Raw genomic sequence first — 64,303 nt, 5'->3', positions numbered from 1 at the left:
ATAAAAAATAAAGTACCAAGCAACAAAGAAAAGATTTGATCTAGTTGTTTTGATTTTGTTAACTTTCTTTTATTGATCATCAACTTGCTCCAAACTGATCTCAGTGAAGCTGTTTGTTGTTGGTCTAGCTGCACAACGGTGAATCTTCCTTCTATCGGACTCAATCTGAGCAGCAATCACACAGCTCAGAGGGTCTGTCATGTAAACGATGAGGTGCAGCACAGATTCTGCTCTGATAAAGATGCAGTTTCATAAAAATTTTATGAGTCGCTTGAAGCTTAGCTTCATTACACAGCAGAGCTTCCCCTGTATTGATTTCACGGATATCATCTTTCTCAGTTTCATATGAGATACAGATGTTGCTCCAGTTTCCCACATTTGTGATGCAATGCATTGGAGCGGGGAATTATTTGTTTGCTTGGCCTCTGCTCTTCCTGTGGACCGGCAGAAGGCAGTCTGGGCGGACAGTGGCACCGTGTCTCAAGTCTCATGGGTCAGAGCAGCGTAGGAATGAGGGACAGAATCTGTTTGGACATCAGCAAACCCGACATTCCTGACATTATTAAAGGTTACACACAGAAAGAAAGCTGTATGTAAGAACAGCTCTTGACTTAGGATTTTCTAATGATTTTTGTTTTTGTCTGTGAGAAACAAAACCAAAAAGACAACATTTGAATAAAAAACGTGTTTGTTGTGAAGGATGTTTGAATTTTTTGATTTGTATCTTCTAAATGTGGCTCCAGGAGAAATGAGCATCAAAGGCTCGTATAATAAAACTGAAGTGGATTTTGGTGTTTGCACAACCTCTGAAAACATCAATGCTAATCTCCATATGAAAGTGTCAGAACAAACAAGTAGGGTCAATCTGCTGCAGCGGCTGCAGTGAATTTAACCAAAGCAGACACCCAGTCTTTCTGATGAGTAATAGTTTCTTTTACGATGTGCCAAAAATTTAAATTTCACAGAGAAAAGCTGCAAAAGAAGACTGGCAAAGGCAGCACAAGTCTCCGGGTGATGTCCTGTTTTAACATATTTATGATCCTGGTGTCTGTTTAGATGCTATTTTCACAAAAATAATACATATCTAAAGGAATTGTTACAAAAACTTAAGTATTCTGTACAAACAAATCCTGAGTTTATACCACATCTGCCAACATGGAACAAGAAAACACATTTTTTATGTAAGTTTTTATGCCAATAGTATTTATTTACATGTGGATTTGGATACACAAGGATTTTATTTCCCTGTCTTGGAAAAACTTTACAATCCCAAAGATTTTAGAGGAATTCCCAATCTGTTTAGATAACCAAGAGGAGGATCAGATTAATTATTACGGTGTTTTTAGTTCCAAAATTCTTAAAGTAGCATTAAGATTGGAGTTGTCCTTGGATGATTTGAAAAAGTTAAGAAACTGTTTAGATTTCATTTTCTTAAAGCCTTGGTGGTCATGAACTCAGATCGGGTTGGACGTCTTTCAGCTGGTCAACACGAAACATCGAGCACCCGTTCAGGTCACCAACATACAGAAATATTGAAGATCTGAAGCACCAAAGCTGAGTAACCACGCAGTGGTAATCCTCACAAACATGACCAACCCAGTGTAAATATTTAGACTCTGTTACTGGGGATTACATCCTTGTTCCTCTTCTCCTTCACACAGATCCAGCCATGTAAACTATGCAAAGGACGCAGTTACAAACAGTAGAGCTGTTCCAGAAGGGTCCGGAAGACCACTTCAGACTAGCCTTTAGTCTTATTGGACACTGTGCAGAGCACAACAACATTTTTCTTAATTTCCTTTGGTTATTATTCATCCATCCATTTATATTCTGTCCTGTTGTTTTTAGGGGGCTCAAACTTAATAATACAGATAAACAGAATTAATTTACACCCTTAAAAGGTGCAATAAGCAAGAATTTTTACGGCACAATAATCCAAAAGGTTTAATGTCTCAATCTTGATGAATGGAAGGTTACATTGAAGCAGATTCCCTTCTCAGCTGGCTGGGCGGTTGCCAGGTTTTCTGGTTTTGAAGATGCACAGAGTAACTTTGTCAAAATGTTAAAACGTTTTCTTGAGCTAGGAGTTAAAACGACCCGTTAAAATGTGAATGAATAGTCTCTCAACCCCCTCTGCTCCTTGAGGGCGGAATAATGCATTTACAGCTTGAGTCTCTCCATGTCAGGCTCCTCACCTTGGCTCAATGTAGTGAGCAGTGAGTAGAGCTGTGTTGTGTGACAATACCAAAATGCAGAAGTACTAGCGTTGGGAGACGTCTAACACGCAGTTAATCTAGGAATGCCGGCACAAGCCTTGAAAGGAAACAAGGACGTGGCGGCATTGCAGAAAGTATAAGAACGGGCTTACTGTTGAGGTGCAGCTGGGTGAGGTGAGAGTGGAGGCCCTGAGTCATCCGGCGTGGGAGCAGCAATGACAGGGACGGTTGAAAGCTACAACCGTCCAGTGGGAATCAAGAGCCACAAAGGATAGAGAGCTAAAGAGTGAGGTGAGCACGGAAGCTGAGGGGCGCTCAGCATGACCTATTGAGCCGATGTGCTGGAAAAGTAAGAGGCTGGATAAAAGCTAGTAATGATACCGAGCAAGGCGCCATTCAATCCAACATGAGACGAGAACGCCAAGGGTGCTGACAGAAATCAATTAATAGTTGTGGCGGACTTCCTGATGTAGGGTGAGTGTGATGATGTGGAGATGCAAATTTCAGTGCAGGGAAAGCTGGGAAGTGGAGTCTTACGTATGGTTTGGTGTAAAATGGATGTCTGGGAAGCTGGAATCGTGTCAAATGACTGAACCTTTAGTCGTGCTTTTCAAACGTGGGGTGTTACTTCTCGACTCTGATCCTTTTTAAATTATTCTTTGAAGAATATCTTTATTTCATTGCAGTGTGGTTCGGATTAGCTGAAGAATTGAGAAAGCTCTCTTTCAGGGTCCATATTTGTTCGCGCAAATCTACACGAACAGGGCCGGAAAAAGTGATCACATTTGTTTAGTTTTGTAAATGGCCCCTGCTGTGTGAGTTAGAGAATCAATGTGCAGAACAGCAGAAACTAAAAATACCTCACGAATCTGTTTATGTTTAAAGGAGTGCATGCTAATTGAAGAAGATTGCATAAATCAAAGAGGGGTTAGTTTGCTTTGATCTGACTAACAATGTTAGTGCTGGCAGGACCAGACATCTGAACAGTTTGTGGATGAAACAAGCGAGAAAACATCATGATGCATTTATCTTACTTTTTCACGCACAAGAAACATTTAATGACATGTTTCACAAATGCTATGGTTCAAATATGCAACAGACCAGAGTGAATTTATATGAAGAATCCCCAAATCCCCTATTGACAACATGACCACGTCTCTTCGGAACAGGAGTGCTGCACTTATTTCTTTAAAGAAGTTCTGATTGTCTTAGAAGGCAACTGCTTTAGTAGTGCTCCTCTACTTCATGTTAAACAATCACCAGGGATTTTCTGTTGATGACAAGCAAGCAACATATTTGAAAAGCCATAAAAAAAAAACTTTGATTCGAGCTTTGTGATTTATGATGCTATCTTGCATCAGTGTCCTTGCTCTGTTTGGCTTCTGCAGACTGAGAGTCACCTTATCAGTCAACGTTTTGCCTAAACCACAGGAATTCAGGTTGCTCTGTGTAAATGTCATCTATGCAGAGCTGCACGAGTGCCGCTATGGATCATCACTCTGCCGTTTTCATGTTTGCTATGAGAAAAATGCATTGAGTGTATTGCTCCCGGCTAGGTCCAAACCAAAACATGCTACAGCCTGTCTAAAACAAATTAATTAGCAAGCTTCGTTTGTAAGTTCAACAGAAAAATTACTGAATAATATTGTCTAAAACAAGCAGGATATTTATATTCAACTTTTGGTGGTAAATGGCCTGTATTTGATACAAAACTTTCTAGGAAAATACAACCCCCAAGGCACTTCACAACACAATCACCCATGCACACACACATTCACACACTGATTGTGATGAGCTACAATGTAGCCACAGCTGCCTTGGAGCACACCGACAGAAGTGAGGCTGCTGATTACAGGCACCAACGGTCCCTCTGACCACCACCAGCAGGCAAGGTAGGTTGAGTGTCTTGCCCAAGGACACAACAACTGCAACAGACTGAGCAGGACTCACTCCCACAACCCTCCAGTTATGAGAGGGGCACTTAACTCCTGCCACCGCCGTCCCACCTGTGGGGGATAACTTTCAGAAACTCTCTAAAAATCTTCTTTGGATGTAGATTTATAACCGCATAACGATTGGCAATACCAAGAATGTATGTAACTCTTTTTGCAGTTATTATATATATTAAGTTAAATTGTATTGTTGTTTCTGGGTAATTACATAGTTATTACCATGTAATTCAGGTTCAATTCTAGTTTTTAATAAATAATTATTCTCAGTAAATATTGCTTTACACAATAAATACACTTTTATTACAATTATACACTTTAATTACACAACAATACACTTATGTAGTTACCATGTAAGTACTTAGTAATTAGAGTACTGCAAAAGGAAGCATTACCCAAAGCTATTTTTCCAGAGCTGAAATAAAATTTGTGATTGAGCAGTGTATTTGCTGAACAGGACAATTTCAGCAATTTCAACAATTTCATCATTTCAAAAACATTTCACTATATATATATATATATATATATATATATATATATATATATATATATATATATATATATATATATAATACAAACAACTTATCTGGTTGGGGGGGGGGGGGGTTAAAGCTGGACAAAGAAAGACCCTTAGAATGTCTCTCTTGAGATGTGCTGTTGAAATCACATGGGTTTCTGTGGTACAACATGCGTGAGAAACTACTTTGGTGGACGTTTCCAGGTCCACACTTTTTGAATTTATGTTCCTGAAAGCCTGTGGTGGGAAAGTCTACTTCTGACATGTGTTCTATCTGCTACATGATATCAAAGAAAAACATTCTACTTTGATGTGCCTTGGCTGAAATGAAATGAAAAATAAAATACAATTTGAACCATAAATCAGCCATGAACCAGTTTCCATCAAATCTAAGCTGATAAACAGATGTTGTTTATTTTAGGCTATGGGCTGACATGAAATCTGGGCTTATTAACAGCTGATGTAATAAATTAGTCCTGCTGCATGGGAAAAATACATACTAAGTATTTGTCCTAAAAGTTCCAGCATCTTAGAGTCCCTTTTCTGTATATATATATATATTTTTAAAAAAACATAATTTGAAAGCTTAATAATAAGAAAAATCTTTTTAGTCGGAACAGGACAAAACTGAAAAACTCAGATGGCTGGTATTAAAAGCCTTGCAGGTAATGGCACAAAAACAAGTTCAACTGGTATAAACTGGGTTGCATTTTTTCTAATCTGCAAGTATTCTATAAATTATCCCAACCCTGTGTTCTTCCATAGCCCATATGGGGCAGTAACTGCACCATTTGAGGCCTACAGAAATGGTTTGTATTGGCAATTTCTAGGATTAAATGATGCAATAAATAATTCAAACATTACTGTGTGACTTGGTTTGATTCTGAAGGAAAGATGGTGATAATATAAAACAGCTTCAGCATGTAAAGTGTGCACATGATAATGTGTTTTCATATATATATATATATATATATATATATATATATATATATATATATATATATATATATATATATATATATATATATATACATACATACATACATATATATATATATATATATACATTATATATATATATACATCAAATTGAATTATAATTGAATTCTTTATTGTCATTATGCATACACATAACAAAATTTGGTTGGTAGCTCTCAGCTTAAAGGGCACTAAGACCACAAATAGAATGATAAAAACATGAAGAGTAAAACAAAAAAAGAACAATACATAACCTTCCCTTTAGGGAGCCATACACACACCAGTAAAGTGAGTAAAAAACTGAATAATTTAAAAGATATAAAAGATAAATGTTGCACTGACTGACATTCTGATCGTACTGATCAACATGTTGACTGATATTATTGCACTACTTGTTATTGCACATTGTAGATTCAAGTGTGAACAGGACAATGGCAGCATGAAAATACAGGATCATTGTAAATTACAACCAACCCATCACCATTGGGAGTGTAGGTATCTGCAGGGTCACAGAGGGGGGGGGGGGGGGGGGGGGGGGGGTATCGCAGGAGGGATGGGGGGGGGGTGGCTTTAACAGCTCTAGGGAAGAAGCTGTTCCTCAGCCTGGTGGTTGTGGCCTTGATATTCCTGTAACATTTCCTGGATGGTAGCGGCAAAAACAGTTTGTGACCTGGATGGAAGGAATCAGCAGCGATACGGTTAGCCTTCCTTTGTAGTAGGATGGTATATACTGAGTCCAGATCTGGTAGTCCACTGAGCAGTTTTCACCACCCTGGCCAGTTTTTGTTCTGGACGGTACAGCTCCCATACCACACTGTCATACTGAATGATAGGATGCTCTCAGTCATGGCTCTGTAGAAGTTCTTTAGCAGTTGGGGGGAGAGAGCAGCTCCCTTCAGTTTCCTAAAGCCGGGCGTACACTGCGCAACTTTTTCACTTTTTTGAGACGATTTTTCAACTTGTGCGAGAATCCACGAGATCGGGGCGAGTTTTGCGCCGAGCGTCGTGTAGTGTACAGGGGGTTACGAGAGGCGATTAACACCACGTGACCAGCTACCGATCAGCAATTGTGAGCTCGCACAAACTTCTAGCGTGTTTGAAATTTTGCTCGTCCCTCATGAGGGTATCGCACTGTTGAAGCAGCGCTGCGAGCAGCTGCGACCCAAAAAGTATCAGAACCGCCCAAGACGCATGCGCAATCCTGCATCAACACCGCTCGCCCGCTATTCCCCTAATAACACACGTTGTTCGTTTTTGTTTCTACATGTTTTTTACTCACAAAGATTGTCAAGAAAGCGTGTTTGTCATGTTCGTGTCAAATTTAACTGATCACAAAACACAGTTTTACTTTCTTTATTTCGTTTTCTTCATCCAACCCCCATAAATCCCTGTGTGTCCTCCTGCAGCACTCCCGAAGGACAACAGGCAAAACAAGACAAAAAAGTCTGACGTGTTGAGTAAAAACTGCTGTTTTTAGCATATTTTTAAGGGCAGACGTGTTGCTACCAGACGTACAGTGTGAGCGGTCAGATCGCATCCGAGAACTGGGTCGTGCAGTGTGAGCGCATGACTCGTGAGATCTGCCCTGCGAGGAAGTCATACAGTTTGAGCTGAAGCTGAGTGCTACGAGTGAAAAAGTCGCACAGTGTCCGCCCAGCTTAAAGAAGAAGAGTCTTTGTTGGGCCTTCTTTACCAGAAAGGAAGTGTTCAGTGACCAGGTTAGATATGAGGTGATGCGGATGCCCAGGAATTTGATGTTGTCTACACGCTTTACCCCCAAATTCCACTACCTCCGCTCCGCTCCGCTCCGACACGAATGCCGGAGCAAAATCGGTCCCGTTGTAGTCAATCAGTGCAATTCCACTACTGCGGCCGTGCTCCGGCAATGCGGCGCCGTGCGCCGCCCTCTGTTCCGGCGTCCGGCAAAAATAGAATCGATCCTATTTTCGCCGAACGCCGGAGCACCTCTGCAGTAAATGGACAGAAATCATAACCGCCCAACAGGAAAAGGAGCAAGCACAACTTCCGTTTTTCACAATAAATTGATAAACAAAAGGCGTTTTTTTTTTGTTTCATATGCACAGGTTTAACAACTTTCAACAACTATCAATGGCGGCTGAATTTTAAATGCACAAAAGTAAGCCATAAATACAGTTTCTACTATCAAAGTAGTCACACTTTGTTGATCTAAGCACTGCTGATCTCTCAACACAAATGATGGGCAGATTAAACAGTTCATGTCGATGCTTCTCCCACACAACGGGTGTTTGGATCTAACTTCCGCGTTTATTGCTCGGACTGTATCGCAAGATCTCGAAAATCCCGCGCATGCTTGTTTGCCCACCTCAGGTCTCCACACCGGAGCCGAGCCGTTGTAGAGCGGGTACCAAGAAAAATTGAGTTCAGAAGCGAGCGTCTGCGGAAGACGGGGGCGGGCCAGAGCGGAGGTAATGGAATTTGGGGGTTACTAGCTCCCCCCAAATGAGTATAGGTGGGTGCTCTGTCCTGTTGGACCTCCTGAAGTCCTCTATGACCTCCTTGGTCTCACTGGTGTTGAGCACCAGGTTGTTCAAAGAACACCACTGAGTGAGGTGCTGTATCTCCTCTTTGTAGAGGGTCTCATCGTTGTTTGTTATGAGACCCACTATGGTGGTGTCATCGGCAAACTTCAAAACCATGTTTGAGGGGTGGAGGGCTGTGCAGTCGTGGGTAAATAATGTGAAGAGAGCTGGACTGAGCACACAGCCCTGTGGTGTCCCTGTGTTTAGAATCATGGTGGATGATGTTTGGTCTCCTATTCTCACCACCTGAGGCCGATTAGTGAGAAAGTCCCTGTTCCAGAGGCACATTGAAGCAGAGAGTCCCAGGTTATAGAGTTTCACTATCAGCTTGTCTGGGATGATGGTGTTAAAAGCCGAGCTGAAGTCAATGAATAGCATCCTAACATAAGTGTTAGGATGTTGCAGATGTGTCAGAGTAGTGTGTAGTGCAATAGAGACAGCGTCCTCGGTTAACCGGTTCCCCTTGTAGGCAAACTGGTATCCGTCCATACCAGTAGGAAGGTTGTCCTGGATGTATTTAAGGAGGATCCTTTCAAAGCACTTCATGATGATAGGGGTCAGTGCGACTGGGTGGTAATCATTCAGGCTGGTTACAGCTGATTTTTTTTTTTGGCACAGGCACAATGATGGAGGACTTAAGGCAGACAGGAACAGTAGAGAGCTGCAGGGATAGAGTTAAAATGTCCGTGAAGACCCCTGCCAGCTGGTCAGCACATGACCTCAGAGTTCTCCCTGACACCATGTCTGGTCCTGTGGCTTTGTTGATTTTAATCCTCGTCAGGGAAGAAGTGACCTGATTGAGCTGCAGGATCAGGGGCTGCTGCTGCTCCTCCAGTTTAATGGGAGCAGCAGCAACTCTGTCACTAATGGTGTCAAATGTAGAGAAGAAGCTGTTCAGGGTGTCAGGAAAAGAAGAATCCTCTCTTATCTGCTGGCTGGCACTCCTGTAGTCTGCCATGGTTTTCAGTCCCCTCCACATGTTCTGCAGATGGTTGTTCTTAAAGTACTCCTCAATGCGTTGCCTGTATTTGGATTTAGCCAGCCGTATTCCCTTTTTCAAGTCTCTCCAGGCATCGCTGTATGCCAGCCTGTCACCAGCCCTGTATCCAGCATCTCGGGCTTTGAGTAGGGAGCGCACTGGACCGTCCATCCATGGCTTCTGATTAGAAAAAACTTTAATACATTTTGTGGGTAGAACGGCTTCAGTGCAAAATTTCACATAAGATAGAACAGCTGATGTGTAATCCTCAAGATCTGAGCCCTCTTTAAAGACGTCCCAGTGAGTGGACTCAAAACAGTTCTGAAGTGCTGAGGAGGCCTCCTCAGTCCAGGCCTGAACAGAACTGATTGTAGGCTTTTATCTGCAGATCGGTGGTCTGTATACTGGGATTAGATCAACAGTAATGTGGTCAGACAGACCTAAATGTGGAGCTGCAACAGCCTTGTATGCCCCTTTAACATTGCAGTAGACCTGATCCAGGATATTGTTTCCTCTTGTTGGAAAGCTTATGAATTTGTGGAGTTTAGCTAACACACTCTTAAGCAATGCATGGTTAAAATCTCCAGCAACAATCACAACCGTCTCTGGGTCAGCATTCTTCTGTCTGCTTATCAGGGAGTGCAGCTCCTCCAGGGCTAGCTTAGCATTAGCTTTTGGTGGAATGTAAACAGCTACAATCAGAACGGAGCAGAACTCTCTCACCAGCTTGAATGGTCCACACTTTACCGACAGGTATTCCAAGTCAGGGGAGCAGAAAGTTCTGATGGGTTTAGCGGCCATGCACCAGGAGTTGTGTACATACAGAGCCAGGCCTCCGCCTTTTAGCCGAGGCAGCCGTCCTGTCTGCCCGGAACAAGGAGCGCTCCTGGAGCTCCACTGCAGCATCGGGGATGTTGTTATCCAGCCATGTCTCAGTGACAATCGTGACACAGCTGTTCAACCGTCGGGAGGCGATACGTAGCCAGATCCCATCTAGCTTGTTGGTGAGGGACCTGGCGTTGGGAGAGAAAAAGGCTGGGGGGGGGGGGGGGGGGGTCTGTATGGATTAGCCTGTAGCCTAACACGTAGGCCACTCTACTTCCCCCGCTTCTGCTTGCGGTGTCTCCTCCATCTCCTGGGCCACACAGGGGGGATGGTGAGAGCCTCCTCCGTCCGCTGTAGCTCCGATGGGACAAACTCCTGTTTTGAGTAGGTTCATTTTATGACCTGGTCTTCGATTTCCAGTAGTTCTGCCTTGTATACTGCTTCAATGCCTCGGTTGGCAGGACGGTCAAGAAACTAACTAAAAACATAAATAGACAAATAAACAGCTGAGAGCCCCCGAGCCGCTGCGTGTTACGCGCCGCCATCTTCTGGGCTTCCAGATTTATATATATATATATATATATCCTGTAAATGTAATCTTCCTGTTAAATTTTAATAAGCACTGAATGTTTGAAGATGTCATTCATCACTGTAGATTTTATTCTTACCTCATGTTCCGGTGAGAAAAATGAACATGTGGTAAAGCAAAACTAATTCACTGCTGTCTACAGTGTGCCTTAGATGGACTTCTGACGTGTGACTGTGACGTGATTTTTAACTCCAAATCCTGCTGTCTCCTCCTGCAGCTGACTCCAACGTCCTCATACAGGAGCATCTGAGATTTTTTTTTTTACCAAGAGTACGTCTTACAAGGTATTAATTTCTACTAGAGATCACTGCAAATGCATTAAAAATATAATTTAATTTGACATCGAGAGGAACCAGTTGAGGTGGCTCGAGCATCTGGTCAGGATGCCACCTAGACACCTCCCTGATGAGGTTTTCTAGGCACATCCAACCGGGAGGAGGACTAAAGGTAGATCTAGGGCACTTTGGAGGGACTATATCTCTCACCTGGCCAGGGAACACCTTGGGATTTCCCCGGAGGAGCTGGCCCAAGTGGCTGGGGAGAGGGAAGTCTGGGCCTCTCTTAGGCAACTGCCCCCTCGACCCAACTCCGGACAAGCGGTTGAAAATGGATGGATGGATGGAATAAATTTGAATTAATATTTATTTGAAGCGGAGTGTGGTACTCTGCAAAAATGCATCTTTATCCACACTGTCATGAATATTTTTACATACATGACAGTACTTCCAAACTGGGCTTACCAGATAATCTAATTGCCTTATTGGATAACAGTACCTTTTCTTACCGATGTTTTCACATAGATGTATTTTCATATGGAAGAGTTTGCCTATATAACGACTTGAACACTAGATTGTCTCTTATTAGATGTGACTTTTTGATTATTTGATCACCATTTGATCAACCAGCTCCAGCTTGTATAGTTAATGTTGTAGGACAGTGACCGTGTAGCATCCAGTTTGGACAACAAAAAAGACAAATGAAGAGACAAGAGGCTAAACAAATACATCGACAGTAAATCTTTTAGTTTATTGCAGTGTTTGAAGTAGGAAAAAACATGAAAAAATACATGAAGTCAGCAGAGACAGCGCACGCCAAATGGCTTTAGTTTACGTGAAGACGAACAGAATTTTTGGGTAAATGGCTGGAATATTACCAGTTTACACACAATTTATGACAATATTCTTCCTTCAATAATTTTAGAAATCCCTAAAGGCAGACTCAATTAATTTGTAGCAGCTTCAAATAAAGCACAACAATCTCTGTGTAACTCATTTTACTGTACTGCACATCAGTAAGTTTTCTTTCCAGCACAGCATCTCTACGGGTATGTGTTGTGCAAGATACAAACCAGCCATAAAAACAGGTCAACATTACTTATGTCATTTAAAAATAGAACCCTCACACGTTTCTAAACAAACCACGTTGATATGAAAATTACAGAACTGGTTAGCAGTGATATTAAACAAGCTTAGAAAATACATAAAACCGAAGTAAAACTGAATAAATTCCCTCCATCCTGCATGAGAGCTAAAGATTATGCTTAATCAAACGTCCCTGTTGTTTACCAATGATAAGACTCTCTAGGTTTTGTTTATATCTTGTGGTATTCCATGTTTATTTGTAATGACTATAATTATATTTTCTTAATCTTGTCATGAGAACGCACACTCTCCGAGGGACACATGGGCTCTTTGTACAGGAAGCTGCAAAATACTGCCAAATCCTCTAAATTAGAAAGGTTTGTGGCTTTCTGCTGCTTTTACCGTGTTTGCTGCGTGTCAGTAATTAAATCCTCTTTGCCATGTCAGAGATTACGAAATGATCGTCAAACCAGAACAGGCCTGTGTGTCGAACTGAACCACAATGATAAACATATGAGCCATGTTCGATCTGGTTTGATTTTCTCATGTTAGAAACTGTAGTAATGAGAGCAAATTCTTATCAACTCATCTTGTTTGTTTAACTGGTATTTAATGCCTACAGATGCACCCAAAGTTACAGGATATTTGGATGTTCTAGGTAAAACCTACCCTATACCCTAACCCTTGTACACGCGTTAGATCAGCACCAGCTCAGTCAGGGCCATTTCTAGCATTGTGGGGGCCCTATGCAAGATAATGTTCTGGGGCCCCCTATTTTGACAAACTGCAATTGATGATCTATAAACACAACATTCATTGTCACAAATTGCAAGCAAAACATGGTACAGTATAAAAATTAAATACTCACTCAAGAAATATAACTAAATACTAGAAAGCAGTCAGAGTGCAGATCTCCACACTGGGAGGGGTGATCACATCACTTATACCATAATAAAGGTGTTACAGTCAGACCTAGTGACGATCAGCCGGATCCAACATCAGCCAAACACAGAGAACGATTTTAAGAGTTTATTAAACGACTTGTTGAAGCGATCGGGACCAGCTGGAGTCGGTTCCGGGTGGCATGGCCTGGGAGACAGAAAACAGTCAGCGAGGAAGATAATTCAGATGTCAATCTGAATAGTGACTGACCTTTTGAAAACAGCAGCGGTGAAGAATGCTGATGAGGGCGAGTGCTCAGATTCAGGATGGAGTTGAGGCAATGGATGGGTTCTGTGGTCAGACAGACTGAGGTCGGGCAACAGGCAGACGGGCTCTGCGGTCAGGGAGGCACAGGTCAGTAACGAACAGGCAGGCAGGCAGGCAGGCAGGCAGGCAGGCAGGCAGGCAGGCAGGCAGGCAGGCAGGCAGGCAGGCAGGCAGGCAGGCAGGCAGGCAGGCAGGCAGGCAGGCAGGCAGGCAGGCACAAACACTCAAAGGACTGTGACAGGGCAGCAGACGATCTCGCACTGAGCAGCAGGAGCCAGGTGCTTAAATAGGGAGCAGCACAGGTGAAATTAATCAGCTAGATGACTGCTGCTGCAGGGAGACAGGAAAACACAGAGGTCAGGGCATGATCATGACAAAAGGGGCTAAGTGCATGCAAACAAGTATGACAACTATTTATTCAAGGTTCCTGTATCAAGACTGTGGTCAAGATCACAATCTTTCTGATGGTCTCAGGTTTAATTATTTTAAGTATAATTCTGGTTTTATTCAGCTATTAGCATTTAAAGCTGGTGTGTGGTTTAGAATTGGGATTTTAAACCAAAACAGTATGTTATAACTGTAATAAAAAAAGCATTTGATTTTTCTTCAGAAATTTCTGAATAGAATATGTAAATGTACATTAACAATCAATCTGAAATAGCAGAAATTGAGCATACCATGTATCACAACCTTGTATTGATTTGGTATTTTAAAAACACCTTGATAGTTATTCCTATTTCAGGTTGGCTTAGATGTTGTGTCCAATAAACACTTATTGCCACCTGTTTATCACCTTGTGGGTGAAAAAAGTCAGGAGTCTTTTTCTTCCACCCTTCATGTTTTTCTTTAGTTTGATTTATTGCTGCAAAAACAATTTGGACATTTATTGGTAAGAAATCAAATACTAGTTGCACGTGTGAGCAGCCAAGACATGTAACAAAATCTCTCGACAACATCATAAAACGCAAGTAATAAAACCAAACAAGACAGCTTGACTTTAATTTTGTTCTGTTATATTTGTGGACATGTTTTTAATGTTCTTAAAGTTCCATTGCCTTCCCTGATCGAGGCATTGCTACTTGCACCGTGGAGCCATGTTCTTTATTGTGTGTGTGATAAAACGTTCTTACATTTAATCGAGGAGACTGCAGGACTTCTCAAGGCCTCTCTGCACCTCTGACTCATGCTGTCCCGGCTCAGCACCATCTGGTACAACTCAGTCAGAATCAGGAAGATTCTGGTTGACTTCATAACTTATAAAGTCAAACTAAGTATTTTTTTCATGCTGTTGTAACAGAAAAGGTTGTAATTTTCCTCCCTGCTGTAACTAATAATGAACAGGTCTGTGATACTTCAGAGAATGATCTAAAACCTGCAGCTCTGTGCTCACTTTATCATTTTACGGTTTGTAACCTTCACTTCTGTCCCCGCCACATCCTGTACATTTGTTTTCATGAATATATGAAAAAGAACTCTATTTGGGACATTTTCTTTCTTTAGATTATCTAAATGTATTAAATAATAACAAACTATTCCACAGTACAAGCAAAATTGTTGTAACCTTTAATGTAGCTACCACTTGTATTGTTCATCAGACTGTCCTAACAGTTCTTCTAAAGTTTTCCTTTGCATCTCGACAAATCCATGAAAGTATTCTAACTTATGACGACTGGTACGAGTTACCAAAGGCTTATTGTCAGAGATACCAGTTTGCATGCATCTCCTCTATTTAAGTGCATGTTACTGATTCTCTGTAATCGAGCCCAGCTTTAGATGATCCAAACAGTTTGAATCATATGCCATCCTCTAAGGATAACGCCAGAGGCCACCGTGCATACAGTGTGCTCCTATTGTGGACCTGGCCTTTGGTCTCAACACTTCTTTAAATTGCAACCACATGGTGGAGAAAGACGACAAGACTACTTGCTCTAGAAGAACAGAAGCAATACATATCATTTTTAAAATGTATTTATGGATATATTGTGTTTTATGGGGCAAAAACTGTACTTTAAACTGATTTTTTTCAGTTGCTCGGATTCATTTTTCAAGTTTTCATCATCTTGCACAACCTTTGGAAACAATAATTGAAGAGAATTGTTTTCAAGCCTTATAGTAAAATCCTCTATGTCACACATAAAAATACAGAAAACTATAGCTACCTCCAGTAGTGATATCCAGCTAGCGGGGTTTGGAGTTTGGTAGAACTTCTCTGGTAATCCAATATCCATTGTCGTGGCGGTACCCCCAGAGAAAAAACAAATCTGACCGACTAGCAGAGGCTTCAGAAGCTACATCTGATGATGACACATCGTTCTCTGCTATAACGCTAACGCAGAAACATCAGAGCTGGGCGTTGTTTACAATAGCTCTTTCAGCAGACGTCCTTGTGAAACGTCACCAGCTACCCAGGTCTTAGACCGGAAGCTAGTTTCTTTTTTAGCCGCACTAGTCAAAAACATCAGATTTTCTTAAAATTCCAGCCGTGAAAATCCAAAAACCTTTTTGCATCTGAGGTTTTAATACTTCTTTATACATTCAATGGAATTTTGCCTCTGGCTAATATCTTTACCAAGATTCCCAGTCCCTGCACTGGCCACACAGCCACACAGCATGATGGGACCACCACCGTGTTTTACTGTAGGCAGCAGGTCTTTTCTTGGAATGCTGTGTTCTTTGTCCTCCATACATAACGCCCCTTGTTATGCACAAATAAATCAATTTTAGTTTAACAGTTCACAGCACCTCATTCCAAAATGAAACTGGCTTGTCCAAATGTGCAGTAGCATACCTCACGCAACTCTTCTTGTTGAGGGTGGAGAAAAGGCTTCTTTTGCATCACTCTCACATACAGTACAGCATCTCCTTGTGTAAACTGTGCCGAATAGCTGAATGATACACAGTGACTCCATCTGCTAGATGGTGCTGTAGGTATTTGGTGCTGGTCTGTGTGTTAATTCTAGCTGTTCTCACCATTCTTTGCTTCTATTTATCTGAGATTTTACTTTGTCTGCTACTCGGAGCCTTAAATTGAACTGTGTCCGTGGTCTTCCATTTCCTTAATATGTTCCTAACTATGGAAACAGAGAGCTGAAATCTCTGAAACAGCTTTCTGTATCCTTCTCCTAAACCATGATGGTGTACACATGCTTCAGGTTAGAGGAGTGTGACGGCTGGTTTATACCTGCATGATTGCACTGAAACCCAGAGACAGCTGTACCAACATGTGGATTTTTCCTGCTGAAACGTTCTGACTCAGATGTTCTTGAACTCTCCCACAGCAGAACATCGCCACTCTTCCACCACGTCAAACAACCATCACCAGAATAAGTTAACGGACTGGGGATGCCTTTATGTGCCACATGAGTGCCAAAACAGTGTCAGACAGAGGGTTTGTGTGATCATAACACAACATTCTTCCTCTGCTTGTTTACTTACATTCACAAGCATGTTTATAACATGATCCGATTTAGTGGAAAAATAAAAAGTCATTTTTGCACATTACTCATTTTCTTCAATATCCAAGATATTCTTTTTAATCCATTTGACTGAGTCAGTTTATCATATTTCAAGCTGAGATTAATTTATTAAATCTCAAGACAAGGTTGTATAAAAAAAGATAAAGCTGAGAACATCAAAGCATTTCTGTCCACATCTTAGTGTTCTTGTCGTTCCTATTTTTTTAGTTTTGATTTCAGTCTTTGTCAATAATTTTCATTTGCTTCATAATTTTAACACAAAGTTATTTTATTTTTTACTTCCACCTGGTCCGTTTCAGGCTGAATTGCACTTTTATTGTAAATGTTTAAAGTAAATTCATCTGACCTGAAAACATGCAAATTTCTGTTTAACTAGTTTTTTTTTCTTTTTTTTTCTTCTTGTTTTACAAGATGAAACTCAAAAAAAGGGAATGCGGTGCAAAATTCCATTCATGGCAGTAATTCATCTTAGACTTTGATTTCCTTCTTATAACCTCATGCGGGGCGTCCTTCTGGCCATGATCAATCTGAACAGACGTTCTTGATCTAAATCTTTTGGCAGATTGTCGATGAAAATGTTCTTTTCTACAAGCTGCATGTTTACAATTCTCCAGATTGTCAATAAACCTCTTATCTTCTTTGATTTTCTCATCTTTTTCTTCTCTAAGCATTGTTTCTTTCCTCCAGTTTTTCTAAGTTCTCGATCAGAACGTTTCTCAGGACTCCAGAAAACGGGACTTGTCGGTTTCACATTTAAAATCTGAGCAGATTTCTTGTAAAGCTTCATTCGCTTTTTTCTGCTCCTGTAATTATTTTTCTAAAGTCACCAGCATTTGTTGCTGCTGAACCAAACCTTTCTCCAATTCTTTACTTTGCCTCTTGTAAAACGCACAATGGTTCTCGATAGAAACACGTATTTTTGTTCTGCAGCTTTTGTTTTAAGATAAGATAAGATAACCTTTATTAGTCCCACAATTTGGAAATTTGTTTCGTTTACAGCCAAGTAAAAGTAAGGTAAAGGTTATGCAGCAGAGGGAGAAAACACTAAAATACAATAAGTTCAATCGTAATGAGATAAAATAAACTCAATACAATAGACAATTTATTCCTTAAGAATGGGTTAAAAATAATAACCATACTATATCCAGCTTAGCTTTGTTTAATTAATTTTGTTTCAAAAGTTCATCAATTTCCCTGCTTTTAAAATCAGGTCATTTCTGCTGGACCATCTCTAGATCCAGGGACATTCGAGCATCATTTGAATTTAGAATTTTCATGCTTTTTATTTTACTTTCAACCTTTTTCCAGTGGGCCACATTGAATCCCCTAGCAACCGGGTTTGACCCACAGCCCATATATTTGGCGCCCCTGCTTTAAATTAAAGGCAGAAGATAGCCAACATGGTCAATCAAGCAATAATCAATCAATCAATACTTTATTAATCACAGAGGGAAATTAGAGTTTCAGTACACACAATTCAGAGATCAGACATACATGGGCAAGACACATGACAAGAATTGGTGACTGTGGTCATTCGCAACCCGAGTTGCGCTACCTTAATAGAGATAAGAGGGTTACATGAGGATTGGTTCAGGTGGAGGGGAAAAAGGCACTTCAGAGTTACCCTCCACAGGGAGGGCAGCTTTGCTCTGCAAAAAAAATAAATAAAAATAAAAAACACCTCAGACAGATATGCAACAGACTTCAGACAATACAATATAACATGTTATTCCAATAGGAAGGCCGGGGGGTCCTGTTTCCCCCAGCAAGAGCAGCCATCTACGGCGCTCATCTACTGTACAGTCACAGGTGGGAGAGAGATCTTGGGAGAAGCAAGGAGCCCATTGTCTCCTCCAGCTGATGACCTCGCCAGGCTGAAGTCCACCAATCCGAAGGCGGGGGGTGGGGGGCTGTCTGCATTCCTTCGTGGGGGTCTTAGTTGCTTGCAGCTCAAGGCTACCAGGGCATCAGATTCAGATAACAAGAATTTGTTTGGGTCAGGCTGAGATAATTTTCCTCTCTGCATTCAGTCTTTAAACTGATCATTTCCAGTCCTTCAGTGAAGCCAATTTTGGGTTTTAAGCTTGTCCATACCATCCGGTGCCTCTCTCCGAGATGACATCCAGTTTGCACACTAATACCGGTATCGCAGCTAGAACATTGTCCAGCTTACGATTCACCTAAAAGTAACGTCCCAGTCTGAGAAGTCTCGGTGCTTTCCGTGGGTGCGGTTCGCCCTCCAATCGCTCCCGTCCTCCCAAATTTCCAGAAAACCAGATTTCCTCCCACTCCAATCAGGAGAAATCCATTGATCATCAGATCAAATATCCACACGTCTTCAATGTCCTCAATGGACAGCTGGGAGAGGCATATGATTTTCCACTCCTTTCAGGAATCCAAAATATATCCCACCAGGTGCGTCCCCTGTGGACATGTGGGAGCCCCCTGCTACGTTCTCATTGTTGAAAAAATCTTATTGATTTCATTGAATGATCAGTTTATCAAATCCATGGTTAGTAAAAAATTGAGTTTTTCTGAAGAAATGCAGAGAAGCGCTCTGTGGACAGACAGGACAAAGAGCCTTAGGAACAAAAGATGAGGGAGCGAAAGAGGGAAGCGTCTGTACTCCTCGAGTGCCTGAAGAAGAAGGAGAAGGCAGGCTAGGGATTTGTTTGGATCAATGAGAAAGCATCAACCAAGGTCCGTTAACAGGTATTACTTAATGTATTAGGCTTTTAGCCTCGATGATGCCTTCAGATGTTTCTGGATGAATTTCAAAAATGTCTTCTTTTTTTTTGCCAGCCTGGGACATAAACAAAGAAAATGGCTGCTTCAGGTCCTGAAGTCATTATGGCTTAATGTAACTCTGTGTAATGACCTCTTACAGGATTTGTTGTACTACTCTGATGTAGACTCTCTGCAGCAGAGGAGGTGGGATCTTTAAATGAAAAGGTGTTGTGGGTTGCAAGCAACAATGTCATAAATTAATTAACTAAATAAAAATGACTGACTGAATTAATGAATGAATGAACAAACAGAAAAAATGAATACATAAAAGCAAAGAAAAGAAAATGAAAGGAAAAGAGTAGAATGCCTTTTCCAGGTCAGGGACGAGGTCCTGCTCCAAGTGGAGGAGTTTAATAAGTATCTTGGTGTCTTGTTCCCAAGTGAAGGACAGATGGAGCGTGAGATTGGTAGGCGGATTGGTGCTGCGTCTGCAGTGATGCGGGCGTACTGGTCTGTTGTGGTGAAGAGAGAGCTGAGTCGGAAGGCAAAGATCTAGATTTACCAGTCATTCTACGTTACCCTCACCTATGGTCACAAGCTTTGAGTAGTGACCAAAGAATGGAATCGTGGATACAAGCGGTTGAAATAAATTTTCTCCACAGGGTGTCTGAGCTCTCCCTTAGAGGTTGGGTGAGAAGCTCGGTCTTCCAGGAGGGGCTTGGAGGATACCCGCTGCTCCTCCACATCAAGAGGAGCCAGTTGAGGTGTCTCGGGCATCTAGGACTTCCAGGCACATCCAACCAGAAGGAGACCCAAAGAAAGACCCAGGACATGCTGCAGGGTCTATGTCTCTTATATGGCATGGGAACCCTTTGAATTCCCGTGGAGGAGCTGGTCCAAGTGGCTGGAGAGAGGGAAGTCTGGGCCTCCCTGATTTGGCTGCTGCCCCCACGACCTGACCCCAGATAAGTGGAAGAGAATGGATTTAAATAAATAGATAATAAATAAACTAGTAAATCTGTCTTGTTGGTTGTTTTGCATCCAGTCATTAAGCACACACCTGCATGTGTTGGGGGAAAATATAACATAATCTTTTTAAAGTCTTGCAGAACATTTTACTCTTTCAGTCACACAAAAAAATCAAGATCTGTTTTTTTAACATACTTTTCTATTTGCAGGTTTGAACACCCAGTCCTGCTACACCAATCTGAAGAGCTCACACGTCCTTACATTGATTTCAAAAGGCCAACACCTGCGAGCCATGCATCACACCTCAGCATCTAAAACTTATTTCATATGGGAACATTGCTCTGTGAGTTCTGCAGGGTATAAATATAACGTTACTCAGGTATTTATAATCTTCCACCTGCAGGGTGAGCGTCATATATCCCTGACTATGCATTTTAAGGTGATTTCTGGTGCTGTGTTTATGAATTAAAAATTAAAGACATATATGACTGATTTTTAAAACACTTAGCAGATGAAAATATGTCATTTATTATTGTAAAGTCTAATTAAATTGTCATGTTATCAGTTCTGTTGTTTATATCTTTTGAACTTTCCTTTTAAAAACTCATATTTTGTGTTTATTTGGTGTATGGCAGAAACATTCATGTTAGACATGTTTTGAGTTCTCTTAGGAGAAAAACAGCCTGGTTCTACTTAGTGCACACACTAAACATCTGAGATCATTTAATAAAAATCTCAGTATTTAGTTAAGTTTAGAATAAAATTAAAGCACTCAATGCCCACTTGAGGACAGACAGAAAGCCCCTGCTTCAGAAAAACACTTCAGATAATTGATTTAAAACAATAATTTGCTTAAATGAAATAAAACAAGTTCTTAATGATTTTTCATGAATTTAAATTAGTAGACTTTATTCCCTCTTGGTGAAAAATTATTTAAACTCTTTAAATGATTTAAAAAAACTGATTGTTTTGGGTTAAAATTAAATAAAATCCTCAAGTACACTATAAAAAATTGATTCTTGTCCCTAGTAATAACCAGCTAAAACTTTTCTGTAAGATTTAACAAAAATGTATAAAATCCCAACTGTTATTTATCAAAACGGTTAAACTCAAATCAAATCTACTAAGTGTAAACCTAAACTAAGTATGTTTAGTAAACCTACAGTCAAATCTCATTTTTAGGACTTTTAAAGAATTTGGTAGGGGCAGAAAATCCATTGAGAGACATTTGTGCTCCATTTGGGCTAAAGGAGATAAAAGAAGAAAACTGTATGCACCCAAAAATATATAAATAAATAAAATAAAATCATTACTGGCCATAATAATATGGAAGTGTATGTTGCCACCACCGCAAAATTAAATTGGAGCAATATCACGTTATAGCATCACAACTTTATTGTTCTAAAAATATGACCTCCACATTTGTACAATACATTATTATTGTACAAATGTGATATTTATATTGTAAGAACGTGAAAATTAAATTGTTTACCATACCATACCATACCATACCATTTTATTTATAAAGCGCATTCAACATGGCATTACAACCAGACAAGGCGCTGTACATTAAAAGATTACAGTTAATTAACACGTTCAGAATGACATTTAAAGCATAGTTTATAAGAAAAAATGAAAACAAGAAAATACTCGAACTAACAGTCGTAAAACACTAAAAACACAAAGGAATGTGAAACAACAGATAAAAACATATGAAAGAACCACAGTAATACAGATGTTAATTATTGTGCATTCTATTGTAGAAAGAATGCAGATGTCGAAAGTGGTCCATGATTATGTATTATATGCAAGGTTGAAGTAGTGAGTTTTCATGCGAGATTTAAAAATGCTAATTGTTGGTGCTTGCCTCACTAGTAGTGGTAATGCATTCCACAGCTAGGGAGCACAGACAGAGAAAGCCCTTTCTCCACGGCTTTTCAGACGTGCGTTTGGAAGAGCTAGGAGGAGCTTATCCTCAGACCTGAGAGCACGAGGCGGATTGTAGTAATGGACGAGTTGACACAGATATGGAGGAGCTTGACTGTTCAGGGATTTATAAGTGAGCAGCATGATTTTGAAATTGATCCTGAGATGAACGGGCAACCAGTGGAGAGATTTTAGAATTGGTGTAATGTGCTGTCTTCTGTCAACTCCAGTCAGGAACCTAGCTGCTGAATTCTGGACTAGCTGAAGTCTAGATTGAGCTGCTTTACTGATGCCGTATAAGCAGGAGTTGGAGTAATCCAGCCGTGAAGTGATGAAAGTGTGGACTACTGATTTGAGAAGACGGACACTCAGGATGTGCTTAAGTTTAGAGATACGCCTGAGGTGGTAAAAACATGATTTAACTGTGTTATTGACCTGAGCATCCATCTTCAGAGCCTGGTCTATTTTAACTCCAAGGTTGGAAATTACAGTGGAGACATTAGGTGAGAGATAGTTGAGGTCAGGTTGATGAGTAGCCGGGATGCTGTGAGGATTAAAAACGATTACTTCTGTTTTGGAGTCATTCAGATGGAGGAAGTTATCAGCAAGCCAAAGCTTAACATTATCGATACAATCAGACAGAACTTGCATTGATTGAGTTGGCTTGAATGAAAAGTAGATCTGACAGTCATCAGCGTAAAGATGGTATGAGACAGCGTGCCTTCTGAAAATGGCTCCTAAGGGCAGTATATAGAGGTTAAATAGTAACGGGCCGAGTATTGAACCTTGTGGGACACCCCAACGGAGTGGTTGTGACTCGGATGAACAGTCATCCAACATGACTCTAGCGGACCTGTTTAAACAATAAAGATAAGATGAATGTTGTATTGCTCCAATTTTATTTTGCATGGGTGGCAGCTCTGCGTTGCCGTGAGTAAGATTTAGCTAACATTTATAAAATCAGAACTGCTGTTTATTAAAATAGTTGAACACATGTCAAATGTAAGTAAACATTAGAACAGGTTACAATTGAAGTGGATCTTTTATGACTTTATGTAATGGAATCACATGGAAAATTTACATGCAATTAAATAATAAAGTCTACTGTTTTGACCGATTATTTTTTTCAGTGTATGGTAATTAAGTAAGATTTAGTTTTAATCTTTTTCTGCTTTTATTTTTTATTGTACATTTAAGAAAGAAACTGATCAGATGTGGGACCAAGTCATTTTTCAAGTATCAGATATTTTTATTGAATTTTTGAGTCAAGTCCTATTATGATTTTAATCAAATTAATGAATAAAAACAAAGACGAATAATTCATTTCCCCCCAAAATATGAACGTTTGTAAAGGTGCAACTATTTGAAAAAAAAAAATACATGATTTTTTTTATAAATCTGAAAAAGGGTGTTACTCATATTTCTGTAAATATCTTCATGTTCACCCTGATGCCAAATATTCCAAGTCAACAAAAACATGTCCAAGTGGTGTCATAAGTCATTGGTCTGAATAGGGTCTTGGTTACGTGAGTCCTCACTAAGCTAAACATCTTTAAAAGTTTACTGAACCAAATTCATGGCTTCAATAAAACACAAATCTCTTCTGGTTCAACAGTGTTTTGAGACTCTCTCCAAATACTGATGCTAAAAGTTTGGAGTTAAACCAAGTATGATGGAGGTTAAAGAGAGACAGTAGGAGAAAGACATTTAGGAGATTAGGAGATGCTGTCTCAGACAGCCTGTCTGAGCTGAGCGCAGGCAGCAGTTTGCTTCCGGGAGGCGGCCAGAGATATCAGAGGGATCCAGAGCGTCAGCAGACCAGACGCCCAGCTGGACCAGAACCAGAACCAACTGAGAAAGCCGCTGCACGTTTCTTTGTTTTCAGGTGAACTTCTTTTAAACGGAATCTCTTCTTCAACGGCTTAAATTACGCATCCTTTCTCCTCTCTCCACACCACAGCTGTGTTTCTGGACGTTACAGAGGAGCTCCGACCAAAGATCATTGGGAGAACAACTGAACTCTGGCTGGCAGAGTCCGTGTGTGTGATGTGACAACTGGCTGCGCCAAAGTGGCGCTTTTACGCGCGATGGAGGAGCTTTTACGCGTACAGGGCGGTTGGTTTCAAAACGTCTCGTGGTGCAACTCAAGTCAAGTCAATGAAAGTCGTTCGGGAAATTCCACTGTGAACCCTCTGAAACGAAACGAGGAGGTAGCCAAAGTGGAAGTGACCGTCCTGGTCCTGGTGCTCCTGCTCGCGCTGACGGGAAACCTGTGCGTTCTGTGGGCGATCCACACCACCAAGCACAGCCACTCCCGGATGTACTACTTCATGAAACACCTGAGCATCGCGGACCTGGTTGTCGCGGTCTTCCAGGTCCTGCCGCAGCTCATCTGGGACATTACCTTCCGCTTCTACGGGCCCGATTTACTCTGCAGGCTGGTGAAATACCTCCAGGTCGTGGGGATGTTTGCGTCCACGTACATGCTGGTCCTGATGTCCGTGGATCGATGCTTGGCAATCTGCCAGCCACTTCGCTCTGTCCACAAGGGGAAAGATCGCTTCTGTGTGATCGTGTCCTGGATCCTCAGTCTGGTCTTCAGCACCCCGCAGGTCTACATCTTTTCCCTGAAGGAGGTGGGGAGCGGGGTGTACGACTGCTGGGGGGACTTCGTGGAGCCGTGGGGCGCAAAAGCCTACATTACATGGATGAGTCTCAGCATATACATCCTTCCTGTGGCGGTATTAAGCGTCTGCTATGGCTTGATATGCTTTAAAATATGGCAGAACATCAATATGAAAACCAGAAGGGAGCACTACTTGGCTCCCGCTCCTAGGCCATCCAAGGGCGCTCATCCCCTGTCACGTGTGAGCAGCGTCAGGCTCATTTCAAAAGCCAAAATCCGCACAGTGAAAATGACATTTGTTGTGGTTCTGGCTTACATTGTGTGCTGGACTCCTTTTTTCTTTGTCCAAATGTGGTCTGCTTGGGATCCTGCAGCTCCAAGAGAAGGTAAAGGCTCAATCTGTTGCAAGTAATCCACATACTGTAATATTAATTAGATAAATGTCCTTCATTAGTGTCATTATAAAGGTTGATGATGTCACTCCCTTGCTCAGACTGAACTATTCTGTCCTCCAAAGAGCAGCATTGTCCCAGTCCAGGATTTATGGAGATGGAAATGTGTTGCTTAAAAAGTCTAGACGACTAAATGTTTCTTCCCCACAAAGGTCATTCTTCCTATAACTCTTGGAATTCAGAGCAATTCTTCTTCTTTTTCCCTTTTCAGAGCAACACAATGGTATTTAAGTCTATATTTCCCCAGAGTGCACTGCACAGATGAGCGGGTGTGTCACTTACAGTGCTTATCAGTCCAGACTAATTCCTCTGAGCCACTGGGAATGTACATTTACCAACACATGAAAGGATTTATCTCCCAGTTCAAGTGCTGGTTTATTTAATACCCACTCACATTTGCTCCTCTCATCTCTAAATGAGCAACAGCAGCATTTCAGACCAGCTCCATGACCTGATGATGATGGAAAACAACAGATTTATCTTTTTAAAACCAAATGCCAGGCTCTTATGTTTCACAAGAAAAACACTTTCCGTTTCTCATTTTCTTGTTTAATGTGTTTTGAAAACTTTATTCTCTCTAACAAAAAAAACTTGTGCATTGACCTTATTTAAAATGATGTTTTACTTCTTTTAAATAATATTAATAGATTTGATTTGCATACCTTTCTAAGCACTCAGCAACCCTTCAATCACTGGACAACCCACTTCATCTCCCGAGCTTGGATGTCAAACACTTGATATTATAACTTGCATCATGCTTGTTATGATACTTGCACAAATTAGCTTCTTTAAATGTTAAGCGAAGAACATTTGAAGAAGTATTTTACATGTAAAGGCAACCCTAGTCCTAGAGAGCTGCAGTCCTGCATGAACTTGCAGCTTCTAATTGGCTGAACACACCTGGTCCAGGTATTCAACAGCAGGAACAACAGAGATAGTTGGAAAACAAGCAGGACTGTGGCTCTCTAGGACCAGGGTTGCCTACCCCATATAGTGAATAATCAACATGACTTTTATAAATTAAAAAACGACTAAACTAACTGGTTTAAAGTAATCAGAAGTCAATTGAAATAGATTTTTATAGTTGTCAAACGTCTTTTTTTCTGTTCAAAACTGTAGATCTCAAGGCCAAAATTTCCACCTTAAAGTTTTACAATCCCAACTTGAGAGGATCTTGTGATCTCAAGAGTCGAGTGAGTAGGATGGCGGAAGTCTCGAAGGATTTTGTGATCTCGCGAGTCTAGCAAGGAGCACTGCAAGGAAGCTCTCCCGGTGTGTAATGGACCACATTGAACCGTTCCACTGCCGTTAAGCACCACTTGATGCTTCCAGTGTGAAATAAGGGTTAGACCAGGGAAACTACTACATGCCAGTACTGGATACTACTGAATCTGATGGAATGTTTGTTTTTTTTAGCTTTTCTGTCTTTGGGACCTTAAAATTGGACAGTGTCTAGTGAAGTATTTAAGAAAACAACACTTTGTTCTTCTTCTTTTTTTTTTAAATACACTCTTGGTGACCTACTTACTAAAGTTTGCTTCTTTGGTGAAACAGACTGACACCACCACAGTGACACCTCCAGGTCACCCTGAAGCTCTTTGTATCTCATGTGGTATCTTGTATTTCACAAAATTCCTTTGAATAGTTTCCTAACTGAGGTTTTTTTTTCAGCTTCACTTCCTTTAATCATTTTCCGAGATTGTTTTATTCTCATGTCATCAGTAATTGTTTTGTAGCTTCTGGTATCACAACACATTTTTCAGAGAAAGAAAAAGGAAACACTCAGCTCTCAGAGAAACAGTGAAAACAATCGTTCACTGAGAAGTTCAGGTCAAGCGAAGACAAAAAGTAAAACACAACAAAGTCTGCTTTTACTTATGTGTGTTTTCTTCCTTTGGAGTTGAAATTCAAATGAAAACCTCCTCAGCATTTCCTTTTTGTTCGTATTTTGTAGGTATTTTTGTATGAAGGGGGAACTGTCTCCAACTGATTAAAGGTCCTTAGGAAGGACAGTGAACCCCACGTCTGAGTCAGGGTGTAGAAAGGGAACATGGGATGTTAAACCTGTAGTCTGTAGTGTGATGCCATCAAGGAGAGGAGATCTTTTTAGAAGAAGAAGAAGAAGAAGAAGAAGAAGAAGAAGAAGATTTCTATAGAACATTTCTATAGCACCCTTATAGAACATTTCTATAGCACCTCTCATGATAAAAATCCCGAGACGCTTCACAAAAACAAAAAATGTAAAAATATAATAAATAATTTATAAAGTGGTTAAAAATATATTTAAAATGAGCAAAAAAATAGACAATTGTGATTAAAAAATGTAAAGAAAGAGAGAGAGGGAATAGGAAAGAGGGAAATCAGTGGATCCCGAGGAAGGTGGAATAGGTGGGGAGAGCAGAATAAAGGGAGAGTGGTGAAGAAGGTCACACAAAAGCCAGCTTGAACAAGTGAGTCTTCAGCTGCTTTTTAAAGGAATCCACTGAGTCCACTGATCTCAGGCTCAGGGGAAGAGAGTTCCAGAGTCTGGGGGCCACAGCAGCAAATGATCTGTCACCTTTGGTCTTTAGCCTGGTGCTGCACAACCAGTAGGCTTTGATCACTGGACCTCAGGGACCTGCTGGGTGTGTAGGGACTAAGAAGATCACCAATGTAAGATGGTGCTTGTCCATGTAAGGCCCTATAGACCAGAACCAGGATATTGAAATGAACCCTGAAGTTGACTGGCAGCCAATGAAGCTGGAGAAGCGGGGTGATGTGGGTGTGTTTGGAGGACTTGGTCAGAAGTCGAGCACAGGCATTCTGAACCACCTGTAGACGGTTCAGGGAGGTTCTGCTCAGACATGTGAAAAGAGAGTTGCAGTAGTTTAAGCGTGAGGAGATGAAGGTGTGGATAACTGTCTCAAGTTCAGAGCGGGACAGAATGGGACTCAGCTTAGCAATGTTCCTGAGATGGAAGAAGGAAGAGCGAACAAGAGAACTGACATGAGAATCCAGGGTGAGAGCTGGGTCAAAGGTCACACCAAGATTCCTGACAGAAGGTTTGGTGTGGGAAGCAAGCTGACCAAAAGAGTCTCTGACTTTGGGAACCAGCATGTCTGGGGCACAGATGAGGATCTCAGTCTTATCTTCATTCAGCTGTAGAAAGCTCCCAGCCAACCAGGTTTTGATAGAGCCTAAGCAGGTGTGTAACAGCTGCAGCTTAGACATCTCATGGGGCTTAAAGAAGATGTACAATTGGATGTCATCTGCATAAAGATGGTAGGAGATTCCTTTGAAGGAACTCAGGATGTGCTGAAGAGGAAGTAGATAGAGGAGGAAGAGCAGAGGCCCCTGCACAGAACCTTGTGGGACACCATGGGTAAGGGAGGTGTTGGAGGACCTAAACTTGGAGATGACCACAGAAAAGGAGCGCTCAGAAAGATAAGAGAACCACTCCAGAGCAGTTCCTGATAGGCCTACCCAGTCCCTCAGCCTCTCCAGTATCAGTTGATGGTCATCAGTGTCAAAGGCTGCAGTCAGGTCCAGCAGGACCAGAACAGAACAGTCCCCTGCATCTCTGTGAGTCAGAAGGTCATTAGAGACCCTAAGAAGAGCTGTTTCAGTTGAATGAGCTCTACGAAAACCTGACTGGAAGCTATCATAGATGTTATGTTCATCAAGAGCAGGTGTGAGTTGTTTAGCTACAACCTTTTCCAAGATCTTGGAGATGAACGGAAGTTTAGAGATGGGTCTGAAGCTGCTATGGAGAGAGGGGTTGAGACTCGGTTTTTTAAGAAGCGGGTAGATTACAGCATTCTTAAAGTAAGCAGGGATCTGACCAGAAACCAGAGAAGCATTAATTCTAGAGAGCACGCTGGGACCGATGGACGTAAAAGCACTTTTAAACAAAGATGAGGGTAAGATGTCGAAGGGGCATGCAGAAGTCTTCATGGAGTTAACTAGTTTGGTTAACTCGGGCAAAGAAACAGGAGCAAAGCTATCTAGGATGATGGGCCTGGTTGATGTCTGGTGAGGCGGCGATAAGGCTGAAGTAGAGATGCTAGATCTAACCTTATTGACTTTGTCCACAAAGAAAGACAGAAAATTCACACAGTCTGCAACAAAGTGGATGGAGGCTGTAGGAGAGGCAGGAGAGACAATACTGCTGATAGTCTTAAACAGCATCTTGGGGTTCCTTTTGCTCTGGGACATCAGGTTGGAAAAATAGGAAACCCTGGCATCTCTGACTGCAGAGTTAAAGGATGTCAGAAGATCCTTTAGGTGCAGCAGATGGACGTGGAGATGGGTTTTCTTCCACAAGCGCTCAATTTTCCTGCTTTGGCGCTTTAGGGTGCGAAGGATGTCATCAAACCAGGGGTAGGGTTCACTGCAGGAACTGATCTGGTTCTGACAGGACAGATGTTGTCCAGAATGGAGAGGCAGTGCTCATTGAACTGAGAAGTTAAGGAATTTGGGTCGTTATTAGAAGAACAGGGTGGATCAAAAGCAGCAAAAAAATTTCTAGCTGTGCTCTCATTAAGAAGACGAGAACTAACCATACGGCGAGCAGGAGGTGGGGATGCAGAAACTGACAAGTTAAAGAAAATGCAATGGTGATCTGAAATATAAACGTCCTCAGGACAAACACTGTCAGCATTTAGACTCAGGGTAAAAACAAGGTCTAGAGTGAGCCTCCTGGTGTGTGTGTGGGGCCAGAAACATGCTGGGTACAGCTGAAGGAGTCCATAAGGCTGGAGAAATTCATGGCAAAGATATCGGAGGGCTCATCAACGTGGATGTTAAAGTCACCAACAAACACCAGTCTGGACAGCTTCACAGTGGAGGATAGAAAGTCACTAAACCCCTGAAGGAAAGAACTGTTTGGACCAGGTGGACGATAGACCACAGCACAGTAGAACGGGTCCTTACGCCCGACTTTAATCAGCTGCAGTTCAAAGGAAGCAAAGTGACCAGAGGTTGTAGAGCTACACGGATTTCTGCTCGTTTACCTCTTTTCCTCCAACGTTTTCCCGGGACTGGATAAACATCGCTGGAGGCGCCCTGGTTGGAGTCGTCGTTTGGCTCCGGGCCAGTGCACCACTCAGATAAACTAACAGGGAGGTACGTCCTCTGTCCATCTTGTGCGATCGTGAACAAACGGAAGGACAAAAGAGTCTGGTGATCATAGGAGATGGTAGCAGAGACACTACTGAAGAGGATCGCAGACAGGAGCAAGGTGGAAAAGAGGAGGTTAGTGGAGAAAAGTTTGAGAAAGTGGCCGGTGACCGCGGCTAAGCGAAGCACAGGCGCCATCTTGTTACCGACCGGAAGCGGGTCGGTAACAAGATGGCTAAAAGTCATGCCTCATGTTGAGTAAGCATACACAAATAGCCTCGTAGCGCCTATGAAAGGCCGCTGTGGAAACATGTTTTCATTATGTTCCTGCTGAATGCAAGTCAATGGGGCTAAAAATAGTATTTTATAATTTGCTTTATGTACCATGGATTTTATATATGATGTCTGTGAATTTTAAAGAAAAATTCTGATGGCAAGAAAGTGCTTATTTTCTAATGTTTTGTGTGAAATTACATCCAGGATTACAAATGCACATCACCAATCTGAAAACAGAAAAGGAGAAAAGTAGAGGAAAACTGGCTGTAAGTTCAGCAAACTTTGATTCCATCCTCCAGGATAAAAGAACCACCATGAATCTGGCCATTTGATAAGTACAAGCTACACTAGGGGGGAGGAGATGCTGTGATGATGTCATTTATGCGACGTGACGACATCTAATTTTTAGTCATGCTAATTAAGAACTTTTACAAGCTGATAAATCTCAATGTGACGGGTATGGTCAAAACACACATCATCACTTTTCATTTAGAAGTACAATATATGTGTGATTTAGGGCGTAAGGCAAAGCGGATTGGAAAGTAGCTCTTTTAGCCCTGTTGACTTGCATTCATCGTCCCCAAACACACACACACACACACACACACACACACGTACGTACGCACGCACGCACACACACACACACACACACACACACATTTTTATTTTCACCTTGACTAAAAGAAAGCAAATCTGAGGGACAGGATCTTAAAACAGAACAATGAAACCACATGATCATCGAGGAGAAGTAAAGAAAACTTCTAAAGGAAAAGTAAAGAAAAGGCTCCAAAAGATCCCTAAATCATAAATCAAAACTCCAAACCAAACACTAGAGCAGATGTTACTTTTGTTACTGTAAATGTACCCAAATTTCAAATGCAGTGTATTAAAAGTCGATCTCCATCTTGATCCAAGGGAAAGTCCCATGTTTAATCGAGTCACTGACTATATGTTTATAATGTCATATTAAATTGACAATGTTTAGTTTTTACCATTCATTTTGGAAATATCCATCAAAATGTTGTTGAAAATGAATTAAACAATGTCCAGGTGTTGAAAAATATTGACGGCTTGTAACATTGTCGTCGTCGTCTTCCTCCGATTATCCGGGTCGCGGGGCAGCATCCCAACTAGGGAGCTCCAGACCGTCCTCTCCCCGGCCACCTCCACCAGCTCCTCCGGCAGGACCCCAAGGCGTTCCTGGACCAGATTGGAGATGTAACCTCTCCAACATGTCCTGGGTCGACCCGGGGGCCTCCAGCCGGCAGGACATGCCCAAAACACCTCTCCAGGGAGGCGTCCAGGAGGCATCCTGACCAGATGCCCAAACCACCTCAACTGACTCCTTTCGATCCGAAGGAGCAGCGGTTCTACTCTGAGTCCCTCCCGAATGTCCGAGCTCCTCACCCTATCTCTAAGGCTGAGCCCGGCCACCCTACGGAGGAAACTCATTTCAGCCACTTGTATCTGCGATCTCGTTCTTTCGGTCATTACCCAAAGCTCATGACCATAGGTGAGGATTGGGACGTAGATCGACTGGTAAATCGAGAGCCTGGCTTTCTGGCTCAGCTCCCTCTTCACCACGACAGATCGGCTCAGCGTCCGCATCACTGCAGATGCTGAACCAATCTGCCTGTTGATCTCCCGATCCCTCCTACCCTCACTCATGAACAAGACCCCGAGACACTTAAGCTCCTCCACTTGAGATAGGACCTCTCCCCCGACCCGGAGTTGGCAAGCCACCTTTTCCCGGTCGAGAACCATGGTCTCAGATTTGGAGGTGCTGATCCTTATCCCAGCCGCTTCACACTCGGCCACAAACCTACCCAGCAAGAGCTGAAGGTCAGAGCTGGATGAAGCTAGACCACATCATCCGCAAAAAGCAGAGACGAGATTCTCCTGCCACCAAACTCGACACACTCCACACCATGGCTGCGCCTAGAAATTCTTTCCATAAAGGTAATGAACAGAACCGGTGACAAAGGGCAGCCCTGGTGGAGTCCAACCCTCACTGGGAACAGGTCCAACTTACTACCGGCTATGCGGACCAAACTCACGCTCCTCTGGTAAAGGGACTGAATGGCCCTAAACAGAAAGCCACCCACCCCATACTCCTGGAGCGTCCCCCACAGGGTGCCCCTGGGGACACGGTCATAAGCCTTCTCCAAATCCACAAAACACATGTGGATTGGTTGGGCAAACTCCCATGCCCTCTCCATCACCCTTGCAAGGTATAGAGCTGGTCCACAGTTCCACTGCCAGGACGAAAACCACATTGCTCCTCCTCAATCTGAGATTCAACTATCGATCGGACCCTCCTCTCCAGTACCTTGGAGTAGACCTTTCCATGGAGGCTGAGGAGTGTGATCCCCCTATAGTTGGAACACACCCTCAGGTCACCCTTCTTAAAGATGGGGACCACCACCCCGGTCTGCCACTCCCTAGGAACTGCCCCCGATGACCACGCAATGTTGTAGAGACGTGTCAACCATGACAGCCCTACAACATCCATAGCCTTGAGATACCCAGGACAAACTTCATCCGCCCCCGGGGCTCCGCCACTGTGTAGTTGTTTGACAACCTCAGCAACTTCTGCCCCTGAGATTGGACAGTCCATCCCCAGGTCTCCCGGCTCTGGTTCCTCCTCGGAATGCGCATAGGTGGGATTGAGGAGCTCCTCAAAGTATTCCTTCCACCGTCCGACTATAGCCCCATTTGACGTCAGCAGCTCCCCATCCCCACTGTAAACAGTGTGAGCGAGTTGCTGCCTTCGTCTCCTGAGGCGCCGGACAGTTTGCCAGAACCTCTTTGGAGCTGATCGATAGTCTTTCTCCATGGCCTCACCAAACTCCTCCCACGCCCGAGATTTTGCCTCGGCAACCGCCACTGCTGCACCCCGCTTGGCTATCCGGTACCTGTCTGCTGCCTCCGGAGACCCACAGACCAGCCACGCCCTGTAGGCCTCCTTCTTCAGCCTGACGGCTCCCCAAACCTCTGGTGTCCACTAGCGGGTACGGGGGTTGCCACCACAACTGGCACCGGCCACCTTGCAACCACAGCTAGCAACAGCCGCCTCAACAATTGCTTGTAACATATAACCATAAAAATCAGGTCTAAAATACTGGGAGCGGGTTTAAGTCTTTGGGTGATGCCACATTAGAAGCCATGTTTCCTTCTATGGGAGCCCATGAGGACAAAATGCATTTACTGACTTGTAACAAATGGTTACAAAACTTTTGTCATTCTTAAATGTTGATTTAAACATTTACCTCCTCACTTGTTGCCAGTGATGAAATGGAGTCTGATGTGCTTGTCATTTTGCTAAAGTTTGCGCTCCCCAGGGCTTTTTGACCCTAATGGACATCCGTTGGTAAGGTCTTACTCCAACACAAAAATACTGCTTGCTTGCAACAATTTAGGTATCTACTGCCCCCTATCGCCAGGACAAATACACACTGTTGCTTTAAGTTACAAGAATAACTGAGTTAAAGTTAATTTGTTCAGGGTATTTAATCAAATACTAAAACTTAACTTTTCACAACTGAAAGACACTAATATTCTTTAACATTATATTATTTTTCTAATTATCCACAAAGAAGTAATCACAACCCTTTTATATTGCACACACACTTTTTGTTAAAATTTTAACCAAATTACTGCCCTACACCCCAGCAGGTCCCTGAGGTCCAGTGATTAAAGCCTACTGGTTGTGCAGCGCACCAGGCACCAGGCGATAGATCATTTGCATGCTGTGGCCCCCAGACTCTGGAACTCTCTCTCCCCTGAGCCTGAGATCAGTGGACTCAGTGGTCTCCTTTAAAAAGCAACTGAAAACTCACTTGTTCAGGGTGGCTTTTGTGTGACCTTCATCACCCTCTCTTTATTCTGCTCTCCCCACCTATTCCACCTTCCTCAGGATCCACTGAATTTCCTCTTTCTTTTTCACACTCTCCCTCTCTCTTTCTTTACATTTTTAATCACAATTGTCTACTTATGCTCAATTTAAATAAGTTTTAAATCATTTTCTAGATTCTTTTTTATATTTTACATTTTTTGTTTTTGTGAAGCACCTCGTGATTTTTATCTTGAGAGATGCTATCTAAAAGATATTTTCTTCTTCTTCTTCTTCTTCTTCTTTTTTGTTTTTGCTTTTGTTTTTGTTTTTGTTTTTTTTCTTCTTCTTCTTCTTCTTCTTCTTCTTCTTCTTCTTCTTCTTCTTCTTCTTCTTCTTCTTCTTCATTTAAAAAATAGTTCATCTTGACCTACTGAGAAAATGCAGGAATAACAGTAAAAAATATTCTTATGCTTTTATGAAATATTCAACATGGTTGTGATCTCCTTTACTAAATAGACTCATAGCTTTGGTTGGTACTGTTTGACATATCTGTTAAACAAACACTTCTTTCAGGGCTTTTGCACAAAGCGGAGCTCCAACACAAAGCAACATAGAGAATAAGATTTTGGAAAAGGAGCAGCTGAGCACTCGAAAAGAAAAGCCACTGAATCTTCATCATTTCTTTAAAAACATCGTTGGTAGTCTCCCACTTTGCTCCGTCCAAACTAGCTGTCTCGAATCATGCTGCAGCACAGCCTCTTTTAAGAAGCCATTTGTCATCTTTGTGTTGACATGAACATATTTCTGTTTGGCACCCATTAACCTCTCATGTTTTTAATAATCCTAAATGTTTTAGGGGGTGTCTGAATAGCACTTGCATGTCAGCTCTTATTTTTCTAAATGATAAGTGAGCTGAGTTCAGACAAGGGTTACTATAAATTTAATGAGAAGCTCTAAACTGCATAGTTTTAAGGTGACACCGTCTGAAACCTCTGTGATCATGTATCATACCAGCTCACATTGTCTCTGAAATTCTAAATTATTTAGAGTATTCAGCAGTTTATCAAGCCAACATTACATGCTTATTTTAACTTTTGCAGATTGTTTTAACTACAAACTAAAATTCTGGAGAAGAGCTGCTGCTCCTTCTGGGACAGCAGTAGCTCAAGTGGAGCGGGTTGTCCAGTAATCGGAAGGTTGCAGATTCGATCCTGGCTCTGACCAGAGAATGCTGCTGTTGTGTCCTTGGGCAAGACACTTAACCTGCCTTGCCTGCTGGTGGTAGTCGGAGGGACCAGTGGTGCCTGTGCTCGGCAGCCTCGCCTCTGTCAGTGTGCCCCAGGGCAGCTGTGGCTACATCATAGCTCATCACCACCAGCATGTGAATGTGTGTGTGAATGGGTAAATGACTGTGTTGTGAAGCGCCTTGGGGGTTGTAGAACCCTGAGAAGGCACTATACAAATACAGGCCATTTACCATTCTCATCAGAAAAAGTCAACTGAGGTGGTTCTGACTCAGTAGAATGCCTCCTGGCTCAAGAAAATTATTTAAAATATGAGCGTGTTGCACAGTGTGACTTTAAAAACACAAGTTTTTTTTTTTTTTTTTAGAATTTGAGCAAAAATTATTAAGAACCATTGCGGAAGGACCAAAAAAGCCTCTTGTGGCTCCAGAGCTGTAGTTTGCAGACCCCTGCCCTGGGAGAACCCTGGAGAGTATGGGTTGGCTTGGAAACAGAGAGCTTTGTCGTCATGATCATCATCATCATCTTTATTTATAAAGCAAGTTCTATCAACCAAACCAAAGTGCATAAAAAGTTTAAACAAGGATGAACCCTGAGGCCAACAGATAAATACATAAGAACAAATGACAACAGCATGATAGAATAGGATAAATGATCTAAAACCATTGCTATACAGCAGCGCTGGCACTCTGCTCACATGCATCCCTGACTGTATGTAAGGCACCGACCAATCGGGCTTATAAAAAAACTTCTGTGACCCCCTAAACACCAGCTGTCACATAACGGATCTGCCAGCACCTCTCACACCCCCCGCTCACACCAGCAGTGCCCCCCCCCCCCCCCCCCCGTCCAACAATCATTTAAATGGGATGAGCCTCAAATTGATTTTCACTACAAACTAATAGACATCATTTGCCTGTTTCTACTTATTTACAGTTTTTCTCAATTGCTAAAACACTAAAATCCATTGACTGACGAAAGTTTTCAGTTGCTTGAACTCATTAAGCTAACTGTTGAGCCTGTTGTCAAAACCTTAAACCATTTCACACGGTTTAGCAAAACTCTAAACGCATTCTCATTCTTAACACACATTCTGCACTCTAATGTGCATGTCATCCATAACGGTAAACACAAGTGGCACACATTTACCCATAACAAGAGCACAAATGTCATTGATTGAACTCCATCGGTCTAAATAGATTTCACTCGTTTCAAATGATGTGACAACCAATATAAGCAAGTTCAGAGAGCAAACAGGTTGTTGAAGGTGGGAATGAGAAAGTGTGACAATGGATAGAAGAATTCATGTGAGAGGGTGAGGATGGGGTGGGGTGTGTGTGTGTGTGTGGGGGGGGGGGGGACGAGGAGGAGGGCAAGAAAGAGCAAGACAAAGAGTGGAAATATCCAATGAAATTTGAGCAACAACCATTGACCATGTTGTTGTCCATGGGCTGACAATGAGGGAAGCAGGACTTAGAGAGCAACCCAATTTGAGCCGTAGGAGGGAAAATATTGCATGTGATGTTGATGAAGTGCTGTGGCCTGACCCAGCCCACAGACAAGAAGAGTCCCATTGATAACATATGTAGTCCTTTGATGTTTTTCATTTCATGTATTGTTTTTCACTGTCATGGTACACTGTAGCACAATGGACTGCAGGCTGTATATGGTACAATAAACAAATTGTATGGCCCTGAACATTGTGCTTTCTATTTTTTGGTGTATTGTTTACTGACTGCTTGATGGTGTATGTAATTTCGAGAAATTAGTTTATGATTTGCGAGTAGTGTTTGATTTTGAGCACAGCTAAAACTGTTTTGAAGCGAAAGTTTGATTTTGCAAGAGAAATAAGAGGTTTTGTAAATCGTGCTTGAAGCTGAGGTTTTGTGTTTAATGTTTTAAGAAAAGGGGGCAAGGTTTCAGGAATTGTGCTTTAGCAATTGAGAAAAACTGTAATTGTGTTTTTTTGTGGAACAGAAGCAATATCTTCACCCATACATTTGATGCTTTCTCACTCTCTCTCCACAGACATGGCCTTCATCATCTCCATGCTGCTTGCTAGTCTAAACAGCTGCTGTAACCCCTGGATCTACATGTTCTTTGCTGGTCACCTTTTTCATGACTTGATGCGATGCTTCTTCTGCTGCTGCAGACACTATCTGGCAGACACTTCTTGCAGCTGCGAACAACAGTGCTCGCACAAGAGCCCATCCTCCACTTACGTCATCAAGAACACTGGCAGCCAGAGGAGCCTCACGCACACATCCAGCACAGGGGGGCCGGGGCACTGAAAGCATATAATCATCCTGCTGCTGACTTATCCAGCGATCACACAAGCGCTTATTTCAGGCATTTAATCAACCCCAGCACAATGCTTGTTGTCAAACATTTTAAATTATGCCAAACTGAGAATTTGAACCTCCTGCACTCTGTGATAACAGAAAATAGGACAAAATGCTATTGTGTTCAAAATGAGGACAAACAAAGATGTAAAGTGAAGTTTCAACCTGCGGTACATCTGCTGTCCGTTTCAATTTTACTGGATGGGTGGAAAAAATAAGGTTGCCCCTTTTATCAGCTTTATCACAATTCACTGTCAGCTTCAACTTCAGGATGGACAAACTACTCACTTGGGCAAACATTTATTGTTTTGAGTTGATTTTAACAAAGTGGAGAAATTTAAGTTATTAGGGCGCTGAAGCATGATCATTTTGTTTAGTGTGGGCAGACATATGTAAGAATTTTACAGTAAAATTATCACAAAACAGTCTAATGTCTCAATCTTGTTGGAGGGAAGATTATATTGAAACAGATTTCCTTCTCAGCCGACTGGGGGATTGTCAGTTTTGTTCCTTTCAAAAACGCTAAAGAGGGATGAAGCCTTTTTCTACGATCTGCCACCCTGCTGGGGTTGTCAAGTCTGAGCTAACATTGCTACCCAGGCAATTGTAACACTGGTGGGCAAAATGCAGCAGTGTTCCATAAAGAACCTAAGCCAGTAAACAGGAGCGACCCATAAGTTATTTCTTTTACCCCCTAAGAAGTCACGGGCTCTTTTTGTGTTTCCTCTAATATTGGGTAAAGAAGGCTAGAAGCTAACATTGAGCCAACAATGCTAACAGTGAATTAGAAACAACTAGTCGGCTCTAAAAATATCTCAAACTACTTTTTCAATGACCAAAAACATAGAGAAAACACTGCGCTGTGGCGCTGTGTATCACGCTGCAAGCGCAGGAGGAGGATTGACCCAAAATGCAGAACACCAGAATCACTCAATGCAGGAGCAGTCGCATAAATAAAAATTCCTTCAGTTTGGATGATGAGTGAGTTCCAAAGGGGCAGGAAGCCAGACCTAAAATCAGTAACCCGACTGACAAAAACAAAAAGCTCGTTGATGAGCAAAACCTAGAGTTTCACGAGTGGGAACAGAAAAACACTGACAATGGACCGACAAACACTGAGAGACAAGACAGGTTTTATACACAGGGGCTGGGTGATTAAGGGAATTGGGCACAGGTGAGATTGATAACTGAGAGGAGGAGCAGAACCGGGCAGGTGAGGAAACCAGACCTAAAATCTGTAAGACAAAGCTACTGAACGTAAATAAACCTAAACACTGTAGAAATAAGACTAAAGATAAATAAACTAATGACCTCAGAGTGACAGAACTAATTATAATGGAAGGCAGGAGAGGATCATACTTAAATGGGGAAGGAACACAATACACTAAAGGGAGATATGAACTAGATCATCTAAAATAACAGAAAACTAATGATAAGTCAACACATTCTCACTCCCAGCACGTCAAAAACAAACACTTGGTCAGCCACCCTCCACGTCAGACCCCTGACGCCAAAAGTGCCCTTTGTCGTTACTTATGTGCGAAAAGGGGTTTTCCCCTTATTTGACTGCAGATCCCAATGCAGCGTAAAACTGACGCGATGGGATGTCCACAGCCAGGGCACCAAACAAGCTCATTGTACCTCACCTTAACCGTATCCTCTTACTTAACCCTCCCCTCACCCCTATCCTAACCTTAACCATCTTGTTAGCGAACACGTTATTGATGTGTCGATCACTCTAAAAGCCGGCTCTATGAAGTGAACGGCGGGAGCCGCCTCGTCATTGGTCGAGTTTGGACCGAGCCAACGCGAGGGGTAGGTTTCAACTACCAATGTGGAGGTTAAAAGTAGAGGGTATTTGTAACCTCCCCCTCGCCAGATGGTATGTTCTAACGTTCCCCTTGGGCGGCAAATACGAAAATTGACAGTCAGATTCTAACTGTCAGAGTCAGAATGCATGGGAAACCAACGCTTGATCACAGTGAGAGTAACGTTTTAGGTAGCAAGAGGGTTAAGGTTAGGATGAGGGTGAGGGGAAGGTTATAAATAGTGAAACGTTAAGGTTTAGGTGCGGTTTAACGAGCTGGTTCGGTGCCGCATCAGCGGATATCTCATCACGTCAGTTTTACGCTGCATTGGGATCTGCAGTTACAAAAGGGAAAAACCCCTTTTTGCACATAAGTAACGAAAAAGGGCACTTTTGTCGTCTGGGGTCTGACATGGAGGGTGGCTGACCAAGCGTTTGTTTCCGACGCTTAGGGTGTGAGAATGTGTTGGATAAGTGAAGTGACTAGAGGGAACCTGGAAAAATTGGGGACCAAAAGAGACGCAGAACATTAGAGGACACATGAGGGAACCTGGAGGGGCTGGGGACCACAGGGACACAGAGCATGTCACTGAACATTTCAGATGTGTACTAATCGGTTCGTTACAGGACAATTTCAAGCCATTCATATTAATACCACAAAAATGAGGGCATTTCCAAATTGCTGGCCACTGGACCCCCAAGGGAGGATATGCGCCCCGCCCCCCCCCCCCCCCCCCTTTAATTTATCATATGCTTGTTCACACACTACATGCATACATGTTCTTAATCAAGACATACTTGTAAAAGCCAGTGAACATATTTATAATTGCTGAACAAATAAATCATAATTTCAATAAATGTCCTTGAAATTTACCATTTTCCTAAAATATATAAAACTACCAGTGGATGTTTTTGTGGATGCTTTAGGTTAGACTGCAATTAATTCAACTTTTCTAAAATGCTTAAAAATCTATGTAAGCAACTATTAAAATAAGTGTTTGAAACATATTTTTTCTGAAATGTTTGTTTTTTTAATGTGACGTAAATGTGTTGGATGCATAATGTGTTCCTTAATGAAGTCAAATAAAGGAACATGCAGTGCACCACCACAAGCTAAATGCTCCCAGAGTTATTATTCCTCCAAACCGTTAACTAAACTCCAGTGATTCTGCTGATAATGAAGCCTAAAGGTGAATGGTTGAAATGCAAATTATGGCTGCATAAATTCATCCTTTAAATAACATCATTGTCACTGATGAGGATGATTTCTGTCCATTGATGGTCAAACTACTGAAACAGATCTTAAAGGGCAACTATCTGTTTGTTTTGTGCGATGGTGAGCTTTTTTATGTTCAGTAGTTCATGCTGGTGTATACAGAAAAAAACAAACTTCAAGGGGTTTCAGACACAATCTGTGCCGATCGCATGTTTGCATGGGGGGGTCAATGCTGCAGAGCAGATGTCAAACGAATTCCAGATGTAGAAGTGAGACGTAAAACTTACCCTAATAGGATGTGTCTCCTAAACCCATCAGAAGAGCTCTTTTACGCAGTTTCTTTCATTTTAATTAAAGCACGTTACATCTTTTTTTAAAAGAACTCAGAAAACTGATAATTTTTGAAGAAAATGCAAATTTGCCTCCTTCTATTTCATAAGAGTGTGTTTAATCTTTAAAAAAGACAAAATAACTTTCAAATGACAAATTGTTGGTTTATAATTATGTAACATTTAATTTACTTTAGCCTGCCCCTCGTGAGTGTTTCACTATCATTATTTTATCAACTCCTTCATATCCTTTGTTGGATGTTTACTACGTGCACGGGTTATCAGATGAACTGGAACACACTTATTAGTACATTATGGGCATCTGGTGGGCCACTTTGTACTGAAAAACTTTCACGTTCTTTTGCACCATGCAGACGTGTAACATTGGACCATATCCATAAATAAACAAAGACAAAACACTACTATTTCTGTTGTGTTTGTTCAGTTGAGCTTTCTTTGATTATCTTTGGTTCTTGTGTAGAATTCTGCAAATGTTTTAGATGATTGTTTTGCAGTAATTGGTTCATTAACAACATCTGACAACAAATTCTGGCACAATAAGTTCAAAAGTTCAGTTCAGGCAGGAGATTGTTCACCTTGGCATCTTTGCATTTAGGACCAGTGGGGTCGGACCCCATCAGATGGTGCTGTGGTGCTCTATGCTGGATATGCTGGCTTAAAATTATCAGTGGGGCAGAATAGTTCATTTTAGAGTAATATTGTATAAAACCCCATTATTTTGCTATAAATATTTGTTCAAATAAATGTAAGTCATTTCCATATTCCTGACAAGACCAGCAGGCTAAATCCTCTTTAGAAACTGGAGAACATCATATTACCCTGTTACACTAGTTGATCAGTTACACAATGAAACAGGTAATGTTGTTGTGCCCCACTGGCACCACTGGTTGTATGAAATCAGTACTTTTACTTTTTCATTTCTTAAAATGTGAATATTGACTATTGGTATGAAAATCTAAATCTTGACATTTTAGTCACAAATCCTGATACCTGAACTTACTAAGGCCTGCAGCCCGCCGGTGTCATCATTTCACAAAGGAGCTGAGTAATGGAGGCCAAGCTAAGCATGGAGACTTTAATAATGAAAACAAAATAGCTGATGAGACCGAAAACCTGCTGAGCTCAAAGTAAAAGCACTGGGGTGCGGTTGGGAGTAAAGTAAGTCCTGACAGTTAAAGGAAAAAACAGAGGACCATTTTATACTGGAAGGGGGGGGGGGGGGGGGGGCTGTTGAGTTAAGATGGCGAAGGAGACCTGTCAGAGGCTGAGTGAGTTCATGTAAACAAAGCAGGAAACTGATTATATGAGTGAATAATTCATTACAGAACTCAGACTTTTTTTATAGCACCAAATCACGACAAGAGTCGTCTCAAGGCTCTTCACACAGTAAACATTCCAATACAGGTCAGGTCATTAAGCCAGTCAGTAAAAAGTTTCCTATATAAGGAACCCAGCAGGTTGTATCAAGTCACTGGCTAGTGTCAATGTCTTTACAGCAATCCTCATACTAAGCAAGCATCTAGCGACAGTGGAGAGGAAAACTCCCTTTTAACAGGAAGAAACCTCCAGAGGGTGGAGGAACAAAAATATTACAAAATACTAAACCATCAGGAGATCCAATTCATGCAACAATGTCAAGTATTATGGAAATCTACTTTAAACACTTTTTGAATCACTGCTACTCTCACTTTATAATCAGGTTTTTAATTTCTGGCTCTAAATCCATTTTGAAGTGTAGCTTAAAGAGCAATTCACTCCAAATCAACATTTTTTTTGCTGATAAACTCTATAAATGAGTGTCTGATCGTGCTGTTGGCAAATGTAGTCAATAATTCGGCATTTTAGTTCTTCTTAGTTAAAATTTAAATATTCTGCCTAAAATTGTCAGTGTTGTGCGTTGTCAGGTAAAAACTCTGCACAGCATTTGAATTTAAATCTGCCATCGCTATTGGCTAAGAGGTACCCTATGATGTTAGATGGGTACATTATGATGTCACAATGTCGTGAGTGTGTGTATTTGTTAGTGGCTCCGCCCTCTTGGTCTGCTAGGCAACAGCATTTGTTGCATTTTTCAAACAGGAAGTGGGAGTTGAGGAAGAATCTGGTAGGGGGTGACTTGCTCTTTAAAGAGCAGGTTCCCTTTGAAACAATGTTTTACTTATTATTTTTGATAATGATCAGTCAATCTCAGTTTAACATGCAGGCTTAACGAGAAAACTGTCTCCTACACCTATTTCCTACATTAGCTGATAGACAGAAAAACGCTCAGTTCAGAAAAACCTGACAGATCTACACCACACTGTCACTTAGGTGACCTGGCAGTTAGGGTCCCTTTGTATGTTCATGCTCAGTAATGCACTAAAGGAAGACTAGGCAGCTTTGGCTTGCTTTTTGCACCCTTAGTGTCCATTTAGTAGGGCCAAAAGCAAAAACGTATCTCCTTGCTGTGCGTTCGTCTTTCTAACACCTTCATCTAACAGCTGAAATGTCTCCCCGCAGCCTTCCTTAGTGTCTACAGGAGTGATTTATCACTAAATAAAACAAATCAGTTGTGTTCATGATCTAAAACTTGCAGGAAGTAGACTGCAGAAGACCAGTGCCAGTTATGTATTTTGTGTATTATGTATTTTGACTTATGGCAGGAAAGGCTGTTGTTGGTTTAGCATCCAGGAGAGAGCAGACAAGTAGAAGCTAACCTTTAGCATCTGCAATTCCACCACACAGCAGAACTCCCCCAGGCTTGTGTTATTTGTGGAGATAAAACATCAACATTGCAAAAATAATGGAGTAATGGCAGAGTTGCGTTGTTGTTTGCCAATCAAAGGTGAGATGTCCAAATATCAGGAAATAAAACTCCAAATCCTGTCGTCTAAAGCTATTTTCTCTTCCAGCTGAATTCTACATCCTGAAACATACGCACTGGAGCTTTTTTCCCCAGCGAACAACTTACAAAGCAGTCATTAGAGACCACTGCAAATGTATTAAAATATGAGTAAAGTTGATGTTTAAAGCTAGTGCTGCACAGAATGAGGAGTTTCATTAAAAGTGATGGATTTCTTTTTTCTCAAATAAGCGATGAGTCATTTAAAATAAACAAATCCTCAGCAGGTCATTTGAAACTAAATGATGTCAAAGGGAAAAATCCTTCATGGTGATTTCTAACATCTAAACAGTCAGTTGACCATTTAAGGAAATAAAAAAATTATAATAAATCCAAATATTTTGACTGAAGTGATCCAAATTCTGATTAATATGTAAAACTGTTGTGTCAAACAGAAAACAGAAACAGAGTGTTTTAACAGTCATCATAATGAAGGCACGTTGAATCAGGAGTGTGGTATAAAATACTGAATGGCTGCATAAATATTAAAGACTCCAGAAATCCTTTCCTCACTCAGATTTAGTCCCCTTCCCCACGAGTGAGTTTGTCCTTATCCTGGGCAAATCCAGTTTGCTCAATTAACCCTTGTCACTCTTTGGCCAGGTGAATGCTGAAGCCGCTGCAAGATCTTCCAGCACTCATAATGAGAGGATCCACGACGACACGCAGGACGATGCTCCAGAAGCTCTGCAGCCAGCTGGCACCAATGAGGACGCACTGGATACACGGACTGGCCATCCTGTCACAGGTAAAAACACCCAAATCACAACAAAATGATCAACTCCTAAACTAGAAAGTGTTTGTTTTCTGACATCAACAAGAAGCTGAAAGGAGGATTAAAATCTAACTTCCTATTGATGTCAGGCTACTAATAACATCAGAGTCAGAAGCTTCTACATTGATTTATATTATTTCTTTTACACAAACTAAGTGAATATTGATTGCAAAATTGTTTCATCACAGTGAGGTTTTAGCAGGTTTTCCCCCTCAAATTCATTCAGAAATGAGCTCAGTTCATTAAGAACTTGATGCTTGATTCAGATACAATTATAACAGCCTAGGGAAGTAGGACAGATGTTTTTGGAGCTCATGAGAAGAGGAAAATTAGTTATGAGCATTTGTGGACCGTTGTGAGGATTTTTAAATGCATGCATTCAGAGAGGAGTTTGCAATTTCAGGTTAAATCAAATGACTTTTGTATGTCTCTCGTCTCGTCTCGTCTTCCTCCGCTTATCCGGGTCCGGGTCCGGGTCGCGGGGGCAGCATCCCAACTAGGGAGCTCCAGGCCGTCCTCTCCCCGGCCTTGTCCACCAGCTCCTCCGGCAGGACCCCAAGGCGTTCCCGGACCAGATTGGAGATGTAACTTCTCCAACGTGTCCTGGGTCGACCCGGGGGCCTTCTGCCGGCAGGACATGCCCGAAACACCTCCCCAGGGAGGCGTCCAGGAGGCATCCTGACCAGATGCCCAAACCACCTCAACTGGCTCCTTTCGATCCGGAGGAGCAGCGGTTCTACTCCGAGTCCCTCCCGAATGTCCGAGCTCCTCACCCTATCTCTAAGGCTGAGCCCGGCCACCCTACGGAGGAAACTCATTTCGGCCGCTTGTATCCGCGATCTCGTTCTTTCGGTCATTACCCAAAGCTCATGACCATAGGTGAGGATTGGGACGTAGATCGACCGGTAAATCGAGAGCCTGGCTTTCTGGCTCAGCTCCCTCTTCCCCACGACAGATCGGCTCAGCGTCCGCATCACTGCAGACGCCGAACCAATCCGCCTGTCGATCTCCCGATCCCTCCTACCCTCACTCGTGAACAAGACCCCGAGATACTTAAACTCCTCCACTTGAGGTAGGACCTCTCCCCCGACCCGGAGGTGGCAAGCCACCCTTTTCCGGTCGAGAACCATGGTCTCAGATTTGGAGGTGCTGATCCTCATCCCAGCCGCTTCACATTCGGCCGCGAACCTACCCAGGAAGAGCTGAAGGTCAGAGCTGGATGAAGCTAGGAGGACCACATCATCCGCAAAAAGCAGAGACGAGATTCTCCTGCCACCAAACTCGACACACTCCACACCACGGCTGCGTCTAGAAATTCTGTCCATAAATGTGATGAACAGAACCGGTGACAAAGGGCAGCCCTGGCGGAGTCCAACCCTCACTGGGAACAGGTCCGACTTACTACCGGCTATGCGGACCAAACTCACGCTCCTCTGGTAAAGGGACTGAATGGCCCTTAACAGAAAGCCACCCACCCCATACTCCTGGAGCGTCCCCCACAGGGTGCCCCTGGGGACACGGTCATAAGCCTTCTCCAAATCCACAAAGCACATGTGGATTGGTTGGGCAAACTCCCATGCCCCCTCCATCACCCTTGCAAGGGTATAGAGCTGGTCCACAGTTCCACGGCCAGGACGAAAACCACATTGCTCCTCCTCTATCTGAGATTCAACTATCGATCGGACCCTCCTCTCCAGTACCTTGGAGTAGACCTTTCCAGGGAGGCTGAGGAGTGTGATCCCCCTATAGTTGGAACACACCCTCAGGTCACCCTTCTTAAAGATGGGGACCACCACCCCGGTCTGCCACTCCCTAGGAACTGCCCCCGATGACCACGCAATGTTGTAGAGACGTGTCAACCATGACAGCCCTACAACATCCATAGCCTTGAGATACCCAGGACGAACCTCATCCGCCCCCGGGGCTCCGCCGCTGTGTAGTTGTTTGACTACCTCAGCAACTTCTGCCCCCGAGATCGGACAGTCCATCCCCAGGCCTCCCAGCTCTGGTTCCTCCTCGGAATGCGCATTGGTGGGATTGAGGAGCTCCTCAAAGTATTCCTTCCACCGTCCGACTATAGCCTCAGTTGACGTCAGCAGCTCCCCATCCCCACTGTAAACAGTGTGAGCGAGTTGCTGCCTTCCTCTCCTGAGGCGCCGGACAGTTTGCCAGAACCTCTTTGGAGCCGATCGATAGTCTTTCTCCATGGCCTCACCAAACTCCTCCCACGCCCGAGATTTTGCCTCGGCAACTGCCACTGCTGCACCCCGCTTGGCTATCCGGTACCTGTCTGCTGCCTCCGGAGACCCACAGCCCAGCCACGCCCTGTAGGCCTCCTTCTTCAGCCTGACGGCTCCCCGAACCTCTGGTGTCCACCAGCGGGTACGGGGGTTGCCACCACGACTGGCACCGGCCACCTTACGACCACAGCTAGCAACAGCCGCCTCGACAATCGCAGAGTGGAACAAGGCCCACTCGGACTCAATGTCCCCCACTGCTCTCGGGACGTGGTCAAAGCTCTGCCGGAGGTGGGAGTTGAAGACCGTCTTGACAGGTTCTTCTGCCAGGCGTTCCCAGCAGACCCTCACTATGCGTTTGGGTCTGCCAGGTCTACGCGGCATGTTCCCTTGCCATCTGATCCAACTCACCACCAGGTGGTGATCAGTTGACAGCTCCGCCCCTCTCTTCACTCGGGTGTCCAAAACATACGGTCGCAGGTCAGATGATACGACTACAAAATCTATCATCCACCTGTGACCTAGGCTGCCCTGGTACCAAGTGTACCGGTGGGCATCCTTATGTTCGAACATGGTGTTCGTTATGGCCAAACTGCGGCTTGCACAGAAGTCCAATAACAAAACACCGCTCGAGTTCTGATCAGGTGGGCCGTTCCTCCCAATCACACCCCTCCAGGTCAAGCTGTCATTGCCCACGTGAGCATTGAAGTCCCCCAGCAGGACAATGGAGTCCCCTGATGGAGCACTATCTAGCACTCGTCCCAGGGACTCCAAAAAGGGTGGGTACTCTGAACTGATATTTGGCCCATACGCACAAACAACAGTCAGGACCCGTTCCCCGACCCGAAGGCGCAAGGAAGCTACCCTCTTGTCCCCCGGGGTAAACCCCAACACACAGGCAGAGAGTCTCGGGGCTAACAAAAAGCCAACCCCAGCCCTCCGCCTCTCACCCGGAGCAACTCCAGCAAAGTAGAGTGTCCAACCCCTCTCCAGGTCTCGGGTTCCAGAGCCAATGCAATGTGTCGAGGTGAGTCCGACTATATCTAGCCGGTACCGCTCAACCTCTGCCACAAGCTCCGGCTCCTTCCCCGCCAGCGAGGTGACGTTCCATGTCCCAAAAACTAGTTTCCTTGTCCGGGGATTGGACCGCCAAGGCTCCCGCCTTGGTCTGCCACCCGATTCACATTGCACCGGACCCTTCATGTTCCTCCTGCGGGTGGTGGGTCCACAGTTGGACGAGCCCATGTATCCGGTTCGGGCTGGGCCCGGCCGGGCCCCATGGGCGAAAGCCCGGCCACCAGGCGCTCGCTCACGGGCCCCAACCCCAGGCCTGGCTCCAGGGTGGGACCCCGGTAACCCTCCGGGCCGGGTACTCCGACTCTTCGTTTTCACCGCCATGAAAGATCCTTCGAACCGTTCTTTGTCTCACCCTTCACCTAAGACCAATTTGTCATGGGAGACCCTACCAGGGGCACTAAGTGCCCCAGGCAACATAGCTCCTAGGATCATTAGGGCACTCAAACTCCTCCACCACGATAAGGTGACGGTTCAAGGAGGAGACTTTTGTATGTATTTCTGTAAAAATGTGCATCTGCTGATTTACTTGTATTTTGCTGTGTTGAGCTCTCGCTGAGGGCTGCACAGTGGTGCAGTGATTAATGCTGTTGCCTTACAGCAAGATGGTCCAGGGTTTGAAGCCTAGCAAAGAGCGTGTATGTTCTCCCTGTGCATGTATGGGTTATCTCCGGGTACTCTGGCTTCCTCCCACAGTCCAAAAACATGACTGGCATGTTGATTGGTCTCTCTGTTGTCCTCAGGTGTGTGTGTGTGTGTGTGTGTGTGTGTGTGTGTGTGTGTGTGTGTGTGTGTGTGTGTGTGTGTGTGTGTGTGTGTGTGTGTGTGTGTGTGTGTGTGTGTGTGTGTGTGTGTGTGTGTGTGCTTGGTTGTTTGACCTCTGGGTCTCTGTGTTGCCCTGTGATGGACAGACACTAGGGGGTGCTAAAAGCAAGCCAAAACTGCCCAGTTTCCCTTTAAATTATAATAGTCTTACGGTTGATACAAATACGTTCATAAAATTATTTGCATAAAATCACTCTAACATAAAGCAATTTCAGCTGTTTTATTCTTGACAGTTTCAGTACCTTCCAGAATGGGCTGTTTCAGGGCTCTGTCACTTTAAGAAAACAAGCAGTAGTTGGCAATCCCCCCCCCCACACACACACACACACACACACCCCACACCCCGCTCAGGCTGTCACCTACTTACGTGGGTTCACCATGCTGAACGACAAAAGCATGTAAACAGTGAGCGACACGATTACTAAACAAAGCGAAAAGTAGAGCCTGAAAGGGTTGATAACTGAGAAGCTCCGATACACAGGAAGAGCTTGGAGTAGAGTCGCTGATTCCCCAGCAGCAGTTCTCGCTTGCACGTTTCAAAAGTCCCCATTTATGACATCACAATTGGGGTCTTTTTGATGCAGCTTGTTGGCCGGCTCATGATTCCTAAAACCAAACACTGAGAAACTGAATGTATGTATTTTTTTATGTTTGGAGTGTGCATAGAGGAAATAGAGACCCACTTGGCAGCGCAAAACGTACGTTTTGCATAACATGTCCCCTCAGACATTACCTTTATTTAATTAAGAACAAGAGACATATCAGCACTTTAAGATGTACAATCAGTTTATACTTGGCTGTTTATCAATGTAATTAAAGAAGCTTTCTGTACTTTTTGTTATAAAAAAACTTTCAGTGTCAAGATTTGAACCTACCAGATGTGGAAGCAGTTGAGGGTTGCGAACAGGAAACCAGTGATAATGGACAAGGGAATGGCCAAAAGGACAGTGATTATCGTGTAAATCCAGACTCTGCACACCTCAAACAGGGCGTGGCTCCAGATCCACACTCTGTCTCCGCTGCGAACCGACACAGGCTCTGCAATCACATCCTCAAACGTCACCTAAAAACACAATGACCAATTCAGTCAGTGGGCTTACTTCATCAGCTTTTCATAATGTATGACTATTGCAACAAAATTATGTTTAATAGTGGGTTGTGTAAGACTTCTGTACCTTGAGGCAGTCATTTACACCTCTGGGGTCTCTGGAGGTAATCAGAGGCTTGGTGTCACTGATTTCCACCAGCGTCGAAGTGTGAATGCTTTCCTCCTCCTCCACAGAGGGCTGGGCCTTCCACAGCGTCTTTGGTTCCTCCTCAATTTCAAATTCTTCAGGATCGCTGGAGTCTCCCAAATCAATCTCAACCTCCTCTGAAACCTCCTCTTTATTCACGCTGTCCATTTCCACAGGTGGTGTACACAAACCAGAAGAAGAGCAGGCAGGATGCTGGCCACCTCACCAGCAGCAGCATGCACTGAGGCTACTGACTGGACCCCTCCAGCTGGCTAAGCTCTTGGGTTATATTGGGAACCTTACAGCTCCCTGCCTGGCATTTGCAGATGGTCTGTTAAGTGTGGATCATATTTCTGTCCTGTGAGGAGGAAAGGGGAAGGGGAGGATAAAAATACTTTAAACATGATCATGGCTGTGTGTACATGGTTGTCAGACTACAATCATACAAACAAATATAATACCAGATTTGTAAAACAGCAATAAATCAAAGACAAAAGATAAAAAATCTTCAGGAAGTTAAGGTTATATCGCTAAGACAATAGAAGGGTTTGAACTGCCAAACAGCACTGCCCTCTAGTGGCTTTGAAGGTATATTACATTTTAGTCCTGTGTTGTGTTATGTTTGTTGATAGAAAGTAAGTTTCTGCATGAGGATCTAAGAAAATAATAAAACAACCAGGTATAATGATGCTGCATGGATTAATTTGATAAACTAATGGTACCAAATTACACGGGTTTTTTTTGTGCAAAGTGGACAGTCACCTTTATTTAAAATAAGTTTCAATAATTCATATTATGGACTGCCCAAAAATATCTGTACTTTAAAGCAAAAACAACTATATCATAAACAAAAAATGGTTAAGATGTAGTGTGAATACGCCCATTTTCTGATATCACCTCAACCTACTGGACAATTTATTCCAAAACATATAAATAAAATAAATTCTGAATAACTGATTTAAGCTATAATCATGTTGCATTTATCTTTTTCATCTGCAAGGACTTTCATTAGATTTTTAAAATTTTTGATTCTTCCCCTCTTATCTGGTTGTCCATAAAATTTCCTCATCAATATTATATTATTTTTTTTTTCTTTGAAAGTTTGGAAACAACTTTTCATTCATACTTTTATATTGGTTTCTTCTCCTATAAACTGGCATAAGTTTGCCTAAAAACAAACACCTAATGACTAAAATCCATGCTGTAAAATTCCCAAGTGAAACCAGAATTAAGTCTTTTTTAACTTTAATCAGTATCTAAACTCTAATTCTAGCTTCAGCTCTTGTGCAGACCTAACACACCAGTTTATAGCTGAGTGTGTGTTTTACTCTGTGATGACCACTTGTCCGTTTCCATGGAGAGGATCATTTCTGCCCACTGGACTGAAGCGGAGCGAGAACATGTTGTATCTATGACGAAAAACTTCCTGTGTCTGTTCGGGAGACGATGGCATGCTAATGGACCGCACACCTCACCAGATGGAGCCTGTTTTTTCCAGCTGCAGAAGTGAGGTCAGCAGTCTGTGTGTGTGTTACCTGACTGCATGCATGCGTGCGTGTAGGTGTGTATGTTAATAAAAAATCATTAAAGTGGAGATTCTTTTCTCCAAAACCAAATTATGACAAGAAGTAGAATTCATATTTTGCTGCATTTGTTACTTTTCTAAACCTTCTAAACCTACTGATACAACTGAATAAGTAACATACAGGGACTTGCAATATTATCTGCCAATATTGGCATTAAAATGTATAATCACACTTTTTTACTCTTTTGGTGACACAACTTTTACATCCCATAAAATGGGACATTTTTTCATGGCCTAACTTAAATTGGTGGAGTTGTTATATTTTGCACAGATTCTGTTTAAAGTTTAAGAATGCATGATAGAAGATACGTGATAATATACATTGGTATCGGTTTATGTGGTATGAGAAATCAAGAGATGGATGATATTGATGTATTGTTAAAAGCAGATATGGAGCATCCCTAGTAACATAACTATCCATCCATCATCATAATCATCACTTCACCCTCACTAGGGGCATCCTGGATAGGTCTCCAGTCCATCACAGGGATGCACAGAGAAAAATAACCTGTCGCACAGTCACCCACATCTGTAATCAGCCACTACCTGGAGAAAACCCACACCTACAGTACATAGAGAGAACTTGCTAAATCCACTCAGGTAAGCTGTGCAGACGGGACTCAAACCAGCATCCTTCTTGTTTAATGGCAACAGTGCAGCCACCCTGCAGCCTTTGACATGATTATAATCAACTTGGTGTAAACTCAAACTCTGTGAATGTGAAGGTTTAGCTCAAAAAGAAAGAAAAACATATTCCAAAGGGATTTAAATTCTGATTTTGTTTTTTCATATTTTACTGAGCGCAGGACAAGGAGGGTGTTTAAACAAGGAATTAAAGTTTGACGTCTACAATCTAGTGTTTTTGTTTTTATTCTTAAAGGTAATTTAAGCCAAATCACCAGAAAGTACTTTTACATTTCAAAATGGAATGAAATTAGCAAAAGTAGCTTACTTTAATCTGCTCTGTTTACTGATCTGCTCTGACTAGTGCCTACACTGACTTGTATAGTGTAGCTGCTTCTCTAACTATTGCTTCCCCATATTGTAGCAGAATGAAATGACTGTTTTCCCCCTAAAGGTCATCTCCCCTCTCTCCTCATGAAGAACTAATCTCCTTGAGATATTGCTCAAGGCCTTTGATGCCTCTGCATCTAAACTATTTTCACTAGCTATTTGCCTCCCCCTACAGCACAAGAAAGAAGGCCAAGAACTCTTTTTCTTTAAATAATAATCAAATAACTTTGTTAGTAGTCCAAATAATCATGTGAAGCCTAATGTTCAATCAATCTGTGAAATGAGAGCATTAATTATTTGATATTATAATCCAATGACAGTCTATAAAAAGTAATATAACTTTAAACTAGACACTAGACTGATCACATGTAATGCAAAGTCACATGACACATTTCCTGTTTCTCATCCAATCAGAGCTTTCGTTCTGACCTGGGGCGTGGCTTTGCATGCTGTTTATACTATCCCCATTTGTTGTCAAATTCTGATTCAACAGTAAATCAAAACATCCAAATCATAAAACTATGTCCCACGTCATCTGGGCTTCAGTTCAACGTTCTAGAGTTTCGAGTCAGCCACTCGTAACTTTTTAACCACAAAGAACCTTGGCAAGCTGGATAAAAAAGCCTGTTGCAAGCTACACCTGAACGCAACACTCCTTCAGAGTAAATGCTGAGCTCACTGACCCTTCAGGGCCCCGCCGACACTGTCAATCACCTGTCGCTTACCTGCAGGCAATCCCAAGACTAGTCTGTCGTACCGTACGCTGTTTCATCAGCTGTTTCACACCAAGATCCATCCATCACACAGAGTGTTTAGATTTAGTTTGCCTTGTTTTAAATTGTTTAGAAATAAATCTAAACATGGTTCATTACGTAAGATGTAACTAATTATTATCATTTTATTGTGTTTATTGCTTAATTCTAATTTTTGCTTATCCTTTATTTTTTCTTTCTTGCACCAAGTACTGCAGCCATTTCCAAATGTTTTGATTATTGCACATATGGCAATAAAACCCTTCTGGTTCTGATTTAAAACATGAGTGATTATGATGCTTTACACGCATTTGTTTAAAAGTTTTGAGTTTGTCTGTCATAAATGAGGACTTGAGGTGCAGCGGCTTTTATTTTACTGAAAATGTAACTTTAATTCACATTTTTTTCTATTCTTCCTAAAGTCACACAGCCTAAGTAACAGCTTTTATTTTTCTTCAACAATGTCTTCTGAGATGCTTTTTTGCAAAAGTTCTGTTGAAAAGTTCATTTATTTTTATTTGATCTTTCAATTGGAGTTTGAGGTTTTGCTGGAAGCTAGTCAGCAATTTCAATACAAAAAAATGCATTTCCCCTTTTAAAGGGAGCAGATTTGCTTGCTTTTAGCTCCCCCTAGTGTCCTTTATTAATTATCTGTGTTCAAAACAAAAATTTAAACTTATCTCCTCGCTGTGCATTCGTCTTTTTAACACCTTAATCCAGGGGAATTCCGGGTCTGGAGGGTCGGTATCCAGCACGTTTTAGTTTTAATTCTGTTTCAACACACCTGACTTCAATCAGCAGCTGATTAACAGGCTTCTGCAGTGCCTGATGAGCTGTTGCCCAGGTGATTCAACGACTGCATCAAGTGTGTTGGAACAGAAAAACCACTAAAACGTGATGTATACCGGTCCTCCAGGACTGGAATTGTATACCCCTGCCTTAATCTAAGTGCTGAAATGTCTCCTCAATCTTCATTAGAGGCTACAAAGTGATTTACCACTCATTATGATCTAAAACATTCAGGAAATGTGCTGGAAGCAGACTGCTGTCCCTGTGCCACAGCTAGCAGCCCAGCACTCTGAAGTTGCAAATGTGGTATTATGGCCACATAAGGACAGTGGGGGTCTGAGTGACATTTCCTTAACCCTGTAAAGTGTCATTTTAACACACAGTGGCTCAAGAAAATAATTTAAAAATATGACAAATTTGTATAGATAGGCTTTCTAAAGCATTGACCCTAAGCTTCATGACCCAATGTGACATGGAAGTGGCATGAAGCAGCAGTAGCTCAGCAGGTAGAGTGGGTTGTCCAGCAAATGAAAGCTTGTAGGTTCGATTCCGGCTCCCACCAGAGAATGCTGCTGTTGTGTCCTTGGGCAAGAAACTTAACCCGCCTTGCCTGCTGATGGTGGTCAGAGAGACCGGTATCGCCAGTATTCAGTAGTTTTGCTTCTGTCAGTGCACCCCACGGCAGCTCATCGTAGATCATCAACACCAGCGTGTGAATATGGGTGTGTGAATAGGTGGATGACTGATTGTGTTGTGAAGTGCCTTGGGGGGTTGTAGAACCCTAAGATGGGGTTATACAAATAAGGTATTTACCATTTATGTAGTCGATCAGTGAACAAAGTACTTCAAAGACTTCCTCAATCCCACCGGCACGTTCCACTGGATTGGTAGACTGGGGTGGCTGTTCCCCTATTTAAAAAGAGAGACAGCAGAGTGTGTTCCAACTACAGGGGGATCACACTCCTGAGTGCCAGAGCTTGGTCCACCCTGCCGGCAGTAAGTCAGGCTCGTTTTCGGTGAGAGTTGGGCTCCGCCAAGGCTGCCCTGTGTCACTGATTCTCTTCATAACTTTTGTGGACATGATTTCTAGGCACAGCCAAGGTGTTGAGGGGATCTCTTTTGGTGGCCTAACGATCAGGTCTCTGATTTTTGTAGATGATGTAATCCTGTTGGTTTCGTCAGACCATGACCTTCAGCTAGAGCGATTCGCAGTCGAGTGTGGAGAAGCTGGGATGAGAATCAGCTCCTCTAAATCTGAGACAATGGTCTTGAATCAGAAAAGGTAGAATACCTTCTCAAGGTCAGGGATGAGATTCTGCCCCAAGTGGAGGAGTTTAGGGATCTCAGGGTCTTGTTCACGAGTGAGGGAAAGATAGAGCATGAGGTTGATAGACGGAATGGTGCTGCATCTGCAGTGATGCGGGCGTTGTACCAGTCTGTTGTGGTGTAGAGAGAGCTGAGTCAAAAGGTAAAGCTCTCGATTTACCGGTCAATCTACATTTGGACCCGTGGTCATGAGCTTTGGGTAGTGACCAAAATAATGAGATCCCGGATACAAGCGGCCGAAATTAGTTTTCTTTGCAGGGTGTCTGGGCTCTCTTAGGGATAAAGTGAGACGCTTGACCATCAGAAAGCTTTGAATAACCCCTGACACGCTTACAGCTATAATTATTGCAAAAGTAATTTTCAAATACTTTTAGGCAGTTATAGAAGAAAGTTTATTGCAGCATACATGCTGACACCCTTTAGCATGTCTTCATGAATGTTCTAGGTGTTTTGGTTCTGCTGTGATGAACTCGGTCATCAACGTGTTTGCAGCCAAACCCAATAAAACATTATCTTGCTTTTAACACCTCCAGGAATCAATAAACTGGATTGTAGTTACTGTTTGTTTAAGGCTGTGCGCAGGTCTTTCTCCAGCCTGTCAGTCCATTTATACCCATAAAATAAATTCCCATCTCACCCTGTGCAGGTGGTCTCATCTTTTCAAGCTCGGGTCCTCCACCAGAGGACTGGGAGCTTGATGGTTCTGTGCAGTATCTTAGCTGTTCCTAGATCTGCACTTTTCTGGACTGAGATGTCTGATGTTTTTCCTGAGATCTGCTTTAGCCACTCCCATTTGGGGGTTAGTGCCCCGATTACCATGGGCACCACCGATGTCTTTATTCTCCAGGCTTTCTCAAGTTCTTCTTTGAGGCCCTGGTGCTTCTCTAGTTTTTCTTGTTCCTTTTTCCTGATGTTGGTATTGCCACATCAACCACAATGGCTGTCCTCTGTTGTTTGTTCACGACCACAGTGTTTGGTTGGTTCACAATCACCATTTTGTCCCACAGGAGCTTGGCTCGCTCTTTCCCAACCACCTTAGGGGGTGTTACCCATTTAGACCTTGGGGCTTCCAGTTCAGACTCTGCACAAATATTCTGTACACGATGCCATCCACTTGGTTGTGGCATTCCACGTATGCTTTCCCTGCCAGCATCTTACACCCTGCAGTTATGTGGTGGATTGTCTCAGGGGCCCTTTTGCATAGCCTACACCTCAGGTCTTGTCTGGTGTGTTAGATCTTGGCCTCTGTTGCTCTCGTGTAAAGGGCCTGTTCCTGTGCAGCCATGATGATTGCCTCTGTGCTGTCCTTCAGACCAGCTCTTTCTAGCCATTTATTGATATCCACCACTTCAGCTATCTCTAGGTGGTGCTTCCTAATATAGGGGTTTGTCCTCCCATGATGGTATTTCCAGCGTCTCCTCCTCTATTCTCCATTGGCTGAGACATTCACTAAGCCCGTTGTCTGTTGGGGTCTTGTCTTTGATGTATGTATGGATCTTTCATGTTTCATCCTGGATAGTGGCTGTCACACTCACAAGTCCTCGTCTTCCTTACTTATAGCTACTGTACTGTCTCAGGGTGCTGGACTTGGGATGGAACCCTCCATGCATGTTTAAGAGCTTCCTTGCCTTAACACCATATGTACATATGTTATGTACTGATTTGTAAATATGTCTTTGGGTGTTTACAGGCTTTGCACAGATTAAGCTCATCTTGCTCTTTTTATTTAGCTTTTTGTAATCAGCATCTCTGCTTGATGTTATCCCTTAAGTCTAATCTGTGAGGGAAAAAAGCCCATAGGCTCACAACATTCACTGAAGAGGCCTCAGTGGTTTACAGTAGCATCAGACCGTTTTGATGTTTTATTTTGAATAATTTATTTACTCAATCTGATCAGAAACGCCAGGTGTCCAGAGGAACACATCGATGGATGCAACATGAGTGACTCTTATCCGTCATATTAAAGGGTATTAAGCAGAATTTCTTCATCTGTTATGAAATGGTATTTTCTCCTTATGTAATCGTGCTGACTGGGTTTTGGTCTTAATCACAGGCTTTTATGTCAGGACCTGGACACTCGCAGCTTTCCTGCAAAAAGACAAAATTTCCAAGTCCATCAATCTGTTGAGCGTTGATAATTTAATTTATTTTAAAAATACAATAACTGATTGTACGTTTTAGAATTTGCAGTAAAACTGATAAACTATGAGTCAAATGGAAATGTTTCTTCAGTTATGATTTTTTTGTATTTTGTTATGACCCAGAACAGCAGTTATAGTTATTTGCAGACATAGCGCTATTTGACATCCAGTTAAACCAGAATAACATGAGTGAATATATTTTTTGTAAATCAATATAAGAAATCTGTGTAATTAAATTCCCATTTAGTCATTATTTAATTTCACAATAGAAACTGGGGTGATGGTCTGTCTGATGGATGAAATCAATGACGGTTCTGTTGGTCCAGTTCAGAACTTGGCAGAAAGCTGTAAATTTGTTTGAACACCTTCAGTCATTAAACACAGATTAAAATGTATTTGGTTGTTTTATTAACATGCAAAGAAAGTAAGTTACCCATCCAGTTCATATAAAACCTTCCATTATTCTGTGTTTATTACACATTTTAGTCAATGAAAATGAAAGATTTATTAAAAACTGTTTTGTTTTACCTTTACAAAAACGAGGACTCAACTTCACCAGGCCAGCTCAAAAAGGGCCACAGTTTGGGTCATTTCAGGAACCAACAGTGTGCCTAAAGGGTACGGGACTTGTAGTTAACTCCTGCTCAGTAGGAAAAGATATTGGCACACGTGGCTTAACAACCAGCATTTGTAAAGTTGGAAGAGTTGCTGGTGAATCAAAAGAAAAAGAAAAGAATCAGCATGCACCCTGCATCCTAATCTCCATTTCTAAACTCCCAAGACCAAACAATGCAGTGGAAATCCCCCCAGAGAGGACCAAACCAGCATATATTTCCTGTCTGTCACCCCCACCCCACCTCCCCCCCCCCACCCCCCCACCCCCCCCCCCCACCCCAAAAATGTATTTGCTGAATTTCTATAGTGGAAACACAGCTATTGCCTTAAATCCAGAGGGTTATGGATGCCGTGGTATGACACTGATGTTTGTCTAACTGAACTCTTCTGGGATCTGACCAGGTATCCTGAAACCAGTGTGCCCAGTTTGATCCAAAGTACTTCTATGACTGGGAGTGGCAAAGCTCACTCGTGTCTCCAGAGTGCAACTGGTCCTGCGAAGAAACTGCAGGAAGTTCTCGTGGCCTGGGCCGTCGTGGCCGTAAGCAGCCAGCTCTGCTGGGCGGGATGAGTAGCAGCGCCGCAGCTTCAGGAGCTCCTCCCTGATCTGTCTGTTGAGAAGCCCGTAGAAGAACGGATTCATAGCGAAGGAGGAATACGCCAACCAGGTGACCACAACCTCCACGTCGGGAGGAATGTGAGCTGTTTTGTCTAGAGTGAGATGGAAGTGAAAGGCGAAGTAAGGCAGCCAGCAGATCAGAAACTGTCCAACAATGACCACCAGAGTGAGAGCCGCTTTACTTCTGCCAAAGAGATGGTCGCGAGTCCTCCTGCGGGGAGCGTTGTGAGTCGTGATGATGGTGGTCTGGCTGTTGATGGAATCAGAGCGATGCTTCAGCTGATTGATTGTCCATGAGGGCAACGGTCTGTGTTGCCGGGCAGCAACTCGAGCCACCTTATAGACGTTGCAATAAACAGCAAATATCACCACAGAAGGCAGACAGAAACAGGTGACACTGAACAGCAGCGAGAAAATACGTCTGTGGTCGCTGTGGCTCCAGTGAAGCAAGCAGTGAGCAGCACTGATGGAGCTCCGGCCGCCATAGGACGGCCATTTAAAGACAGTGGAGAGGCCCAGTGTGGCAGCAGCCACCCACACCAGCACCAGTACAGCTGCTGTAAGCTTCAGGGTCATCTTTACTTCATAACGCATGGGGTGGACGATGTAGTAGTAACGCTCCACACTTATGGCTGTGATGGTGAAGATGGAGGCAGCTATAAGGATCACGATGAGGAAGACGTAGACCTGACACTCCATCATGGTGAACACCACGTCAGCGAAGTACGGCGAGCTGGAGACGATGCCCAGAGGCATGAGGAGGATGGCACACAGCAGGTCCACCGCACACAGGTGGCACACAAAGGCAAACTTCCTGAAATGAGGCGCTTTGATGACAACCACCAGAACAGCAGTGTTGGCCAGGAGAGCCAGAACGTTCAGAGTCACCATGAAAACCATCCCTGTCAGGTCCTTGAGGCGCGTCTGTGGGTTGGGAGGAGCTCCCAGCAGTCTGCTGGGAGACGAGGGCATCGGCGACCAAACGGAGGTGCACTCTTTGAGCTCAGAGGGTAGCAACGTCCTGTTTTCCTCCATTATTCACCAGAAATGGTTCTGATCCTCATTCTTTCATTTGGAAGAGCAAATGAATCAGAAGTGAAATAAAAAAGCCATCTCAATCCTGTAGAGAAATAAAAAACAAACATACTTCAAGAGTGAGAACTAAAGATCACCAAAAACAAACTTTAAATCCATCATTTTTCACATGAAACTCTGTGATAAGACCAATGTTTTTACATGCACATGTACACATTCAACCACTAATTAGAATGGCCATCCTTTATTTATCATCTAATGAATGTTGAGTCACACGGTTTTTATTTGATGCATAACTACACATTATTTCCCAGACAGCTGTTTTTTGTTTTGGGGCTTTTTTTGTCTGTGAGCTCTCAGTCACTCCTGATGCAGTTTCAAACCAAAACAGACAATCTGGAGGCAGTAAAGATAAAACAAACTTCTGAAAATCTCCATAAGGTTCTGCAGAGTGGCGAGGACCTGAGGATGAGTAATAAGCCCCAGTAAGAGCAGATCCCTTTACAAATCATGACCCGCGTGAATAAATTAACAAATGCGTCAACAATTCTGAAAAAAATAAAATACGTTTTAATGTTCATCATATTTTAATGTGAGAAAGAAAGATGCTAGAAGTCAGAGGTTACACTCTGTTACTTCAGTTTGGGACACAGCTTTGTTATAGTGAACATGCACACTCTAGGTCCAGGCTGAGATAACCCAGATGACATCACTGTGACCTCATTAGAGGGCACACACAAGATTATTTATTCACTAAATTTAGGCCATGTGGTCATAATCACGAGCTATCTGAATGCACTGAAATGTGGAGAAGAAAATTTCTCTTGAACATGAATGTGCATCTGTAACTCGATGTGGAGTCAGGTCAGTCCAAGATGGCTACCACAACTAATGGCAAAAATTGTTCCAAGCTAAAATAACAAACAGTAGCCGTTCACCGAAGTTTACTTGTATTTTTATGCATTTGCAGTGATCTCTGGTAGGAATGAATGCCTTCAAGTCGTTCTCTGGGTAACTAAAAGCTCAGATATTCCTATGGGAGGAAGTAGAAGTCAGCTGGAGGAGAAAGCAGCAGCAGACCACAAACATCAATGCGTAGACACCCCATTGGGCGCTGGAGAGCTAACAGCATCACAGCCATATTGGATGGGTTCCCCATTCTCTGAATCCAACTGGAGTCAATGCAGAGTGGGCAGCTATGTTGTTTTTTTGTGCAGCCTACAGCTGCAACGTACTATTGACAACAGATCACCTGGGATTGCTTTTTACTTATCTAGCCTACCTGTTGAGGATTTATATTTTAATTAATTTTTTTTATTATGTTGGAATTTTAATTATCATGCCATACCATTTGTCTGATTTTGTGGAAAAGCATAATAAAATGTGTTTTTTGTTAGGTAAGCAGCACCTTTCTCCATGGAAATACCACACTGAGGATGATTAAAGATGGCAGCCTGCCGCTACGCCCGTCCAGTAGGCAGCGCCAGTCCACGGGGTGTCCACAGATATGATGTCTGTGCAGCAGAAAGCAGGATTTAGAGTCTTATTTCCTGAGATTTGGACATCTCACCTCTGATTGGATAGCAGCAACACGACTCTACCACTGACTCGTTGGTGTTTTATCTCCACAAATAACACAAGCCTGGAGGAGTTATGCTGTGTGGTGGAGTTGCTAATGCTAAAGGTTAGCTTAAACTAGCCGAGACGTCCACTGCTGATTACCTGATGCTGTGAGTCAAGATGGGCGAGTCTATGAACTTTAAGTCACAGTGCGACGTAGATCTGTCAGGATTTCAAACTGGGAGTTTTTTTTCATCTATCCTTTTCAGAAGCTAATGCAGGAAATAAGAATACTATTTTTACATTCTGCCTGCATGAAAAACTCTGAGTGAATGATCATATAAAAAGTAAAAAATGGTTTTTCAGTGAACCTGCTCTTTAAATACTAAAAGACTGGGCAAGATTCTTAATACTGAGCGAGAAAAACTCTTAATTTATTTTTTTACAGTACATTTTTACAGCATTTACCAAATTTCACAACATTTAGTAAAACAGGAAGCACGGATTAACACTGTAGATTATTTTACAGGTGTTAAAGACGAGATCCTCTTTACTGAGGGAGAAACATGATCAAACAAAATAATTCATGGAGGACAGTGCGACTCTCCTCCTTCCGTCCCCGTCTTTTAGAAATGAAAGATAATGAGAGTACTTGTTTCAGTCCAGCTGCACGGCTGTCGTTGCATTTATCACTTTACGCTCATCCATCATTGAACAACAAAAAGGACTCACTCTGACCTAGGAAACAAGTTGAGCACTTACAAATCCACACATCACAGTATTTCAGATGCATGATGTGTTTATTGTCCCGTCTGGTATTTAAACACACACCAGTCCATCGTGTGTTTAGAATCATGATCCCTGCCAGAGATGCTGTACTCTTCTCCAGTCTGAGTTGTCTCCAGGAGCAGGACCAGCACATGTTTCATTATGTAAGGTTGTCCTCTTTAATATATGTTCCAATTGCAAATGCATGCGTTGAGCTGTGGGTTGATTGAAGCTTTATCAACAGGACAAAATAATTTAATGAAGTCTGAGGGTCGTTTGGGCATGTATCAGCCTTTAATCCTCAAAAACTCTGATTTGGCTTTAAGTACTATTTTTAAATTTTTTTGTTTAAATGCAAAGAAGTTTAAATTAAATGATTTCATGGCCTACAATGTGATGCACATGTGTGTTAGTTTTTCTCCTCCAGTCTTTAATCTTTGCAAATATGCTGAAGCCTTTAAACAGTTTTTGAAAGCAGAACAAGAAAAAAATAAATGGTTGGAGGCTATAAAAACTCATCGACCTCTTGCAACAACATGAAGCCATTTGCTACATTGATTAGCTGGTTTAATTCTCATTCAAGCTTTCTCGCTTAAAAAAAAATAAAATAAAACAGAACCAGACTAAGGATTAAGGATTTAGGACTAAGGTTCATGCTAATTTACACCAGTGCTTAGAATTACTGGCTTATTCTAAGCACTGGTGTAGATTATGAAGGCAAAACCAAGTAAATGTTGAACATTTTCTTCTAAAATCACATTTGTAACATCATGAGTTTCCCTAAAATAAGCTGGTATCAGGACATTTACAACATTATGTGCACAAAAAGGTCAGATTTATGAATTCTTTATTCAACAGGCTCACTTCAGCACCATGGCTTATACTGTTTTCATATTAATGACTTCTTATAGCATCTTCTTCAACAGTATTATTTTCTAGCTAAACAATTTGTAATACAAACCTTAAAGTAATTTTTTTTGTCTCATTCCTCCCCTAAAACTCTTTTAAATCAAAATTAGCATTTTCATTTTGTAGCTTCTGCTTTAATAGGTTAATAAAAATCATTTCTTACTTAAGATCTGAACAAACCTTGCCTTTGGAAAACGGTGCCTGGATCCCCCAAAGAGTTCTCGTAAAGTCGACCACTTCCAGAGAGAGAAAAGCACATGGTCCCATTTGTCTCAAATTCAAATCCCAGATGTTGCTTCCAGGTGCTAAATCATCCAGCGGTTCTCACACATCTGGTGATTTAAAAAAGGAAAAGAAGTATTCTGAGCTTTGTAGGAGCCTGAAGGAGAGCTTCAGGTAACAGAGTGAGGGGTGATGAGCTGTGGATCAGCAGAGATGGAGGTGGGAGGAGCCAGCAGCTGATGACCACAGCAGACCTCCAGCAGCTCTCTAACATTAACCAGGCTCCATACACAATGTGTGTCTGTGTGAGGTGGTGACTAAATCACACTCTGCCACAGTAACCTGCTCAGTTGTTTGGAGTTTGTGTCGGTTTTATATTATCATGATGAATATCCTTTTTATAAATTAAAAAGG

General features: G+C 42.5%; 3 protein-coding genes and 1 long non-coding RNA gene across 4 annotated transcripts; 1 reads left to right on the top strand and 3 right to left on the bottom strand.

Moving 5' to 3' along the window:
* Positions 1-12,860: 12,860 nt before the first annotated feature.
* Positions 12,861-13,580, bottom strand: LOC139068935 (uncharacterized). Its single transcript, XR_011520182.1, has 2 exons — positions 13,128-13,580; positions 12,861-13,064 (listed from the first exon to the last, which is right to left on the bottom strand). It is a non-coding gene; the product is annotated as an uncharacterized lncRNA (long non-coding RNA).
* A 10,023-nt stretch (positions 13,581-23,603) lies between these two features.
* On the top strand, positions 23,604-41,926 carry oxtrb (oxytocin receptor b). The gene is made up of 2 exons (XM_015958901.3): positions 23,604-25,294; positions 37,841-41,926. The coding sequence occupies exons 1-2, from the start codon at positions 24,370-24,372 to the stop codon at positions 38,101-38,103; spliced, it is 1,188 nt and encodes a 395-aa protein (XP_015814387.1). The 5' UTR covers positions 23,604-24,369; the 3' UTR covers positions 38,104-41,926.
* cav4a (caveolin 4a) lies at positions 41,607-50,850 on the bottom strand. The gene is made up of 3 exons (XM_015958903.3): positions 50,495-50,850; positions 50,195-50,382; positions 41,607-45,147 (listed from the first exon to the last, which is right to left on the bottom strand). Exons 1-3 carry the CDS (start codon positions 50,720-50,722, stop codon positions 44,997-44,999), a joined length of 567 nt encoding a protein of 188 aa, XP_015814389.3. The 5' UTR covers positions 50,723-50,850; the 3' UTR covers positions 41,607-44,996.
* An 8,251-nt stretch (positions 50,851-59,101) lies between these two features.
* On the bottom strand, positions 59,102-60,881 carry si:ch211-213o11.11 (probable G-protein coupled receptor). Its single transcript, XM_015958904.3, has one exon. It carries the CDS (start codon positions 60,428-60,430, stop codon positions 59,150-59,152), a length of 1,281 nt encoding a protein of 426 aa, XP_015814390.1. The 5' UTR covers positions 60,431-60,881; the 3' UTR covers positions 59,102-59,149.
* Positions 60,882-64,303: the final 3,422 nt, after the last annotated feature.

The sequence above is a fragment of the Nothobranchius furzeri genome, chromosome 3, assembly GCF_043380555.1.
Source record: "Nothobranchius furzeri strain GRZ-AD chromosome 3, NfurGRZ-RIMD1, whole genome shotgun sequence".
Classification (NCBI taxonomy): domain Eukaryota; kingdom Metazoa; phylum Chordata; class Actinopteri; order Cyprinodontiformes; family Nothobranchiidae; genus Nothobranchius; species Nothobranchius furzeri.
This window is presented reverse-complemented; position numbering and strand designations above follow the sequence as displayed.

What these genes read in the sequence shown, in the direction of transcription:
- oxtrb (XM_015958901.3), top strand. Translation starts at nt 24,370, where the DNA reads ATGGAGGAGCTTTTACGCGTACAGGGCGGTTGGTTTCAAAACGTCTCG. An exon ending in TCCTGCAGCTCCAAGAGAAG is followed by an intron (nt 25,295 to 37,840) that starts GTAAAGGCTCAA and finishes CTCTCTCCACAG; the next exon opens with ACATGGCCTTCATCATCTCC.
- cav4a (XM_015958903.3), bottom strand. Translation starts at nt 50,722, where the DNA reads ATGGACAGCGTGAATAAAGAGGAGGTTTCAGAGGAGGTTGAGATTGAT. An exon ending in GTGTAAATGACTGCCTCAAG is followed by an intron (nt 50,383 to 50,494) that starts GTACAGAAGTCT and finishes TTGTGTTTTTAG; the next exon opens with GTGACGTTTGAGGATGTGAT. An exon ending in CTCAACTGCTTCCACATCTG is followed by an intron (nt 45,148 to 50,194) that starts GTAGGTTCAAAT and finishes TACCTGTGACAG; the next exon opens with GATGGCCAGTCCGTGTATCC.
- si:ch211-213o11.11 (XM_015958904.3), bottom strand. Translation starts at nt 60,430, where the DNA reads ATGGAGGAAAACAGGACGTTGCTACCCTCTGAGCTCAAAGAGTGCACC.